At 45.9% G+C, this 72,089-nt stretch overlaps 1 protein-coding gene across 4 annotated transcripts; it reads right to left on the bottom strand.

The window, feature by feature from the left end:
* Nucleotides 1-295: 295 nt before the first annotated feature.
* On the bottom strand, nt 296-53,302 carry DGAT2 (diacylglycerol O-acyltransferase 2). Of its 4 annotated transcripts, none has more exons than XM_075919537.1 (11): nt 53,064-53,302; nt 47,997-48,047; nt 37,610-37,729; nt 34,858-34,965; nt 33,176-33,246; nt 17,965-18,169; nt 16,036-16,210; nt 14,390-14,592; nt 12,880-13,016; nt 1,947-1,986; nt 296-444 (listed from the first exon to the last, which is right to left on the bottom strand). In XM_075919537.1, the coding sequence occupies exons 1-11, from the start codon at nt 53,101-53,103 to the stop codon at nt 311-313; spliced, it is 1,284 nt and encodes a 427-aa protein (XP_075775652.1). In that variant the 5' UTR covers nt 53,104-53,302; the 3' UTR covers nt 296-310. The 4 variants fall into 4 exon arrangements, with proteins under 4 accessions (XP_075775652.1, XP_075775653.1, XP_075775654.1 ...); XM_075919539.1 differs by lacking the exon at nt 296-444 and adding an exon at nt 572-781 and having other exon boundaries at nt 53,064-53,300; XM_075919540.1 differs by lacking the exon at nt 296-444 and adding an exon at nt 572-781 and having other exon boundaries at nt 12,947-13,016; nt 53,064-53,299.
* Nucleotides 53,303-72,089: the final 18,787 nt, after the last annotated feature.

Consider the following 72,089-nt stretch of genomic DNA (forward strand, 5'->3'; position numbering starts at 1 on the left):
GTTTTACTAAAAAAGAAGACAATCATGGGAGTAGACCCTGTTTCATTTGTTTTGGTATAAATAACTGGGAAGGATATTTTCCACCTGTTTTCTTAACATTTGTGGTTCAATTTCAATTTGTTTTAAGGTATTTGTTATGGCAAGAATCAGCAGGTGACATTTCTGCACATAGGAGATCTTTTTCTTAGCATACATGTGATACTCGGTCCATACTGATAGTTTAATGAAGGCTATTTTTGGGAGAGAAGCTGAGGCATTCGAGCTTAATCTCTTTAACGAGAATCAGTTTGTGGGGCAAAGTGGATTTTGGTTAAGAGTTCCGAGAAAGGAGACTGCCTGCCTGCCTGCCTGCTGTTTGTGACCACCTCTGTTCAGAGACAGGTAAACAGAGTGTAAAAACAAGAGATGCTAAAAAGATATTCAGTCTTGCATTGATGATTTCTCCTGTAGCAAGAAAGTGACTTGAATTACTCTGACCTCTGCCCACTTGGCAGGTAACAGTATTTTCAACTGTAATCTACAGTGTGAATTAAATTGTGTTTTACAAGACCAGAGAGATTTGTTTTTTTAATGGCTTTTGTATGATGATCTGTAAGTAAGATCTCTCCATTTTGTGCCGTGAATCAGTAGTTGAGTAAGAATTTAGGGTTACTGTTGACATTTCCCCTTCTGCTCAGCTCACGCACCTTCAGCTGGACAAAGTGATCTCAGATGCTCCTTGTATTCCTGACTCAAAATCCAAACTAAACTTAATTCATGAAATAGACTCCAGACTGAGATCCTGCCAAATAAAAGCAGATTACCGGATTTTCCTAAGCGCTGAGCACCCACAAATCCTATTGGGCTCAATGAGAAGTGGGTTGCTCAATCCACTTAACAGTCAAAACATGAATCCAACCTTCATATGAACTTCTTGCTACACATCAGTAACACCTATTTGTTTGGAAGAGTGTTCTAAAATGTCTGGAAAGAATCTCATTAACATTATATTATTGGCTTATTGTCTGTCAGTGACTCCAGATCAGTTTTTCTCAGCCTACAAGTAAATAACTGTCTGTAGCCAGCCCTCTAAATTTACCCTCTCAAACTCTAATTGGAATTTAATAAACAATTCTGATAACCTGGCATGAGTCAGGGCAGGTCTGCGCTGCAGCTGTGACTGGGGCTTCTACGTGCTACAGCAATACATGTAATAAACAAAAACATCTTCCCAATATTTCCCACGATCAGCAGTTTTCCAAAACAGACACAAACCTCTGCCATGTATATTGGCCATACTGGAGAGTCTCTGCGCCAAAGGATAAACAGACCCAAATCAGACATCAAGAAAGGTAACACGCATAAACCAGTAGGGGAGCTCCCTGGACATTCAGCAATGGTTTTTAAAAGTAGCCAGCTTTCTATAAAAAAAACTTCAGAACTCAACTACAAAGGGATACAGCTGAACTATAATTCATTTTCAAATTCAGTACAGTCCAATTAGGCCTGAATAAAGATTTAATGTGGATAACTCACTACAAAGGCAACTTCCCCTCTCTTGATATTCACATCTCCCTATCAGCTGCAATGAATGAGCCACATCCACTCTGACTTGATTACCTTCATTAACATTTGATAGGTAACTTCTTTCTACTGCTGTACTTTGATATATATACTCCTATCTCTGTAATTTCCACTACAATTCATTTGATGAAGTGGGTCTTACCCACCAAAGTTTATGACTTAATAAATCTGTTCATCTCACAGGATTCCTTGTTTTTACAAAACCCAAAGGAAAAACTATGTAGCATTTTAAAGACTAACTAAAGTCTTCAAAGTGCTACATAGTTTTTCCTTTTGTTTGAGCAAGATCAGACTAACACAGCTACCTCTCTATTACTTTACAAAACCAGGTAGGCTGTTGTGGCACTACAGTGGTTGAGCACTAGAGGGCAGCACATACTTACTGTTTGGTCTTCTTTCTGTTAGAACTGATGACAATTCTTTCTGCAAAGACAAAAAAAATCACTCGCTATTCTTATATTTGCATATGATAGTCTCTCTATTTTTGTTAAAATAATAATATCCTCTCTCACTGTGGCTCACAAAGCACTTCACAAATATCAGTGAATTCATTCTCAAAACACTCTAGATATAATTATATCTCCCATCTTACAAATGAGGAGACCTAAGCATGGATGGGCTAAAAGACAGGGAAGACATAAGAACAGAATCCAGGAGTCCAGCATCCCACTTCTGTGCTTTACCTACAAGACCATTCTGCCTACTTTTTCAACCACTGATAGGCTGGATAGTTCAGATTTTACAAAGCTACGCAAAAACAAGAGGGCTCCACCCATAACGAAAGAAATTTCAGAATGTGACTATAGGAGCCAGGCACCAGCTGCAGGAGATGGCAAAATGAGATGAACAAATTTTGCATTAGTACATGAGAAGCAAGAGGTGATAATGGAAAATTTCTGCTTGCTCCTCAGGAAGGAGGGGATCCAGTGTTTCAAGTGCTCTGAAAGCTAGAGAGTTGAGATCTAACATAACTCCCTATCCCCATCCTGCATGAAGTACATATTCATGCATTTGATATAGACACTTCACAACGTCTTTAGATCACTACTAGATTTACCCAGTGTTACTCAAGTCCTTACCTCAAATAATCTGTTTTTTGGAAAATAAAATGAAAATGTACATGCTTAATTTAAAGCCCTCTCTCACTGCAGCAGCTTGGGGCCAGGTGAGAAGTACCTCTCCTGGAATGGGGTGAATGTTACCCAGCTGGGGCAAGTCCAATTTAGGCTGAGTGAGGGCCACGGAAGGACCATCTGTCCCCTGGCAGCAGTAGCTCTGGGCAGCTCTGGTTTGGAGCTGTAATGCACATTGGAAAAGTAATGCACATTGGAAAAAATAATCCCAACTATACATACAATATGATGGGAACCAATTTAGCTACACTACCGGAGAGAGAGATCTTGGAGTCATTGTGAATTGTTCTCTGTAAATATCCAATCAATGTGCAGAGGCAGTCAAAAAAGCAAACAGAATGTTAGGAATCATTTAAAAAGGGATAGAGAATAAGACCGAGAGTATCTTATTGCCTCTATATAAAACCATGGTATGCCCACATCTTGAATATTGCATACAGATGTGGTCACCTCGTCTCAAAAAAGTTATATTGGCATTGGAAAAGTTGTTCAGAAAGGGGCAACAAAAATTATTAGGAGTTTGGAACAGGTCCCATATGAAGAGAGAATAAAAAGACTTGGACATTTTGTCTTAGAAAAGAGGAGACTAAGAGGGGATATGATAGCAGTCTATAAAATCATGAATGGTGTGGAAAAAGTGAATAAGGAAAAGTGATTTACTTGTTCCCATAATATAAGAACTAGGGGTCACCAAATGAAAGTAATAAGCAGCAGGTTTAAAACAAACAAAAGGAAATTTTTCTTCACGGAGCACACAGTCAACCTGTGGAACTCCTTGCCAGAGGATGTTGTGAAGCCTAGGACTTTAACTAGGTTAAAAAAAGAGCTAGATTCATGGAGGTTAGGTCCATCAATGGCTATTAGCCAGGATGGGTAGGAATGGTGTCCCTAGCCTCTGTTTGTCTGGAAACAGATGACAGGAGAGGGATTACGTGATGATTACCTGTTGTGTTTTCCTCCCTCTAGGGCATCTGGCATTGGCTACTGTTGGCAGACAGGATACTGGGATAGATGGACCTTTGGTATGACCTAGAATGGCAGTTCTTATGTTCTTTATGGTTTTCTGAGCAGCAATCCCATTCCAGGCACACCCTGTTTTCCTAGCACAGGTGAACCCTTATGTTGCCTTAAATTATAAGAGGAAGTTGTACACTGAATTTGGTGGTCCTAGTTCTTACGATTTAGGAGGAGTACTTGAACAGACAAACTCTCTCAAATATATAGTAGATGAGGAGAGTCCATGCAGGTTTTGGCTCATGAAGCTATTGATACTGTTTTTAAATGAGGTAACTAGCCTCTTACAAATTATTCAAAGACAGTGAGTGTCAGAGATGGAGAAGTATGCATGAGCGTGTGTGTGGGGGGGAGGGGAGGGTTGAGTGTTTATTATTTTATAGAAATAATCTTAGCAATTATTTCTGGGATGACCTGGAGGGGAGATACGGCTCCAGAGAACGAGAGAAGGGCAAACACATTGTAAAATAGCGGGGGAACCCAAGAAGTTTCCCTGCTTTCATACCAAAAAACTGCTGTAACAATTGATAAAGCAGCAGAGGAAAATGAAGTGATAAGGCAATGGAGGTTAATCAGAAACCACACATATCAATATAGCAATACAGGTTGAACCTCTGTAATCCATCACTCTCTGGTCCTACAACATCTGTGGTCCGGCAGGGTGAACCCGTGGGGTCTGCACAGAGTGTGGGACAGCCTCTAATCCAGAGGAAGGAAACGGCACCATCCAGGACTATCACAGGGCCTCTCCTCGAGGTCACTCGAAACCAGCGGTTCTTACACTTTTTGCTGGTGACCCTTTTCACACAGCAGGCCTCTGATTGTGACCCCTTTCTTATAAAGTAAAAAATGCTTTTTTATATATTTAACACTATTATAAATGCTGGAGATGAAGTGGGGTTTGGGGTAGAGGCTGACAGCTCACGACAGTCCATATAGTAACCTAGTGATCCCCTGAGGGACCATGACCCTGGTCTAAACCCCCTTTCCAAGAGAGCAGCCATGTTAAGGGAAGGGAGCGTATCATCTCTCATGGGCCCTGTGGCAAAGCAAACACTGGAACTTAGAGTCTTTGTTATCAGTAAGTCAGGAGGAAGTGATCAGTTTGGTCCTTAGTTACTATCCTCAACTCATGAGGCCTTTGACTCCCTACATCTATGTTGGTGAAGCCACCAGACTGTCAGCCCTGCCCATTTCTGTTTCCTGGCTCCAAGGAGCAGAGGTGGACATGAGAGGGAGAGCCTAGAGCCAGGCCCAAAACCAAGCTATGGGAAAGTATGGGCCATCCCTGCCTGAGTTATAACAGAGAACACCTGCAATAGAGCAGATGTTACCATCAACCCCAGTAGTCGGTCCTGTCACGGGCATTGTCAACTCACAGGGGCAGGGCCCAACAGAGTTGTGAATTCACTTCAAGACAGACTCGATTAGGGATAGTTATTTTTATTAATCTCACTACGTCAGTATTATTGCAGGCTTAATGCTGCCAGATGGTTACACAGCTACTGTGAAGTCATACGCCAGTAAGCATAGGCAGAGCAATGCATAAAAGAGTAACAGGCACTTGAAAATGCTTACGCCCCCTTTAGTCTGCAGGGAGTCCCGTTCCGGTCACCTCTCAACCGGCCACAGTGGATGTGGCTCCAGCTAGGGGGATCCGGGGCACTCTTCGAGGTCTAGGTCCCTGGTGAAACTCCCAGATGGGCGGGACTCAGCTCCCAGTGATCTTATACTTTAGGGCTGCGCCTAGACTGCCAAGTTTTTCTGCAAAAGCAGCCACTTTTGTGGAAAAACTTGCCAGCTGTCTACACTGGCCGTTTGAATTTGCGCAAGAACACTGACGATCTAATGTAAGATTGTCAGTGTTCTTGCGCAAATACTATGCTGCTCCCGCTTGGGAAAAAGCCCTCTTGTGCAAATGCTTTTGCGCAAGAGGGCCAGTGTAGACAGCTAAAAACTGTTTTGCGCAAAAAAGCCCTGATGGTGAAAATGGCAATCGGGGATTTCATGTGCAAAACCGCGTCTAGATTGGCATGGACGCTTTTCCACAAAAAGTGCTTTTGCGCAAAAGCGTCCATGCCAATCTAGACGCTCTTTTCCACAAATGCTTTTAACAGAAAAACTTTTCCGTTAAAAGCATTTGCGGAAAATCATGCCAGTCTAGACGTAGCCTAGCTGTTTACCGAGCGTGAGCGAGTTGACCCAATGCCATTCTCAACATTCCCATGGGGCTGAGAACCAAGGTAATGTTATGTATCCCATACGGGGTTCTCAACTAGGGACTTGCGGCTAACGAAGGTCGTCTGATAAAGAACACCTGGTATCTTTACAAGCAGGGCTCATGGCTGGCCTAGAGGAATACAAATTTAACCCCTGCAGGCCTACATATGGCTTTTTGTGTGACAGGCTCCATAAAAAGCATTCATTTTCCTCAGGTTTCCAGAGCTTTTCTGGAAACCTGAGGAAAAGGAATGCAATTTCAAACATTCAGGGATCCTAACTGCGAATTAGGCTTGAGGGATCAGCTGCTTTGCAGACAGCATGTTTGCTTCTTAGAGCACAGTGACATGGATGTTGTCTGGTCTCTTGGTCCAAGATCATCTAGGGTGAAAAAAAATCCTTTTTATCACTCCTTAGGCCCAACAGCCAACCTGCCTGCTGAGGCCCTGTCTATACTTACCAGGAGACTGGTGCTGTGGAGATTGATCTCCCAGAGCCCAATTTAGCTAAATCAGCTGCTGATCATGCTCCCATGGACTCCAGCAAGAGTAGGGGGAGTTGACGTGAGATTTTCTCCCATCAACTCCCTGCAGTGGAGATGCCTCGGTAACTTGAACCTAGGTACGTGGACTTCAGCTATGCTATCCATGTAGCTGGAGATGTGACCCTATTTCAACATCACGTCCTAATGTATACCTGGTCTGAGTTCCCACTAGACTCCCTGCCAGCTGGTTAAGCACTTTCCTCCAGCTATTCTACTATTCCTAAGCAGTTCTCATACCTGGGAATCATTTTGTTTGCTCCCCTTCTCTGCTTTGAATCTCAGTGTAATTAATCAGAAGTTCGACTCCTCTATGTTTGGAGCCTGGGTAATGAAATCTCTCTTGAACCAAGTACACAGTGACAGAGAACCAGCTGGACCTCAGGGTTGGGGTTTGAAGCCAAGAGCTCCATAGTCCTAATCCCCAAATGGTGAGGCCATTCGCACACAGACTGTGTGAGAGTTGGTGATGTTGCTAGAGAATGCCAGATAAAAGAGTTCTGAAGTGTGACAGGCCTGTCTTCTTTGGAAGCAAAGGAGCAGTGGTTTAAGTCCTAGCTCCGCAGTCTTTTGGTTTTAATGTATATTAATTGAGCCTGCCTGCAGACAGCTGGAAAGCTTAAGCTGTGAGAAATGTATTTGGTCAGCTTCTCAGAATCAGGTGAGGATGCTGCGATGGGGCATGTTTCCTTTGCCCTCACTGGCATAGAATGGTAATTTAGAAATGAATACTAACAGCCCAGTTCCAGGTCTGTAGCTTACATAGGTAGCAGGAATTCTGACAGGCCTCAAAGTCCACAGTGAGAAGGAAGAGGGGCTTCCCAGGAAGAACAGGTGATCCTATTGCCAGTGCTACTGGATGGTGCACTAGGTGTGTACATGGTAGACAAGAATAGCAAGGGTCTTCTAGGAAACAGAATTCAGATTTAAAATGAAGGAAGCCAGTGGCTGAGCCATCGTAAGGTATGTCTACGCTGCACAGTTATTTCAGACTAAGCTATTCCAGAATAGTCATTCCAAAATAGCTTATTTCGAAATAGCACGTCTACACTGCAAGGAAGCCTCAAAATTAGTCTGAGCCAGGCTTCCCTAATGCAGACATGCTATCTTGATTTAGAGCCCAAGGAGGAATAATTTAGAATGGCTCTGGTGAGAAGCTATTTCGAAATAGCAGCAGTGAAGCGTCTTCACATGCCTTATTTCAAAATAGCTATTTCAGAATAAGCGTTATTCTTCGTAGAATGAAGTTTACAGAAGTCAGAATAAGCCATCTGTTATTCAAAATTATTTTGAAAATAATTTCAAAAATTATTTGAAATAACGGAATTGCTGTGTAGACACTCAGGCTGTGTCTAGACTGGCAAGTTTTTCCGCAAAATCATCTGCTTTTACAGAAAAACTTGCCAGCTGTCTACACTGGCTGCTTGAATTTCCGCAAAAGCACTGATGATCTCATGTAAGATTGTCAGTGCTTTTGCAGAAATACTATGCTGCTCCCGTTTGGGCAAAAGTCTTTTTCCGAAAAACTTTTGCGCAAAAGGGCCAGTGTAGACAGCAGAGATTTGTTTCCCACAAAAAAGCCCCGATCGCGAAAATAGCGATTGGGACTTTTTTGCGGAAAAGCGTGTCTAGATTGGCCACGGACGCTTTTCCGCAAAAAGTGCTTTTGCGGAAAAGCGTCCTGCCAACCTAGACGTGCTTTTCCGAAAATGCTTTTAACGGAAAACTTTTCCGTTAAAAGCATTTCCGGAAAATCATGCCAGTGTATACGTAGCCTCACATTGTTATTTCAGAATAATAGCCATTATTCCAAAATAATTTTGCTGTGTAGACACTATGGCTATGTCTACACTGGCAGCTTTTTGTGGAAGAACGAATGTTCTGCCACAAAAACTTGCCGGCAGTCTACACTGCACAAGCATTCTTCCAGAAGTAAATTTATAGTATAGTGTTGTAAAACAGGGCTTCTTCTGGAAGAGTTATTCCTCTCCCCACAAGAAATAAGCCCTCTTGCACAAGAGCTCTTCCAGAAGAGGGCAGTGTAGACAGGCAATATGAATTTCTTGCGCAATAAGCTCCTATGGTTAAAATGGCCATCAGAGCTTTCTTGTGGAAGAGAGTGTCTACACTGTCATGGACGTTCTTGCGCAAAAGCACATGGCAGTGCAGACGCTCTCTTTTGGAAGAATTTTTGCACAAGAAGCTGCCAGTGTAGACGTAGCCATTGTGTCTAACCTCACAAGGATTCCCAAACTGTGATATGTGTTCTGCTGGGGATATGCAAGACATCTCTGTGGGAGAAATAATGCAGTGGTGGATTTTATTTTTCACATCTTCACAATAGGCTACTCAGACAGAATTTCAAACTCTGTGAGAATTTGTTGTATAAAATATGGTGGTTAATTTACTTTAAGATGTACCAATGAGAGATGCACATGTACAGAGCCCTGGCCTCTGATCACCATACCATGTGGATTCAGTTACCTACCAACTGTCTAGTCCAACTGAGGTCAAAACTGAGGGGGGTTTTTTTGGTTGTATACATTGCACTATAATCATATCTGTCTGTAACAGTGAAATATGGACAAATGACTAAAGAGAAGTAGTGTTAAGAAGAACACACAAGGGATCAGTGATAAGAAGCGAAGAGATGAAATTTGTCTTGCAAAGGGCACTTGCTGAAACCATTTGTGAGACAACTACTAATGCAAGATGGGGATCTCGCCTGTGAAATGTAAGGTTTACACCTGTGACAAAGTAGGATCTATATCAAAGAGCTGTAAATATGTTGAAAAGTACATCCATATGGGATGCACTTGGACTGGACAGAGCAAATACCTTCAGGTGCAGGGTATGAGATGTGGCAAACTTGAAAAAGAGCCTGAAACCATCTCTTCTATGCAGGCACTCAGAAACAAGACATGAACAGCTCACAGACAAACCACCAGAATTTTCCAAGTGGATGTGGGCACAGTTAATGGCAAACCAGAAAGCTTTGTTCTCTGCTGTTGACAACATTAAGGCTCTTGAAGCATTATACTTGGTGAATTACAAGGTTGTGAAGAAAGAAGAATCTCAATGGAACTAACGCTGCTTTTTGCTGTAGACACGGTAAGCATTATGCTCAAAAATTAAGTTCCTTAGTGCTATTATCAAATAACATGATATCACACTGAATTAAATGACCTGGCCAATGATGTTCTAACCCAAATCAGAGAATTGCGTCACTGCTTTGCTCGGCAGCAGTACAAATCCATGGATGTGGCAGGCTTAGCTCACCTTCTGGCATGCTTTGCTATATTTACAAGAATGCAATGCAGAAATACATTTGTTTTGCCAGTTGTTTCCTACCAGAACAGCAGCTAAGGTGGTTTTCTGGTTACTTGACAGCTTCATAAAATCAGCCTATCATCTGGTCATGATGTATTGGCATTTGCACGAATGGAGCAAAACCAATGACTGGCAAACAGTGGAACAGTGACACACGTCAGAGCAGTCACTCCCAATGCCACGTGGGTGCACTGCAGTACACATAGGGAAGCAGGCTCACCTCCTGCAAGGAGGTGCTAGATAATGCTGTGAAGTTTGTCAACTTATAAAAACTCGACCCTTGGGTTCCAGAATCTTTTCTTCTCTATGTAACGAGATGAAAAGCAAATATATCAATATATTGCTCCATATGCAGCTCACAAGGCAAGGTACAGAGAAGCAGGAAGGAGGCCTGGTGGCTGTGGAGCCCCTGGTGGGGGCCAGGAGCAGGATCAGGGTAAAGAGCTAGTAAGGTGGCAAAATTTGCAGATGATACATAATCATTCAGGATAGTGAAGTCCAAAGCAGACTGCAAAGATCTACAAAGGGATCTCACAAAACTGGGTGAGCCTGGGCAACAAAAATGGCACATGAAACTTGACGTGGATAAATGCAAATTAATGTACACTGGAAAACATAATCCCAACTATACATATAAAATGATGGGTTCTGAATTAGATGTTACCAACTTGAGAAAGTTGAAGTTATTGTGGAGAATTCTCTGAAAACAACAACTCAAATGTTCAGCAGCCATGAAAAAAAGCTAACACCATGTTATAGTAATCATTAAGAAAGGAACAGGTAAGATAGAAAATAACATATTGTCTTTATATAAATCCATAGTATACTTGAATACTGTGTGCAGATGTGGTTCCCCCCCATCTCAAAAAAGATATATTGGAATTGGAAAAGAGCAACAAAAATGATTAGAGCTATGGAACAGCTTCCATATGAGGGGAGATTAATAACACTGGGACTTTTCAGATTGGAAAAGAGATGACTAAAGGGAGATATGATAGAGGTCTATAAAATCATGACTGGCGTGGAGAAAGTAAATAAGCGTGTATTATTTACCATACTCTGTCTCATAACACAAGAACAAGGGGGGTCACCCAATGAAATTAATAGGAAGCATGTTTAAAAACATACCAAAAGTATTTCTTCCCATAACATATAGTAAACCCATGGAACTCTTTGCCAGAGGAAGTTGTGAAGGCCAACACTAGAACAGAGTTCACAAAAGAAGTAGATATATTCATGGAGAACAACTCCAACTGCTATTAGCCAGGATGGCTAGCCTGTTTGCCAGAAGCTGAAGTGGTCAATGGGATAGATCACTTGATGATTTCCTGTTCTTTTTCTTCCATCTGGGACCCCTGGCATTGGCCACTGTTGGAATACTGGGCTAGAAGGACCTTTGATCTGACCCCTTATGGCTGTTTTTATGAAGTGTTTCAGCATTTTGCAGGGCTGTACTTCAAACCTGGTATTTGTGAAGGATCTCGGGGAAGTAACAGTTTAATTTTGGAGAAGTAGAGAGGGGAAGAATTTGCAATTTACTATTGGTTAATTTGTAGGTTGGTATTGCCTTAATGCATATACACCCAGAGTGTGGGAGGAGCACTTGTAACACAGACTAAATAAAATAAACCAGAATAGTGACAGATGTAAGGAAACCAGTGACACTTTTGCATGACGCATAAGAGAGCAATGGCACAGGAGAAAAGGTATGAACTATTTTTGCTCAAATTTATTTCTATAAATTTGTACAAAAAGTTTGGATGTAGAATAATATTATATCAGATATGAAAGAATGAACATTTAATTTTGATGCAAGATTCCAGGACTGTCTTCTTGCACAATACAAAGGCACGTTTCAGAGCTTTAACACACTCAACAATTAAACTGTTGAAGAAGGCAGGTTACACATGCAGTAGTGCAATGTTTTAAATTATATGCACACATACACACACTGTACTCTGAATAATAAATCTCACTACAAGCATGTGTCAACATCCATGTAAACATCTTACAAACATTTAAAAACAGTCACTAACTGCATATCCTGTGCATAACATCTACTCCCTTACATTCACAGCATGGAATATATTATAATTTTTTTATAAAGTCATCTTTAAACAGCAGAAATCATTCCCAATGTTACATTTGGACCCTGATCATGTAAACACATGAATCACTTTCCACCCATGAACAGCCCCATCAGATTTATCCTGCTACACATCCCAAGGTGTTTGCAGGAACAGGGCCACTGTTACAGTCACATAAAATTGCACCTCCCAATACTTCTAGTTTGTTTAAAGTATTGCTGGCTAATACTGAGCTCATCAATATTTTCTCATACAGCACACATTCAAGTACCATCTAATGTCAGACGTACTTGTAAAGACATTCAAAATAAAAAGAAAAAAAATCAGGGAGCTAAATATACAATATACTGTATGGAAATAACATGGTCCATTAGAGTTACAAGTTCTTTTGGTTTCCAACCCCATGCATAGCAGAAGCTATAAAATGAGGCCCAACCACCAAATTGCATTGTTTGTGCTTTCAGACGGGGCTTTTCCGAACCCTTGTGCTATGTAACTACATCTAAAAAGCAATTCCTGTGCAACACACCTACAATACTATCAAATCATATAAGTGCTTTCTTTGGGTTGCCAAATGAATGGACCTTACTCTGCCAGCAGAATCTGTGCCACTGCTGGTAAAATATGGTAGCAGCGGGAATATCTGAAGTCCATCATCAGCAATCAGAAATATTATATAGATTACAGTGGGAATCACATTTTCCCTGTCCCCATTCCCAGAGCTATCTAGGAATTGTAGTGTTCCTCTTGATAGCAAGAGCAATTTCTAATGTTTGTATCCGGAGCAAGATTGATTTATTTTTTTAAAAAAGATCTAACTTTTGACTAGTTTAACAACATTTTTTCCTTTTAAAGACAGACACCCATCCACACATGCTTTCAGATTTATAGAATAAAAACCATGTGGACTTCCAGAGATACCATCTCCAACTCAGATTACGAGCAGGTTGCCTTCAAGCCAAATGTAGCTCTTTCAGTTGACGTCCAATACCTCAGTCTCTGGCAGGCCAAACTTAGTCTTGTACTTGTCAAAGAGTTTAATCAGAGAGCTCACATACATGTTGTGATAAAGGTCTATCTCCCTCTGGCTCGGATGGTCAATTTTAGGAACTGTGATGGGCTCCCCAACTGAAATGGAAACAAAAGCAATCCAGAGTGTTAGACGATTTTTCTCCCTATAGAGGGCTGGTGATTTCTGCACTGTCTGGAGTCCTGTCTATGCTGGGGTTTTGCACTGTGTAGCTGGACCTATGCTGCAGTGTCTCTTCATTAGATTACAGCGGTTGTAGCAGAATCAGTGCAAATTTCAAATTGGTGGTGCAGTAATTTCTGCTGCTATAGATCAGCCGAAGCTTACTACCCCCCAAGAGCAAGGAGAAGGAATTGCACCTCTACATCTCACTATGGGTGTGTCTAGACTACAGAGTTTTGTCGACAAAAGTGGACTTTTGTCGACAAAACTATACCTGCGCCTACACTACCGCTGAGTTCTGTCGACATAACGTCGACAGAACTCAGCAGTTTTGTCCACGCTGGTAAACCTCATTTTACGAGGCATAACGCCTTCTGTCGACAGAGTTCTGTCGACAGAAGCTGTTATTGCATCTAGGGTTGTGTCTAGACTACAGGGTTCTGTCGACAAAGCAGCTTGCTTTGTCGACAGAACTGAATGTAGTCTAGACGCACTTTGTCGACAGAAGCTTTGTCGACAGTATCTGTCGACACAACTTCTGTCGACAAAAGCCTGTAGTCTAGACGTACCCTATGTCACAATGCCTCCTGATGCAGTGACACTTGTGCATTACTCAAGTACTGAAAGGTAGAATCTAGCCCACTGAGCTGTCTCAGGGTGGTCCTTGCCAGGTACATTAAGCTGCACTCTGCTGAGCTGGTTATTGGTTCATGTGTTGTTCTTAACCGGGTCACAAGAAGAGATGCTACTGAACCATACTGTAAACAGGATATTCACACAGGCTCCACACGGAGAGAAGGGAGATGGAGTATGGAAACAATGATAACTTTGGACTATCTACAGAGCTTAGACAATGGCTGGTTCATTCACTGTGGATCCATTAGCTGACTTCAAGACTCTTAATTTTTATAGGTCCAAGTAATGGCTGTAGTTTTTAGAACTGAGTTTTTAGAGACCTGGCCTGCATGCTGAAGTAGAAGAAACACAGGAAAGAACTGGGCTGTTTTTCCCCTCTTACAAAGCTCAGTGTTTTGGGAGGTGTCAGAACAATAAGTTTGGAGCAGGATCCAGACACAGATCTGGATTCCAGAGAGTTAACCAGTGTCCCAACTTCTGCTAGGCCAACAGGGGAACTACGTGAAACTTAGAAGGATAAAGGGCTAAGCTGACCCAACTTGAATCTGAACCTTTGGCTCCAGGGAGTCTAGTTATCCAAACCTCAGCACGGGCTACTAAACCAGCCTCTTCTCCAGTCCAACAGAACAGCGCAGTACTGTACGTCATGTAGATATTCAAAGCCAATGCTTACCAACAGTAGTGATGGGCTTGGAATAAGGTAGCAATCCCCAGGTGTTGGAGGAGAAAAGGCCACGGCCATGGAATATGCACGGAGCAAAACCAATGTGTTTCTGAAACGTCTTTTGAACCCATCTCCCCCACGAGCCTTCCTCGAAGATCACCTGCTTGAAAACCTCGTTCTCACCAAACGAATACACCGGGACCAAATCTGCTCTGCAAAGAGAGAAACCAGACGTGGGTCAAAACCTTCCATAGGCTGGCAAGCAGCTTCTAGGCTCAGCACCAACAGACCTGTGCCTGAACAAACAAGAGCAGCAGAAGAGGCTCCCCTGGATTTTCTGCATGATGTATTCACTGCAGCTTTGCCTGCATTATACCTAACAGCCTTCACTATTGCTCGGTGTTATTGTGGTTTGCAAGATGCAATATGCTCCACTAGGGTGCCTCTGTCTAAATCAGAAGACAAAGTCTAAATAAGGGAGGAAAGACGGTGTTGTGAGAAAGACATTAGACACACTGAGGAGATCTGGGTTCGATTCCTGGCTCTATGAGGGTATGTCTACACAACAACATTATTTTGAAATAACTAGCATTATTCTGAAATAACTTAGTCCACATCTACACAGCAGGCAGTTATTTTGAAATACTGTCAAGATGGAGGACTTCTTACTCCGACGCCTGTAGCCCTCATTGTATAAGGAATAAGGGAAGTCAGAGGAAGAGTGCTCTATTTTGAAATAAGTGCTGTGTATCCACTCCCAATTTCGAAATAAGCTATTTCAAAATAAGCTACTTAATTGACGAAGCTCAAGTTGCGCAGCTTATTTCGAGTTAAGCTCTGCTGTGTAGACGCACCCTGACAGAATAAATAATTGGCCCATGGAATCTTTTTGTTTCTCATCTATAGGGAAGGATTTCCATCATTTTTCTCCCACTCTGTCTTGTCTCTTCAAATTGCAAGATCCTCAGGGTTGGGCCTGCCTAAATATATGTACAGTGTCTAGTGCAATGATCTCTGCTAAGGCCACTAGATGTTACCATAATAGAACAAACAAACAGCTAAACTGATTTGTCAACAGCTCACCTTTTTTCTAATTTGGGTTTGCTTTCTTACATGCTAAATATTTTACTTACACAAAACAGAATGGCATGGGAAGGGATGAAGCAAGCCCCTGAAATGCCGGTTTCATATCGATGCACACACACAAAAAGTTAATCTGGTTCATATTTCAAGGTTGGGCAGAGCAATGGTGTGGAACTGAAACCAAGTAGAAGGACAATATAGGCTTTGAAATAGCAACAAAGCCTTACTGCATTTGTGCAGATGGCACAGTGGCAACTGGGGATACTGCAAAAGCAGTTTGATATCAATGCAAGAACAAAGGAAGATGACACTGCATGTGAAATATCTCCACTATTTTAGGCTAATTCCTTCCATTGCAAACTGCTCCATGTACACACAGTCCCAAAGGGAAAGGCAACAATAAGTTCTTATGCATGAAATCCTGGAATCACACATACTTAATATGGGAAGAGTGCAAATATAAAAGCAGGGCAGAGGGAATCCAAGGAGTCATCACTTCAGCCGTTATATATCTACTCCTATAGATGTGCTGGAAATTAAAGCGTTATGCATTTAGCAGATTTCTCTTTTACCCGTGTCGTAGAGCCAGCTTCACAAATCCCTTTCTATTCTTCAGAGTCACTGAGTTCTTCCCTGGTGTGCAGTTCAAGGATTCTGCAGCTCCTCCCACAACAATGACAATTGCATTTCCTCTGCCATTCTTTGACAAGATGTAATCAATGCTGTCACGGTTCACAGGACAGATACCTGAGTATTCCAGGAGAGAAAAAAAATCTGGCTAGGAATTACAGAGGATTGCCATTTGTAGTATACAAGGTGAGTGGGTAAAGAGAACCACATCTGGTTTTGAAAACATGAAGCTTCACATAATCCCCAACTTGTAGAGTGTATCTCCTCAGAACCTCCAGGGCAAGTTACTGCACATATTCAATTCCAGCTGTTACAGACCATCTGAGTGATCCTAAATAGGCTGACCATCCTCCTATTACTGCAATATAACAAGATCAGTTTCGTAGGTTTATTCCTCCTGCCCCATCAACAGAGAGACAGCTCCCTTTTGAAGGGGAATAAAAACTTTATGAACAGCTGCAAATTGAAACAATACCATTACTTTGTCTTTATCTGTGATAGGTAGCCAATTAGTGCTTCTGACATGCAGGTTAGCAAGAGACTATCCCTCCTTGGTAGAAAGCTGTGGAGTGACTCTTCCCCACTGTGCCTGCCATAGATTGTTTGTGTGCACTGTGCCAATGCATGTTGACAATCCGGTAAAATGCTTGGTGCTAGTCCCCTTTGAAAAAGGACTAGATAAATGCATGTGAGTAGACTATTCACGCACATCACCACATTGCTTCAAACTAAATGTGCATATAGTCAATCCCTAAGGCCAGCTCTACACTAAAGGGGAAAGTCGAATTAAAACACGCAACTCCAGCTGTGTTAATTACATAGCTAGAGTTGATGTACCTTAATTCAAGTTTCTGCACAGTCTCCATAGCAGGAGGCTCCCGTTGGCTTCCCTTGCTCCTTGTGAGGAGCAGGAGTACTGGTGCCAATGCGGGCACCCTCTGAGTTCAATTTAGCAGGTCTTTACTAGACCTGCTAAATTGAATTCCAGAAGATCCATTGCTGCAGTGCTGAGCTTCCTTTTAATGAAGACATCTCCAAGCCTACTGCCACACAGATCACATCTGAGACATTCCAGAGCCAACAAGTTTCCTTCCTAAGACCAGGTCCGCATCACACACTTATTACAGCATAACAACCCTCCCTAGCTTCAGGGCACCCCTTATCCTGCTTTCCAGGTGTGGACGGATACTCATAGCAATATGGTAATACTGATCTTAGTCCTCTCCCTTCCCCTGCCCCAACTCAGTTTTCTGTCAGCAGGAGAGGTTTATTTGTGGTATAGATCTACCCTAAGATTCTTTTCCTGTCAGATTTGATGTCTTAAGGGGGAAGGCTTGGGACTACTAACGATCTTCTATAAACTTTTTGGTTCATTGCTGTAAGTATAACAGGATTGAGAAGCAAAGTTAACCACAGCATTAAAATATCAAGCTCTAAAGAGAAGATGTTTGCTAGACCAATCTGACTTGTTCTTTCCCACCACCTCCAACTGCTCAATAGATTTTAGAAGATGGAAAAAACTTCTTGTATCCTTTAGCCCACATCTACCAGCGCTACTGCTGGATTGCTTAGAACTATGGCAAGATATGGGCTTCAGTGCACCTTTGTCTTTGTACTAAATAACCCTCCGTCTCAGCCACCCAGCAAGCTAGAAAAGAACAAGCTAAAGAACAGGAGATTCTGGAAATAAACTGATTTGAACTTCAGGCTTTGGACAAGACTAGCTGCAGCCCTGGAGGGGCTGGGAGGATTTCTAAGAGCTGTTCAAACGGTTTTTTTAGGCACTGAGTTGGAGACCAGAAGAAAGAATGGGGAGGCACGTGAGGTGGGGAGAGGGAGAGAGGAAGATGAGTAAGATCTTTTGCTCTTACCGCCGGACATTAAGTAGTCCCTCAAAATAGGCATTCTGAAGTTCCCAGCTAGCGTGGCAAGGTACGGTCTGATACCAGGAAACTTCTGACCAACACCGGTGGCTTCCGTGCTGAAGTTGCAGAACGCACCCAAGCCCATGATTCCATGCGGGTGGTAGCCAAAAATGTAATTCCTGCTGGTTAGCAGATTGTGGGTTTTAACCAGCTGAGAAAGAGAAAAGGAAAGGGAAACAACAACAATTGTTTGTTTAAAAGTGCCAGTGAAACTGGATGCAGAAATTCTTTTGCACAAGACAACTTGGGGCAAAGAGAAAAGGAGACTTTGAAATGCAAGTCTGACACGAAATTCTGAAATCCACAATGTGTCTAGTTCAACTATGTAGAGCTTATTTTTCCAGACCTGAAATTTACCTCCTATCCCCAACCACCAAAGCAATAGAGAGCACTCAATCTCTAATTCAGCTGGGAGGATGGAAATGAATGAGAAATTCAACAGGAAAATCATTTGGCTCCCCACATTGTCACATTTAAGGGAGCAACTGGGTTTCAATAAAAAAACATTTCTCTACAATGCCCCTCCTGCCATCTCTGCATCCAGGGTGTTCTGAAACCATATTCTTTGGAAACAGAGGCTGTACTTCATGCCGCAAAGCGCTTTAGACTGAACGATTGCACAGGGCCAGCTACAGGGCCAGGGAAACTGTTTCTTGTATTCACACTACTTGTATCTGCTAGCAAAATTAAATTTGCGGAGTGACCAACAGCATGCTCAGTGACTAGAGATGTTAAAAGTTTGGTTAAAAATGTAACCACAAGCTTTACACTGCAGAGCCCGCTGCAAAGCCTCTCTGGCAAGGGCTGCAGGCTCTTGCTTCTGAGAGCCAGCGTGTAACGTGCACTGGGAGGAGCTGGAGGGAGCAGGGTGGGCTGGGCCCACCACGGACAGGGGCTGCTCTGGTGGGTCTTGTAGGGCTGGAGCAGCCTCCTGCCTGGAGCAGACAGAGAGCTGCTCCAGCCTCTATTAAGGATGTTAAGTATCGGGTAATTGACTAATCGAACAGTCAATGCAACGAAGGCCCGAGGGCTGTTGCTACACTTCAAAGGCGAAAGCACTGAGGCTCGGGGTCAGCTCGGGACTCCCCCACTGACCCCAGGTTCCGGGCGGTGCTGCCGCTTTGAAACACCATGGAGGAATTTCAAAACAGCAGTGCTGCACAGAGCCCAGGGTCAGCTGTGGAGTCATCAGCTGATCCCAGGCTCCACGCAGCGCTGCCGCTTTGAAATGCTGCAAGGAGTCTGACGCCAGGCTCCCCATGGCATTCCAAGCAGCAGTGCCGCATGGAGCAGCTGACTCCGGGCTCCGTGCGATGCTGCCACTTTGAAGTACTCTCTTCTTCTCCCCCCCCCTTGCTGCCCCTATCTGATAAAAGCAGCAAGTGGAGGAAGGAGGGGGAAATGACTAGCAAATGCTTATCAGATAGTTAACTAGACCTTCACATCCCTAGCCTCTATCGGTTAACCGGAACCAGTAAGCCTCACCCGTCAAGAGTGAGGATTACCAGTTAACCGGTTAAGCTTTTACAACCCTATTTCTAACACCCACCATATCTGCTAGTTTGTGCTTGTGCTTTATCTTCAGTCACCTCCCCAAATAATCAGTTTTCGCTCTTGTTTGGCAACAGAGAGGTCTGAACATTTTTCTTCCCATGTTAGTGAGATCTTTACATTCCTAAGTGAGATCATCCTCCTCCAAATCTCCTAAAAAGCCAAGAGTGAGTGCATAAGGGCTTCATAACCAGTAGCTCGTCCTGTCCGGCTTCTGGGGGAAATGTATGGGATCCAAGAAACAAGCCTTCTTGACTCAAGGTTGTACGAGTCTGCTAAACCGGGTTGGCCTTACCATGAGGAGAACTGAGGCGGCCGCCTCAGGTGCCAGACCATGGAAGGGCACCACTAGGAGCCAGAGTGTAGAAAATTGTGTCTGCTGCTGGTGCATATGTATTCTCTCTGCAGTACCATCAGAGGAGTAGAACAAGAAGAAGGCAGAATTGAGACCTTTCAAAGTTTTGGCCCAAGCAAGGAGCTATGGGGGCATCATTTGAGCTCCCCGCCTCAGGTGCCAAAATGTTGTGGGCCGGCCCTGATGCTAAACCATTTGAAAATAGGGAGAAGAAAGACGGGCATAAAATCAACTCCTCCCGGATCAACTCAAATTTCACCAGCCCATCTCAGATCTCAGCCGCACACAACAAACAAAGGGCAGAGAAAAATTCAAGTCCTGCCTGAAGCCATTCCAGTTGCGAACTGGTTTCACATACACAGTGAAAGACCTGCCTGTCATTTAGAGCATGCACACACACAAGCCAGGAAAAGCCATCTGTGGGAAAGGCAATCCAGTAACTGTCATGCGGTTTAGTGTTCCTGCGCTCACAGCTCACAGTACAGGAGGAGTACTATGTGGTTTGCATCCGTGGGTGATCTTCTCTGCCATTAAAGCCTGGGTACTTATCCAGGTTGTCAACTGGTCTTTCAGAAAACAGAACAGGGATCACTGAATGGAAAATCATTGGGGGGGGGGGGCCGGGATGCAGGAACAGAGAGACTAGCTTTCTTTCCCATGGCGTATTCAGAATCAGACTGTACAGCCTCTGCCAGATTCCAGAAAAACAGAAACTTTTGCTGCTCTGTCATAGTACGGTACAACACACACAGTCTAAATTTTGGCCTCCGATATCTACCTGCATCTTGCATTAACATCAGTTTAATGGGTGGACTTCAGTGGGAGCTGCATTCATTTACTGGTGATGTGGTAGCACCCAGAAGCCCCAGTCATGAGCCAGAAGCCTATTGTGTAAGGTACTGCACAAAAATAACAAAAAGTGCTTACAAATCTCTCACATCTAACTGCAGAAGATAGCCCTGTGTATGCACATGTAATAGGCAGTATTTGGAAAGAGCAGAGAAACTTTCCCCCCAAAATTATGCCACTAATGTTGCACCATCATAGCTGATTTATGCCAAGAAGTTTCTTGGCAGTACAACAACATGGCTCAACAAAACTACAAAGCACCGAAACTCATCTCTGTGGGCCTAATGTACAGCAATTAACCAAGTGCCCATGTGCTTGTATGCACATGCAAGAAGTTGTATTGGAAAGAACACAGAAGCTTTTCCAAATATCTGGTGAAGTAGGTTTGCCATAGCACAATGCATTTAAGCCAAGAGGTTTCCAGGCAGCAGGAGGCAACTAAGGACAAGATTTCTCAAGATAACAGATCACCAAAAAACACCTAATTAATCCAGTGCCCAGGAGTTTGACTCAAACAGTGGATGGTGCTCATTTGCCACACAGGTACCGTATTTGTTCTAAAAAAGCACATGAATGATACTTAATGCAGGGATTATCATCTTCTGTGGGGACTTTCTCTTTGTAACAGTCTCACAGAATTTACAGCCATATTACCAATATCCAAAGAGTGTTATAAACATGTTCAGAGATTTATTCTATCATGATAGCAGCCAGAGCTCCTGACCAAGAGGGACCCCGTTTTGATAAGTGCAACCCCCATGCCCTCAGAATGTTGTTTTACAAATGAGGGCAAATGTGTGTCAGGGTTTTCCTCTCCTTTTTAATCTAAGCAAAAAGGAGAGCCCATCTCTACCGAAGGTCTGACTTTGAGCATACAGAATCTCCAATCACAGACCAGGCCCCAGTGTGCCAGGTGCTGTACAAACAAAAACCCTAGATCCTATCCTATTATTAGTTCATGGTGCTGACAGCGTTCGAGAATCAGGCACCACGTGCTTTTAGAATTAAAATGTGCCATGTCAGATCAGCAGACGAAGAAATGGAGACATTCTGTTTGCGTCGAACTTAGGAACTGCACAAACTGCTGTGCATTGCTAAGTGGCCCTGGAGAGCACGTTCTGCCATCTTGCTTTATTCCAGCACCTGGGCAGGGCAGAAAGAACATTCCACAACTGTATGGGCTTTGAGAGGCAAGCAAATGTCACATGCCCACGCCATGGAATGGAAACTGCTTTTCAGGAGCATCTGGGATGACTAAATGGAGGGGAATGGGTGGAGACACACTGAAAACTTGTTTATGGGGAAAATAGCATTTCCTGACTTCTCCTGCCCAAGCACAGGGAGGCAGGTAGCAAGAAGTCAGCAGGAGGGAGGCCAGGGTAAGGAGGCTGGTCACAGTGCACCTACACGGAGCTGTTTATTCATAGCCTAGCACTTCAGGCTCTCGCAGTTAAAAGGGTGGAGGAGCGGATTACCCCTTTGCTGTAAGGCTAGCAGTACAAACTAAGCTACAGGCAGCTCTCCCACAGCCAGGGAAGTCTACATAGCAAAGGAGAACACAGAGTCAGGACTCACAGGTTCATTGCTAGCTCTGCCACTGACTCTCTATGAAGTGGGCAACTTATTTAATCTCAGCGGCTTGGTTTCCTCAGCTGTCAAGAGAGGGGGCCATACCTCTCTCAGGAGTAACGCAGCTTTGGGGCACAGCTCAGAAACCCTCTAATTAAAGATGCAGCAAGGGCTAGGCTACAATTCAGCATTCTCATAATGCCTACACAGAGCCTGCCCCTTCTATATGCCTCAGGGCACGTCTACACAGCAGGCAAAAGTCGAATTAAGATACATAACTTCTGCTACATCAATTACGTAGCTGAAATCAAAATAGCTTAATTTGGCTTTTGGCACTGTCTACGCAGCAGGAAGTCGAAGACTTCCCTTACTCCTTGTGAAATGAGGGTTGCAGTAGTCAGAGTAAGAAGTCTTCCATCTCGCCCTCATTTCAAAACAATGGCTTGCTGTGTAGACATGCACTATGTTATTTCAAAATAATGCCACTTGTTCTGAAATAATGCTGGGCTGTGTCTACATTGGCACCCCTTTCCGGAAAAGGGATGCTAATGAGACACTTCGGAATTGAAAATTCCGCGGGGGATTTAAATATCCCCCGTGGCAGTTGCATGAACATGGCTGCCGCTTTTTTCCGGCTCGGGTTATGCCGGAGAAAGGCGCCAGTCTAGACGTGAACTTGCGGAAAATAAGCCCTTTTCCGGAAGATCCCTTATTCCTACTTGCATAACCCCGAGCTGGAAAAAAGCGGCAGCCATGTTCATGCAACTGCCGCGGGGGATATTTAAATCCCCCGTGGAATTTGCAATTCTGAAGTGTCTCATTAGCATCCCTTTTCCGGAAAGGGGTGCCAATGTAGACACAGCCCTGCTGAGTAGACATAGCCTCAGTGAGCACTCAGGGAGAGTGGGATGAGACAGCCAGGTCATCCCTGCAGCTGTACTTGGGCACCCAGAATACCAGATACTTGTATTTAATCCAGAAAGGTCACATTAGTCGGGAGTTCACACTAAAGCTGTGCTACAGCAGTATGGGTTTGCCACTGGACCTAAGCTGTCATGGCTTCCACCAGGCAGGGGGCCCTGATGCAATGAGGAGTGCTCTGTTATCTCCGCTACATCCTTCTCAGAGTATTGCAAATGGGCTACAGAAACTGCCCAGTTATGTCTACACTGCCATGGGGAGGTGGGATTGCACCATCTGTAGGCGGACCTGAGCTAGCCTGGAAAGAGCTAGCTCACTAAAAATAGACAGGGTAGCCACCCAAGGACAGACCAGCTTAGGATTCTGAGTAACCACATCAGAAAACTAACCTTCCCCTTCCCCCCTCCTTAATTTAACATGGCCAGTTGCCATTCCTTAGTGCAGAAACATGGAAGGATGGGGCAAGGCCCACCCACCATTATTTCTGTAGTGCTTGCGAAGGGGGCAAAGGTGCCGATTCAGTCAGTTGTGTCCTGAACAGCCCATGACCTGGAGGCTATGAAAAGCTGTTCCCCAGCGTGAAGCGGCATTTCAAGCAAAGCAAGGGGGCTTCTTGAAAAGAAACATTCAGGCATGGGTGGGGAGTAGAGGGGAGAGGAGAAACTCCAGAACTACAATAATTAAAAACATGAGTTCTGAAGGGCAGTAAATGATCCCACATCAGGACTTCAGCCAAACCCATACCCAGCACAGGCCAGAAGGAAATTTTCATGGTGTCAAGTTACCCAGGGCGAATTCTGAAACGTTTCCTGTACCCTCCCTTAAAGCCACTGTTAGTGGCAGGACTGTGGACTAGAGGGACCACTAGTCTCTGTGTGGTAGTTTCCACACAAGCCTACAGGCCATGCCTGCTGATTAATAGCTGCCTATAGTCCCCCCCCCCCCCCCCCCCCGTTCCCTGCTTTAGTACAGAGATCCTGAAGATTCCCACTGCCTCCCTTTCAACACCTCATTCACTGCTCTCTGCAAAATCCTTATTTTAAAGCCCTCACACAGCCCAGGGCCCTGAAGCTGGACTTTCCTCCTCAGAGCTAATAAAACTGTTGCAAACATGACTCCCGGGTGCCCAGGGAGGGCAGGCAGCCGTGAAGTCTAACGCTGTGATGGAGCATGCGCAAACAGAAGTGGACGTATCCATAGCAACAGGACACAGTGCAAGGAGAGAGCCGGAACACCGTCCAGACTGCGGAAAGAAACAGGACTTGCTCCAAAGTGTTTACTACCCACATGTATTTGTAGACCCAGGCTCCGTCTACCCTTTGAGCAGGAGGTGCAATTTCCAGCTCCTGATGACGTGCCCATGCTAGCAGGAGAGTGTTGCAGCAGTGACATGGTCAGCTTGCTGCCCTCTGTGATGTGCCTAGCATGTCAGCCAGTGGCAGGCTTAGGCCAGCTGACCCCTTCCACCACTCATGCTGCCCCTACACTAGTGTTAAGCCCAGTAGATCAGGCAGACAGTGGGTCTTACCCCAGCACGGGGTACATCTGGTCAAGCTGGGATTTATCCCTTTTGGTCCACAGGGAGAAATACCCCATGAGCGAAGGAAAGGAAAACAGCAACAAGCAAGGGGGGGGGGGGGGGGGGGGAGAGAAGGACTGCATGCCCAGGGCTAGTTCCTGTTTGTATTTATTTCTCTTTACACTAGGCAAGTGGAAGGGGTTGGGTAAGTGAGATGTGGCATTAGAACAATGCTTCACCGGTGCCAGGAATGCCCTGATAACCCCAGACACTGGCTTGAGATTGTCCTACCTTGCTTGCGCTGCAACCCAATCCCTTCAGGTGGGGAGGGAATGCTAAGACCCAAGGCCTGGCTACCATTTTAGCAGAAACATCCATCTACTCTGTCTGCAGCTGGTTGTGATTGAAATTAGGGATTAAAGAATAGCTGCTACACCTAGTGCAGGACACACAATCCCCTGCTTCAATTCTGCTGCAGATCAATTTAGCAGGAAGGAAAATGCTCTTCTGTATGCCAACTAGGCCAGCCAGATCAAAGGGATTTGGGAACAAGCTGGAAAAGCTCTGACAAGCCTCATTTGGCAGGACTGGTGCTAAGCCACCTTTGACTCTGCTAGTGAGGTAACTGTCTGGGGCTTATTTGATAAAGTAGTATAAGCGGAGGCGGTCTGCAACCACTATCTTTAATCTTGAACAGCTTCAGAAGAGTTCTGTGTGTAGTTTAATGCTGGCTACATAGAGTTTTGATGGTGCATTTCATCTGGTCAAACAGGCACTTTATAAATCTAAGCACTCAAGGGTTCACATGCATAACCATCAGTTTAGTGCAGTGGTTCTCAACCAGCAATATACATCAGTCTTCCTAGGGATACATCAACTCATCTAGGGCTACAACTGCACTGCCCCTTTATTGTGCTGCAACTTTCTGGCTCAGGGGTGTGAAAACACACACAGCAAGTTACAATGCTGTCAAGTGCCTGTTTAAACCAGGCTACAGTTTGGGAGCTGTGCTCCCAGCACTGTTAGTTATTCCCCTCATGCAGGTGGAGTAGAGCACTGAAAGAGCTCTCTCCCCGTGCTCCTGCTATGCCCATTCTTAAAAGTACGGTCACCATTGTGCTTTCATTTAGAAGCATAGGCAAAGCCTTAGGCTATGCCTACACTGGCAGCTTCTTGCACAAGAACAGCTGTTCTTGCGCACAAACTTGCCTGCTGTCTACACTGCACGCGTGTTCTTGTGCAAGTAAATTTACAGTGTAGTGTTGTAAAACAGGACTTCTTCTGGAAGAGTTATTCCTATCTCCACGAGGAATAAGCCCTCTTGTGCAAGAGCTCTTCCACAAGAGAGCAGTGTAGACAGTCAACATGAATTTCTTGCACAAGAAGCCCTTATGGTTAAAATGGCCATCACAGCTTTCTTGTGCAAGAGAGTGTCCACACTGCCATGGATGCTCTTGCGCAAAAGCACATGCCAGTGCAGACGCGCTCTCGTGGAAGACTTTTTGTGCAAGAACTCTTCCGCAAAACAGTTCTTGCGCAAGAAGCTGCCAGTGTAGACATAGCCTTAGTGTTTGCTTAGGTTTACAACAGGTTACCTAAAAACAAACTCCATACAACCTAAAATTTCATGCCTACAATGGCTTGTTTATATTGTTTGTTACTAAACCTGGGGCAATAACCACAATCAAACTATATTTTAGAGATTTGTGCATCTGGGAATCTGTTTGTTCAAGAACTGTAACAGCTAGAACCACCAAGTTCGCTATGAAGCTTCTTTTTATCCTAACTAAAAGCATGATCAGGAGTCAGTTGTGCCAGGAAAAACAAAATGTGCCTGCAATTCAAGTGTTTTCCATTACCTGGAGAGGGCAGAGAGGAGGGATGTTGTAGTGCAGACTGACTACTGGGGACACCCCCACAGCCAACAGCCCAGCTGGCCATTTATACCCCAAACCCCTCTTCCTTGGCCCCAGTGCAGACAAGAAGGGGGAGGCAGTGGCCCCACAGCCGTGTACTCCCCAGACCACCAATGGGCTAGGCAGTGCAGCCCCAACCCACTGGCTACCCCTGCAGTACTACTGGCCTGCCTAGCATAACTGTTACTAGCGTGCATGGCCCCCTCACCCCAGGTTAGGGACAGTAGGCCTGCGCGGCCCCCTCCCTCAAGGCCCCAATCCCTCCACACAGTGCTGGCACCCCAGACCAGACCCGGACAGTGCCAGGTAAGTCATCCAGTTTATTTTATTATTACATGTTCAGCCATTTCAATAACAGTGTAGCTGTGAAAATTTTGTATTTGTGTCTGATTTTGTAAGCTGGTAGTGTTTAGGTGAGGTAAAACTAAGTGCTCAGTGGTTTGAGCATTGGCTTGCTAAACCCAGGGTTGTGAGTTCAATCCTTGAAGAGGCCATTGGGGGCAAAAATCTGTCAGGGATGGTATTTGGTCCTGCTGTAAAGGCAGGGGACTGGACTCAATGACCTCAAGGTCCCTTCCAGTTCTAGGAAATAGATAGGCAACTTGAAGGAGGCAATACAATCCAGACTCCTGCAGGGGGCACAGTAGTCTACAAAGGTTGTGAGTCACACATTCAGAGAGATAAGCCTCTGTAGAGGAGTGATGGACACTGATGGAGGGTGTTCCTGAATGAAATGAAGGCCTTTAGTTTTCGGCACAAACCCAAGTTATACAATTACCAGTCGACTATAATGATCATAACTAGATACAAAAGCAAGGACTAGCAGAGCATGCTTGGTAAGCAGACTCTAGCACACAACAAAGTATAGGCTGTTATTGTCTTGAACCAGTAAATATCAGGAGCTTCAGGGGGTAGCCGAGTTAGTCTGACAGGAGAAAAAAAAATGTGGTAGTGCTTTACAGACCAGTAGTTCCCAAGCTTTTCAGCATCACACCCCCTTTTTTGATTTTTGAGAAACCCTCACCACCCTCTGCCCCGCTTATTTAAAAAAAATAAAGCAGCAAAACTTGAGGGGGAGGGAGCACTGGGTCACCTCACACCCTCTCCCCCCGCAGAATTTCTTCACACCCCCTAGTTTGGAACCCATGTTATAGACTAACAAAACATGTAGATGGTATCATGAGCTTTCATGGGCACAGTCCACTTCTTCAGATGAGCGGAGTTATGAGTTTGGGATATGAAAACTTGAAATAAATGGGGGGGGGGGAGGGGAGAAAAAAAAAAGGAGGAGGGGGTGGGAGACAGAGCATCATTAAGTATCTGGAGAATGGGTACTTAAACCTAAGCAGATAAAATTCAAAGTCAATAGATTCCCAAGCCAGGAAGGATACCACTCAGAGCTGTTAGCACCTTCAGTGGTTATTAAGTAGGTAGTGTCCCCATGTCACAATTGAGTATCAGTTACAGCATCTGGTCCAGACTGACCATATCAAAGGTTAGGACTTGTATAGACCTTATCTTGACTGTGACCCCAATCCAGAAATTGCTCCAGGACAGTAGTTTACCTACACTGCTAAGCTCAAAGAACTGCTACTTCCAAGGCCCATCCTTAAGTAGCAACAGACATAAGCTGTACTAAGCCAACAGCTTCCTAAGCTTATTTCTGCCCCACTAACTAAAGTTATTTTGCTCCCTTACATGCCAACCTCACTAAATATATTCCCTATGCTTTTGGTAGTAGGTCAGTTTTGCATCCGGCCTGGTCTTTAACTGAAAGAGGACACGGGATTAGTGCCTAGCTTCCTCTGCTTCCCAACCCTTAGCATTTTCTAAATACAGTACAACCATCTGGCAGTGCAGAGTAGTGACCAAGCCTCACCTTCTCCAAGGCTACGGGAGTGTCACAGCCCACATTACAATGTAAAGGGTTAACCAGTTACCCTCACCCTTAACAGGTAAGGCTTACTGGTTATGGTTAACCAGTGGGAGCTGCAACAGCTCCCCCCCCCCCCCCCCCATGGGCAAGGGGTGCTCAACCACAGTGAAATACACACAATTCTACTGTTGCTCAAAGTCCTATTCTCTGTGATGCAGAATTTTGCCCTGTACAAGTCTCCTTCATTGTCATGGCAGCCATGGGACCTAGACAAAATGCTTAGCACATCTGCATTTGGTTCCAGGGAATGTGATTAGACGGCTTGCAGGAGCCAGCTCTGCCTTTTTAGAAGACGACAATAGCTGGTTTAGTATCAGACATATGCAGACCAGAGCAAGTTGTCGGTAATAGGAGCCATGTAGGACAAAATGAACACCAAAACAGATTTCAGGGACTAGCCCTCAGAGGGGCAGCTGTGTTAAGGTGCCACAGGACCTCTTGGTGTTTTTAAAGTTACAAACAAATGTCAGACATTAGTGGGTAAAACCCACTTCAGACGAGGAGGAGTGGAAGTTACAGAATCCACCATGTGTTTATAGAATTTCTACTCCTACTCTGAAGTGGGTTTTACCTACTTAAGCTTAGACCAATAAATTTATTAGGACACAAGGTGCCACCAGACTGCTAGTTATATTTCAGCCCTGCTATTGATGGCATGTTTAGTGGCTCAGTACTTGGAGGGACTGAAACCTCTCATTTTATGTTTATATAAAGCCATATGGCCAGAGTTTGCTCAATGCCCACACAGCTGACGGCTATTTAGATTAACCCAGGCACTAATTTGAATCATCATCAATACTGAACTCTACAAATCATTGGTCTCAGCTCACACCCAAAGGCACATCTGAACTGACCAATCCCTGCCAGTCCTAAGCAGTTTGTAATGAGTTATTATCACCTTAACTCTGCCCATGCTTCACTGTTGCTACTACCAGCTGATGGGAAAGTGACAGTTTCTACTGAAGCAGACTTAGGAGAGAACAGGGAGTAGTTCTGCAGCACCTTAGAGACTAATAAAATAATGTAGCTAGTACCATGAGCTTTTCTGGGCACAATCCACTTCTTCAGATGAATAGAACAAAGCATCCAGAGTTGCAAATAGCAGAAATAGAGGATGGAGAGGGAAAGGGAAGGGGGGAAAAAAAGTGTCAATTAGACTGTCCATGCTAAATGAGGCTAATAGAGTGAGCTATAAATGCCCAATACTTAATGTGTATGTCATTAGGGTGTTAAATGTAGTGGCCCATCCAAGTAAAGTCTTTGTTCAGACCTTGGTTTAAGATGTCAAACCTGTAGAACTTGGTTTCATTTACAGCTTCTCTCAAACTGGTTTCTAAAATTGCCATGTAATTATATAGTCTTTTAGATCCATTAAGGAGTGCCCTGGCAAGTTAAAGTGTTCCATTACCATTTTATGTATTACCATTTAGATGAGCTGATTTGTGTCCATTAAACCTATGTCAGAGACTGTCCACTCTGGCCAATACACATGGCAGAGGGGCACTGTGGCATAGATTACATTGGTGGCTTATGTGGTTAGGTCCTGTGATGTTGCTGCTCTTATAGATGTGTGGACAGAGTTGGTGTTCTTACCCACTCACACTAATCAGGCTGCACTTTTAAGCTCTGTTGTTTTAAGACCTGGGGTTGTGCACAGAACCCAGTTTTTCCTGGAAGTGAGAACCCCCAGCCTGGGCAGCATGGAGAGTAGGTCTCTTGCTATCAGCTGTGGAGGAACGCCACTGGCAGCAGGAGCAGGGAAATTGTGGCCAGGTTCCTAACATAGACAAGGCCACTGAGTACCACAGGGGGAGTACTGGAATAGGGCTTCCAACCTCAGGAGAGAAAGGGCTAGGTGTGGTGTTGGCTGTTCAATAGCTTTGCCCTGCTTGCAGCTCTTCCTCTCCACCCCCGGGCGGGGGGGAACAAAACCCCCCACTAACACACATGTAGGAAAAGGGTGCTTTTCAGACATGTTTCAATGTACCAGGTCCATCTGGCAGCTAAAGCACCTGGGCTTGTTTCCTTACATGGGACAGGCCTGGTCACTAGCTAATAGTAGCCAAGCAGGACTTTGCCCCAGCTCTCTATATGGGTGGTAGCATTCCTGCAGGCTTCAGAGAGGATATATAGCTGCAGATTTGACACTGAGAAAGGGCCTTGCCCATTTGCCTCTGACATGTGCAGAGAGCCGATCTGGAAGATGTCTGGTGTTGAGGTTTCAGGGAGAGAGGACAACAGTTAGGACGAATCTCCAGCTGCTGGAGGACAGCTGGAAGTATCCAGATAATTGCTTTTCTCTGATTAATATTCTCCTCCCTTATGCCTGCGTGCTGCATGACATTACTTGGCACAGATGTCCTAGGTCTGTGCCGAATCAGTTGCTGACTTCACATTCCACTGTTTATGGGGCTGATAATCAATGCTTATCTAGATTCACCATCTCCATGCAGGGCCCAAGGGTCAGTGAGGTAGCAGCACTCCCTCCCTTACTAGGGAGAGCACGATGACAAGTTGGCATGAGTCCCCTTGGTTTAAGAAATCCCTTGGGAGGTATCGGATAAGCTTTTAATAGACAAGCCAAGGAGTTAGTTTTGATAAGTTCTAGTTCTTTGATGTGCTTAGTTTTGTTGCTTTGCATCTGATTGCTAAGGACAGCAAGAGTCACTATTAAAAAGCTAACAATTCATTTAGTCCAAGTATAGGGAAAGCGACGTTAGATATGGATGTATATTATCTGTTAGCAAATACTCACTTTTTAACAACTGCCATGGTATTTGTAAAATAAAGTACCTTGAACTACCTACCATTTTTCCAACAGGCAGTCTCAGAACAGACCTCTTCCCAGCCCCAAGCCCTCTAACAAGCTCAAAAGAGTTCCCCACTCCATAGAAAAGTTACTTCAGTGTATTTTCCACACCCTCACCCCTCCCTCTCATCTCACACACTTGTCATTTCCATCAATCTCCTCCAGGGACCAGTCTAATTGACTCAATTATTAGCTGGGAGACTGGTTGCATGGGGTGGGAGGTGCACAGAGTAGAGCATTAGAGAGGATTTGCAAGATCAAGAACAGAGTAATTTGAGGTCCAGGTCACACCCACTCCCCCCCCCCCCCCCCACTGTTAGAGTCCCTTTCAAAGTAGGTAAACTTAGCAGCCTGCTCCTCCTCAGAAGTGGCCATTTGCAGGGGGTTCAACTCCATCTGGTTAGAGATAGACCTTTAACTCCAGGCCCTTTCCTCACTACTTACACATCTTTCTGCAGTGCTGTGAAACAGAATCCTGCTAATTCCAAAGCCTTGTGCAGCAAACTGGCATGCAGGAATTCAAATTCTTTCACTCATGCTATGTCTGTACTACAAAGTTTTTGCGCAAAAACGGCTGGTTTGTGCAAAACCCAGTGGAGCGTCCACACCTCAAGCGCATTTTTGTGCAAGTAAATCGGCAGAACAGAGGGCTTTTGCCAGTAGAGTTATTCTACTTCCCATGAGGAACAACACCTTTTTACGCTACAGCTCTTGTGCAAACAGGCAGGTATGGACACTTGAGGGGTTTTGCGCAAGAAACCCGTATCTGTAAAAGCATAGGTGCTCTGATGCTTTCTTGCACAGGAGCGTCCATGCAGCATGGACACTCTTCCACAGAAGCACATTGCTTTTGCAATACTCTGAGGTATGGACAAACTTTTGCGGAAGAAGTTTCTGCGGAAGATCTCTTCTGCAAAAGGCTTCTTCTGCCAAAACCCTGCAGTGTAGATAAAGCCTAATGAGCTATGATGTAGCTTAAATGAAAGCTATAAGTTTCAACCCTGGTTACCAGCAACTTGAACAGCATCTCAGGAGCCCAGAGACAGAGCAGCTGTTTACTAAGGCTATTATGCCCACCATTAGCAAGCAGGTATGATAAACATAACTGTCACTTCCCAGGACATTTTGCATATTAATAATAAAAGTAGAGTTTAGAGTGATCACTCACTATTCAACCCAAAAACCTTAAAGGCAATGGACTACATCTTGGACCTAGGTCAAATTCTATGAAAGAAGGAGTACAAAATGTGTGGCATGAATGCAATGTCCTCTGCACGTTGTAGTATGAGTGGGAGGGAAATGAACAAACAGCCAAATCCATTGTTTATAGGCTGATCTTGTATCACTAGATTTCTCCAAGGCAAACTGCTGCCTTGAGTTAATGGGAAGTCATCGTGGAAGCAAATGACATTCCTATCAGAATCGATTAGGGATGCACCAAGTCTATGATGCAAGAGATGACTGTTTCAGGGAAATACACATCATGTGGTGGGATCCTAAATAAAGTGCATTTTATTAGCTTGATATTTCAGTTTCAACTAAGGATAAAGCAAGGCCTGTGTACCAAGCAAGAGCTGGTATCCTCATGTCAAAGGAACACCACCCAAGAGGTTACTGCAATACATATCTTTAAGAGGAAGAGAAGAGCTTTCAGTACAGTCAGGAGTGGAACGCAGGGGGAACGGGGGAGAAGAAGAGAGAAAAGAAGGGGGGAAAAAAAAGGGTTATTTACCCGTATTGGAAAATAGTCTCTGAAGTATCTCCATATGGCCCAGTTTCTGACCCACTGGGATCTTCTTCCACCTTGAAAAGAGGGAAGAAGGTGCATTTTGAGAATAATCAGTTGTAATGTGGAAGAGTATCACCAAAGATGTTTATCAGAGGCTCTCAAGGCTAGGCTGTAGGGTGCCTGCACTGTGCACTGCAAGGTAGCTATTACTTCACTTTAAAGACTTGCACAAAGCCTGCTACAGGCTTGTTTTCAAAGGTCTGGAGCACCTGCACCTTTCCTTGGCTTCTAAAGAGAGCTAGGCTTCAAGCAACAGCTGCACAGCAAAGTTGACATGACCTCAGGAACCTCAAGTCCCAGTGCTATGCAAACAGTAGAACTGAACAGAGGGGTTTGCAGGGTCAGGACATCCATGTTTACCATCTTTTGGCTCAGTCAAGTCCATTAGCTCAACCAGGATCTTTTTTAATTGAAAGCTATGCAAAGTATCAGTCTGGCTGAGACCTTAAGTCTAACGTCTGGTGGCCCCAACTGCCCTCTCTCCTTACCCTACTAAAAAAACCTCAAGCAAGAGGCAACTGTATTCAAGTGTCAACTGAAGTGAGACCCAACCAGTCTCAGAATCTTCTGGTAGGTCAATATAGAGCTCTCCCCAGACAGTAACTCAAAATAGACCCCCTGAAGACATGTATATCACTAATCCAAGCAGCCAATTGATCTGAACTATAAACATTTTAACTTTGCCCCCTGGCTTTTGCCAACTCAGGTTTTAATTTGGCTTGCAAGGTTCAAGCATAGACTTCTGGATCTTGTAAAAAAGTGTAGACACAAGTAATTAGCCTGCGGAACTCACTACTACACAACATCATTAATGGCTAGAATGTAACCTCTCTCTCAATCCTGCTACATTTAAAAGGATAGGAAAATATGCAGTCATTTCCTAGGACAACATATAGGCAGGTGTAAGGACTAGTCTACAGGAGGAAGTCAGTGTGCAATGAAGTAGAGAGAGCTTAAAGCACATCATCTACTCTGCACTAATTCTCTAGTTATGTCTAGACAGCGTGGCTTTTTCTGGATACCTTCCAGTATCCCAAAATAGCTGCACCGTGTCTTTTAAACGTGCCCATCATTTCGAAATATTTTTTGAAATAACAGGTGCGCTATTTCAGCATCCCTGTAACCCTCATGGAACAAGGGTTAAGGGATGCGTCGAAACAGCACGTTATTTTGAAATCTGGTGCCATGTAGATGTGCCACATTTCAAAATAGGCTACTGAAATACAATCAAAAGAAGATATGCAATTTGCATAGTGTAAATTGCATATCTTATTTCAAGTTTAAGGTGCTGTGTAGAGAGATGCACCCTTACAGTGCCATCATATGGCTTGCTCTGTACACTTCCATTGTGCGTGTTAGCCTGATGGGCAACGGCTCTCCATGCATAGGAATTGTGCACCAGTTGGGAGCTGCCTGCAGTAACATGTACTGACATGCCTTAGACTTACTTACACAGTGCAAAGCTAGCCAGTAACTGACAAGTTTCCACTGCCCCTTCCTTTCCATCCCAAATGTAAAGACATTTCCATAATTATCTATTATGGAGAATCTTTCACCTTCTTTAGTGTACAGCATTTCCTATATAAAGCCCTCTTCCCTCGCTATGCAACATTCTGACAACCTACCTTTCTTTGGAGTATTCCAGTCAAACACCAGCCATGCCAAATAGACCGCTGCAATCACCCAGCAGTCTGTGCAGAGTATGTACATGAGGGTTACAGTGCAAGCAACACCTACAGTTGCCAAGGGGACAGAGAGGAGAAGTGGCATTAAAAAAAGCCTCATTTTTGCAGAGCAGACATCTCTCACTATTACCACCCTATGCCTTTTGACTGGACCATACTTACAGCTTTTTATACTCAATCTGATTTAGGCATCACAGATTAGTGATATCACACTGAGACTAAGCCTTCGATAGGGCTGAGACCAAGCTATTTCCCTGCCCCATCCTCAGAGTCCACAGATCTCTCATTACTGCAGAAGGGTCTTGAACCTCCTACTGAGAGACTATTGCTGGCTCGATTTTGTTGAGTCACAGGAAAGACTTCCAATGGACTCATTCCCTAACACACACACACAAAAGAGTTCCTCACATACCTCCTTGCACCATGCTGGGCCTTCGCTTATTAAGACAGGTAAGTGCTGATTTTGAAGTAAGATGGAGGTTTTTCCCTGTAAGCGGAGTCAGGGTAAACTATCCTGACATCTGGTGGTGAACTGTGGCAAGTGGTACAAAGACTTCAGGGGTGGAGCCCAATTTGCATAGACACACCCACCCAGTCTAGTATGTGCTCACAGCAGCCCAAATGCTGCTTTTGGGCACTATGGGATCCCCAGTCTCTGTTATTGAGGCAGGGGGGATAAACGTGTTGTTACCCTGATTATGTGAATCAAGGACAATGGAATGGTGGAACTGTTTATGACAGAGGGATTCATCATAAACTAAGTAGCACTCGCTAGACAAGGGGCATGGGTTCCAAACCCAGTCAAATTGAGAGAAGCTGGGAATAGGTCTTTGTACCTGGTGGTAGGGTCCTGTTTGAGGGCCTGAACAACACAGATTGCACCCCGTCCTTTCTCCACTGTGGAATATCAGAGTTAATTTGGATTCCATTAAGAGTCTAGTTGTGAGCTATGGAGTTAACTTCACTGTGGGCCAGTGGAGCACTAGTCCTAAGGCTCCTCTGTTATGAGTTGAAATCACTGTGTGCTGAGGGGAGCCTAGTGCTGTGCTACTAGCAGAACAGCTTGCAAGGGACAACCAGCAAGTGCAGGTGGACAGCAGATGCAGCTGGCAGGGGTGACCTGCAAGTGCAGGCAGACAGCGAGCGGACGACCTGCAGCTGGGAGTGGCAGCAGACAGTCGTCCAGGCACCAGGCGGAGCCACCACCATGTCGGATCCCCACCCCTCCAGGTTGGGATGGTGAAACTCTGCGGAACGGTGAAACTCTGCGGAACTCTGGAGGCTACACTGACCGGGCAGAGACTTTTGGGGTGTGGGACTTTGGGGGGGATTTGTGGCTGGGGGAGGGCCTTTGCTCATGTTTGAGTTGTGGTGTTTCCCCAATTTAATGCAGATGGGGGGTTACCTCATGTTATTAAAGGTTTGCTACTATACTGAGGCTGTGTGCTTGGGAGAGGGGAAGAATTGCCTCTTTTGAGGCACCCAGAGGTGTATGTAAGATTTCCCAGGTCACTGGCTGGGGGCTCGAGCCGGTGTTGTATTGCCTTGTTGGGAGGAGACCCCTAGATATTGAACCTGGCCCTTGCTGCTATTTACTCTGCCTGGCAGAAGGGTTACATCCCCCTCTCAATGTTCCCTCCCCCGCCCCAAACTTGTCTGAGATGAAACAAGAGGGAATTCAGCTGAAAACTCCCAACTGGCAATGTATAGGCCATAAATAGAAAGTATTTATGGCATGCTAATGGTGGCTCAAATCAGAACTGGCAAGATGGTCACATGCAATCAGTGACCAAAGAAGCTAACCAGCTTTGAGTTACTTTAATACTAGAGACAATCAAGGGGAACACCCCCTCCCCCCAACTAAAATGCTTCTTTTCCTTCCACTCAGAGGAGGAAGCAACAATTGAAGCAGGAAGGAAGTCTTTGGACAAAATGTCACCTACAAGGGTGGGCAGCTAGAAGCATTCCCCAACATTGAGCTCCTCTGGAGATTCTTGCCCAGTGAAGGGCCCCATTGCTAGAGAGGTTTAAAACTAGATTGAACAAAGCTCAGAATATACCGTAAGAAGCAGCTCACCACGTTATTTTGTATTCTTAGAGTGGCTGCCAAAAGAAAAGAAGATTTGTTACTTTCCCCCTCCCAACTACATTTGGAACATTCATGGCAAAACATAGGTTTATCTACAGAGCACAGACTGTACAGAAGGATTTTAAAAGAGATCTGCACCCTTGTGTTCCAATACCTACAGATCAGCCCTGCTTACATGCGTGTAGTAATCCTTCCTATGCATTTTGTTTATCTAGCAATAGTAACACCCTGTTCTTAAGCAGAGGGAGACCTAATAGGTTTTACCTTAGCTGCTAATGCCCACAAGTTGAATTCTGCAAGGACAGTTTTAATCAAAATGACAAAAAGTAGTCTGGTAGCACTTTTAAGACTAACAATATATGTAGATGGTATCATGAGCTGTCGTGGGCACAGCCCACTTCTTATGAAGACTGATAAGCTGGTCATCTGAATAAGTGGGCTGTGCCCACGACAGCTCATGATACCATCTACATATATTGTTAGTCTTAAAAGTGCTACCAGACTATTTGTTGTTTTACATTTTTCCTGTTACAGAATAACTCTGCTACCCCCTGAAGCTTTTAATCAAGAACCTTCATTTTCGAATAAAAGTTTATTTCTTACCCATAATGAGGAAAGTAAGGACCCATTGTAGCACAGATATTATCTGAAGTTGTTTCTCTACTTTGGACTTGGACAACCAGGATAAATCCTGCAGAGCAGACAGTATGCTTGACCCAGTACCTAAGAACAGAAAAAAAAAAAAAAAAAAGTTACTTTTCTAAATAAATGTACAAAACTTCAAGTGAAAGATAGAAGCCACAGAACATCGATCCCTATACTATGGTACAAACTTCGTTTCTGGTTTAAGATTACTAAACAGAGTTGATTTAATTTACATGTGTCATGGGCATCTCATTTTAAGAAAAAAAGCGGTTATAAATGCTTGCCATGAGCACTACAAAGCATCAGAAATCTTCAGTGCTCCTGAGTGGAGTAACATGCAACATAACTCAAAACCTATAATAAAAATCAGTGTCTCCCTTATACTTTGAGGTTTGCACGACAAACCAGTGAGGGTCACAGTGCAAGGTGTATTAACACATCTAGTGGCTTGCCCAAGGCATCATCTTTTCTATACCAGGCCTCCAATTAATGTGACACCCAGAGGCCAGCAGGACAACTTGCTCAGTTTCCCCAGTTTACAAATGGGGGGAGGGGGAGAGATTAATTCATATTTGTGATCAAGCTGTTGAGAACTATTCTTAGAGACAATTTCAGTTTCATGGTGGTAAACAGTACAATAAGCTAAACCCATAAAACCCCAAACAAACAAAAACAACTATGATACTACATTAAGCCACCATCATTCACATGCTTTTGCAAGGCTTTGTTTTTGCATGCTAGTTAAAGTTTTGCTTCTTATTTATAAGTTGTTTTTTTTAAGCTCTTAAGCAGGAAGTTACACATTTACAGATCCAAGATAGGAAATTTGAAGGTGAAAAAGGAATTTGACTTGTGGTTAACTATTCACAAACTTTTAAAGTTTACAATATGTGATTTGTTAGCATTTAAAGCTTTTGCTTGCAATAGGTAACAATGTGTATACAAGCCACTGACCAGAAGCATAAATGCTGCAGAAGTCTGTAGCACATTACCAGTGTAATATGAATTTAGGAGAAAATTCTACATTACAGCAACATGCATGCTTTACCCAAAAGCAAAGCCTCCCCCACCAGTGCAGAGAGCCACATGAACAACTAGCTGCTTCAAGTGCTCTGGAGCTGCTGGCAGGAAGAAGGCTGCCTCTGGGCACTGCTGGGCTGCTGACCAGGAGCTATGTAGGAAGTGCCTCCTGTCCAGAGCTTACCGCTGGCACCTCACCCCTGCCCCTACTCCAATTCTCTCCCAGACCCTACACCCTTCCTGCACTTCACCAGCCCAGAATCCTCTCCTACACTCATATCCCCTCCTGGACCCTGCACCAAAACCCCTGCCCCAGGTCATTACCCCCTCCTTCACCCAAACTCCATCTCAGACCCCACACCCTCTCCTGCATCCCAGTCTCCTACCCCAGCTCCTTTCTGCACCTAGCCTCCATACCAGACTCTGCACCCCCTCCATAGAAAATGGTGGCCCTTGAACACTTACCAAAATCCTGGAGTGCCCCCTCCCCATCAAAAATTATCACTCACTCCTGTGCTAGCCTCTAATAACTGACTTCACATGGCATGCTATAAAAACCATCACTGGATGCTCAAGATGTGGCCTTACATTTAGTTGGCTTTAGGCACAAGAGCTGTACACGATTAATTTGCCAGGAGTGTTAGTGCACAAGTATCTTTACATTTTCCTTTGCAATGAGCCAAGCAATTTTATGCAAAGTTGGATTCCAGAAGAGATGGTAAGCGTGTTTGGGGGCACACACTGAACTATTCCATAGGGACAAGAACTAGTAGGAAAGCAGTAACTGGATAGGAAGCTTTCTTTGTCCGCGGCCTGAGCCAAGCTCAAGATGGTCATTAAGGAGACAAGCACCCAGATAGCTTGCAAGAGGAGTGTCTGCAAGAGGAGTGTCAATTTAGTCCCTAAAGGATGTTAACTCAGAGTCTGTACTAATTGGCCCCCTTGCTGATAATCCCAGCAGAGGCATTAAGGGCTAATGAGTATTAAGGCACCTCAGTGGAATAGTGAACCCTCAAGGCTTCTCCTCCCTTTGCAGCAATCTTTAGGGCACGGGATCTCTGCAGGCATCAGGAGCAAGGAGACAGAAAGCCCCTTGTTCAGTTATGGAGCACATGCTCCTCTGTCACTAAGGGGTCAAGGGCACTTTCCAGGGACTGAGGAAGCCCTAATTGAGTTTGTCCTCTATCCCCAACCCAAAGAAACAATGGGGGAGGGGAAGAGCTTCGGATGCCAAGTTGTTACAGCAGCTCCAAGGCTCCCGCCAAGTCACTGCGGGAGGAGGTGATGTACAAAGGGATGCACAGAGAGGTTGTCATAGGTCTTCCAGCAGGTCAGTAACAGTCAGCACTAGATTCCCAATGCAGAGGGCTGTCTGTTGGAGGAGTGCCTTGCCTCTAAATGGTCCAGCATGATGCTGCTGATCCTCCTCCACCCAGGTGACTGTAGAAGGTAACACTGCTGGGGGGGGGGGGGGGGGGGAGAAGGATTCACTCCCTCCAACCTGCTTATTAAGTTCATTAACAGACCAACTGGAAGAAATCTTTGTACTGAATGTTGACTGACTTACAGTGTGAATGTGAAGACCATCTAAACTACAGTAAGCAACGAGAGACAGGTGGTGGAATGGAAGGAAGCTGCCTCCATTTACAACTCACATGCAAATACAACAGTCAGAGGCAGGTCCAAATTGGAGGACAGAAGCAGGAACTAACCAAAGACATTGCAAGTGTACTAGAGAGGAAGTCAATCAGCTCAAGAGAAAGGAAGCATGTTTTGCCTGTTCTGAAATGCACTATTTAGAGGCGTGTCTGTTTTGTAATTAGGTTTAATAGAGACATTAAATGAATTCAAAAAAGTCATTTCCAGTAGAAAAACTGAACCCAAATACAACAGAACATGGCAAGATTTGGAGAACAGTTTAAAAAAAATGCAGCTCTAAGACTCACAGCTTCTCCTTGTTTTGAGTTGACAGGTGCATTTGATGAAGATGATATGTATAAACAAACTGAAAGTACCACAGAGTAATTTCAGCGGTTGCAAGTAAGGCTAGTCAGATATTTAAAGGGGCACTGTGCTTCTTTGAAGATGCCAGGCTCCCAATTAGTACTGGGTGGAGGGGTAGGTTACCAGCAACTCTGCAGTATTCCTTAGAGACTTGATTCCCCCTACTACTTTAGTTTGGAAAGAGAAAAGGGAACACAGTACTAGGAGGTAGATACCAATTACAATTTAAGTTTCCACCAATGAGGGCAGTGTCTTTCAACATGCTATTTAGCCTCCTCACCCCCCAATCTTGCTTACCTTGCATCTGATCCTGCTCCCATGTAAAAAAAAAAAAAAAATCAATAAGAAAACTATTGACTTAAGAGGGAGCTGAACTGGATTTCTGTCTACAGAAAAGGGAAGATACCTGATTTCATAGCATTGCAAGGATCATTAGTATCTAGTAGTAACAGCAGAAAGGCAGGTCTCTTGTATCTCAATTATACAAGGCACTTGTGATGTTGGCAACATCAGACCCTAGAATAGGATCTGAGGATCCTCAGGAGTTGCAAGCATCAACCTCAACCTTAAATCCTGCTTTGCCTCTGGCATTTATAATGGTGTTAGTTAAAAATACTCTTTAGATATTGGGGGGGGGGGGAATCATACAGGCTTGCTATGTGAAAGGTGTCACCAGTACCAAAGTTTGAGAACCATTGCTCTAGAAGTTAAAGGCAAGGAGGAATCTGATTGTTTATCAGCTTGAAGTGAATTCCATTAAACCTGACTAGCAACCTGTCCTCCCAAGGGGAGGGGGAAAACTTTCCTAGCGGGGAATAAGCAGCCAGGTGTTCAAGTGGACACATCCAAAACAAGCAAGGAGGCTTAACACCACAAGATTAGTATGTGGTGAATTGTAACTGAAGTCTGTAAAGGAATCCAATAAATTGCAGGCATTTAGAAGTCAGGTGGCGTGGCTGAGACTATGCAGATTTAGGATTACAGCCCGAGGTGATTATGTACCTAGACTTAGGAGAAAGGATCTTCCTTTGGTAACAGTCACCTAAGCCAGACAGCTTGGCTCTCTGCTTCTTGGAGTCAGAAGTAGTTTGTTTTACCTAGCTGAAGAGTGAGAATTGCAACAGTTGTAGAGACCAAGGCAGCAAAAATATTCTACTCCTTAGTTTAAAAATGGGGTCCAAGTCCAATGTGTTGTAGAACTGCAAACCAACATAGGCAACTTGTGTAGCACCCAGGAGGTGCACTGCCACCCCAGGTCCCTTCCAAAAGATTTTGCTAAATGGGGTACCGCCCTCCCTGCACCTCTCCTCTCCCAGCAGGGGGGGGGGGGAGGGGGAGGGCAGCAATATGGTGAAGAACTTCACCAGCAGCTTTCCCCTGCTGCTTGAATGTGGTGCTGAGTGATGACAGCAAGCATGGAATCATGTGGGCCGGAGTGCAGGGCATCAGGTAAGCCCCCCCATTACCTCACCCCAGCGCTCTCCATGATCTGCAAAATGTCCTTATCCCAGTTTACCCCATTTCACAGGGTTGCCATATTAAGGAGGTTCAAGTGTATAAGCCTAAACTAGCTGTACCTTGCATGTCTTCTGAACAGCTCCTCTGCAATAATCAGAGTGGTACAGGCCAATCTTATCCTGTATCCTGCCTCCAGAAGTCCCCAACACCAGTTACAGGCAGTCCCCGGGTTACGTACAAGATAGGGACTGTAGGTTTGTTCTTAAGTTGAATTTGTATGCAAGTTGGAACTGGTATATATTGTAGGGGAAACTCTAGCCAAACATTTCTCCAGAGCTCAGTTTTATTCTCCCACACCTCACTTCCCTCAGTCCTTTATTCAAGCGGAGGTGTCTGCTAAGAAAAGCCGCTCCGCGTCTCCCTGGTCTGCTGGGGGGGAAGCAGCTAGTGGGGGGTTGCCTCACCCAGTTTGTAAGTCGGGATCCGATGTAAGTCGGATCCATGTAACCCGGGGACTGCCTGTACTAGAGAGAAAGACCTAGCACACAGCCAAGTGTGCAACACCTCACCCTGGAGTACAGTTTCCTCTTGGAGACAGCCAGTAATTTGTTTGTGCCAGATGCATGAAATTGTAATTTTATCCTAGCAGATGCAGGTGCTACTATTCAACCATAACTAGACCCATCTCTGATTAAGTGTCTTGACACTCCTCGGAGTGGGTCCCTATCCTATTTCTTTCTCCTAAATCGGGGGGGGGGGGGGGGGGCGAGCAACCCATTTAACAAAAAGAGCTAAAACAGTGGCAGAAAACATGAGAAGAGTCGTATCAGAATTGTCAAGGGGGGAAGGAAAAAAAAGCTGCTCCTTTAAGGAACAAGCTTAGACTTTTTGGCCATATCAGACTCCCTGTGATGACTGCCATCTTGGGCACCATTTAGAATTGCTGCCCCAGTGAACACAGGGAGACCAGGGGTCATTGGAGGGGGGGGGGGGAGCAGATGTGCAGGAGCGGCTTCACAAGCTGCACTTTTGGGAGAGCTGCAGTTTGGCCACCCCTGTCCTAAACCAAGCATGGGTTTAATACTATTAGACTTGTTCTTCAGCATTTCTTGGATGCTATGCAGATGGGCTATTTACTGACAACCCCTAATACTGATGTAACCCACACACCTGGGGCTATGTCTAGACTGGCCCCTAATTCCGGAGAAGTCATGCAAAGCAGGTAAGTCAGAATAGGGGAAATCCGCGGGGGATTTAGATATTCCCCGTGGGATTTAAACAAACATGTCCACCGCTTTTTTCCAGCTTGGGGGAAAAGCCGGAAAAGAGCGTCTAGACTGGCGCGATCCTCCGGAATAAAGCCCTTTTCCGGAGGATCTCTTATTCCTACTTTCAAGCTGGAAAAAAGCGGCGGACATGTTTGTTTAAATCCCGTGGGGGATATCTAAATCCCCCGCGGATTTCCCTATTCTGAAATACCTGCTTTGCATGACTTTTCCGGAATTAGGGGCCAGTCTAGACGTAGCCCCTGCTGGGTGTGGTGCACTGTCCTATCTTATGCACTGAAACCACTTAGAGAAAAGCTAACCGTCAGCTGGCTTTTGCAATAGAGGCTCATCTGCTAAGCTCCAGAGGTCACTGATTCGATTCTGCCTGCAGATGACCGGGGTCTATTGGTGTTACATTGGGTATTGCCTATTGTTAATGTGCCACCACCAACAACTTGAAACTTCATTATGCATCATTTGTGAAACAGGCTCTGAATGAATGCTTCCTTGATATCTAGATATTGAACCCAGAGTCTCTGGGTACGTTACTGTAAATACAATTGCTCCTGTCTTAGATTTGCTATATATTCAGCTGATAGAATGATGTTTTGCTTATTGTAGTTAAATCAGCTGGTGTTGGGTTACAAGTTATATAATGCAGGAATTGTGCAATAGTCACCAATGCTTGTAAATGTGGGAATCCAAAAGAGACTGCATTTAACCTAGTCTCAAAGGAAGAGGAACCTTGTCAGTTTAAAAAACTTCAGCCAAAGAAGGGCTCAAATATCAGTTATGAGGGTAAGAGGGGAGGGCAGGATTTCCAACCAGTGGCCAACAAGGTGGTAGCAGCAAGGCCTGCTCCCCATGAGCAGCCAGCAGGGCAAATAAAATACCTCTACCTCCCCCCACCCAGGATGGGAGGAGAACTCTGGGGAGGCACTGACCAAAGGCAGCAATTGTGAGTGGGGTGCAGAGATGGGGACTTTTGGGGTCCTGAACTTATGAACCTGAGAGGAAAAGGACACTGCCCCACCTATTGGGGTGGGACTTTTACCATGGGCAGTGGGTAATGTAGGCAAGGGAAGGCATTGCCTTCCCAAAACTGGCTATGCTGCACAGCCACCTAGGAGGGGCTGGGGCCGTGCATCAGCCCTGGAGGCTGGGGCCATGCTAGCCCTCAGCTCAGGTTGCATGGGGCTTGGCTGGGGAGGGAGGGGGGAGAAGCGTGCTGAAGGGGTAGCCTAGTTTAGGGCAGGGGTGAGCAATAATTTTTGCTGGGGGGGGGGGGGGAAGGGACAGCCATCCAAGATTTTGGAAAGTGGTCAAGGGCCGCACTCTTCCACGATATTAATGGAGCAGATGTGGGATCTGGAATGCAGGTTGGGTGCAGAAATGAGCTTGGGGTAAGGGACTGGGGTGCAGGGGGAAGACTGGAGTTTGGATGAAGCAGGCAGTTGTGACCTAGGGCAGGCGACTGGAGTGCAGGAGTTTAGGATGTGACCGGGAGTAGGAAGGGATTGTGATCTGGGGCAGGAGATTGGGGTGCCAGAAGTGGGAGGGGGTATGGGCATAAAAGAAAGAGAGGGTTTGGGTATGTTAAGGGGTAGAAAGATGGGACAGGAAAGGGCAGGGATGCCAGAAGGTGGCTGTGGCCAAGAGACTTACCTGCCAACTGCCAAGCGAGCCTGCCTGTCTGCAGATTTAAAAGGTTTCCCAGCCAGCCAGCCCGGCCCTGTGCTTCCTGAATAACTGAGCCCAAGAGAGGGGGCGTAATTCTTCTTAGCTGCCTGTTATTCTAACAAGCAGCTCCCATTGTCTGGTTCTGCCAGAAACTGGCCAGTGGGAATGTGCTGGGGACAAGGCAGCTCCTAAAACTTCCCGCCTCCCCTCCAGGTTTAACACAGAAACGGAGCCCTGCGGCCACATTTCTGCAGGGTGCGAGAGCCAAGATGGGGAGTCTGCCTGGGGCTCTCCACTGCCTCTGCAGGCTGGATCCAGCCTGTGGGCTGTATTTTGCACAGGCCTGGTCAAAGGGTATGGCTTTGGGCAGAAGGGGCAAGGCTTCAGCTTGCCTTTCACCCACTGCTAATGACTTACTCATGTTTTATATCTGTGAACCCTCTTTGATGTTTTTCAGAAATTAATGCCCAGTTACTTCCATCCCTATGGAGGATTTCTCTACAACAGACTTTGTGCTTGCAAGTGGGGAAGTAGAGTGTCTGAGACTCAGGTATGGTGTGTTAGTTTCCCAGGTAACTGGGAGGGGGGAGGGGCTCAAGCCAGTTGTGTTGGATCAATGAAAACAAACACCTTAGATACCAAACCCAGCCCTGACTGCTTCTATGCCTTGTACCTCACAGTGAAGAGATACATAGTCCAGAGCAAGTGCACAGTAATGAAATCTTGCCAATTAATAGCTCTCAACAGGTTGCCAAGAGTTTTAGAAAGGGACTCAATTAGGGACACATTACTCCAACAAAATAAAAACCTGAGGAAGTATTTACCAGAAGGTTTTCCAAAATGAATTACTTTGAAGCTGAACTGTAATACACATGAGTTTAACTCCATGTGTGCTGAAAGTTTAACCAGCTTTCTGGCATGGAAAGTTTTAGATTTGGTCAGAATTCTAAACAAGTACTCTCCAGTACATTCGTGTGGGACAGAATGAGGTCTTCTGGGATATCAGATACTGCAGTAGATAGTAAGATTCTTGGTAGTAGAGAGAGTTGGAGATCCCAGAGAGATTTGTTAGAGATCATTTGTGAAGTTGGCTACTCTGCACATCTTAATCTCTGAAGTCTTCAGCTCACGAGGAATCACTAAACAAGTGGAAGGAGTAAGTTAACCAAGAAGTCCCCTCTCCCACTTTAAGTACTAGGTGTTGTAAGTTACATGGAGTAATACAGATGACAAGTGTACAGTTGATAAGCGTAAGTGTCATATTCCAAGCTACTAGTGTATAGTTTGAATGTCCTTTCCTAAAAACTTAAGAAAGATGCCCTACTCATCCAGCATCCCCTTTCCTTTTCTGTAAGGGAATGAGACTGGTTCTCTTTAGTTATCCACAGATGGCTCATTTATCAGGAGATATCAGGAAGCTATGGACTGACCTGGTCTCTGATCATCATTTATATTAATCACATCTCTGGGTCCAAAGTTTAATCCTACAAAAATAGGAGTGTCCATCTTCTACTGAAGCAGTAATAAGACAGTTAGTAACTGCTCTTTGGTCCCATTAGCTAGCTGCTCCATGTTGGAATGTTGTGGCCAGTCATTCCAGAATGCCATTCCAGAATGGGCCTACATACAGCACAGTCACCCACCAAATAACGTTGAGCATGGCCTGAGCAATCATGCCTAGAAGGTAAAGCTCTTCAAGATGACAGGGTCCGGACACTGAATGTTACCACTTCCTGTGCCCAGATGCATGAACAACTGAAGCCCTTCTTTACATTATCCAAATCTTAAATTAGGTGTATCTGCCTTTGTCAGTGTCCATATAGAGCAGTGATTCCCAAACTTCCCCCCGCCCATGGAGGAAGCCCTTAAAATAATTTTTCATATCCCGAGGAAGTTTTCATATCCCTATGAAAACATTTGCTTGGCCAGAGAAAGTTGAAAGCAGAGGCAGCGCAATCCAATTACTGCTAAATTGTCAAGAAAATTTTTAAAGAGCTGTTTATATGTCAGCTTACATTATAAGAATTTTTTTTATTTATTCTACAATTTCTTGAGGAACCCCTGACGATGGTCTGTGGAACTCCAGGGTTCTGCTGAACCCTGGTTGGGAAAACAGATACAGAGCATCAGGCATCTGTTAGCAGTAAGAAACAACACTGCCTTCAAAATCTCCCTTCAGTACTTGTCAACTTGAAGTTAGAGGACCAAATTCACTTTAGGCTTCAACATGAATGCAGTAGTAGATTTTTGTTAAGGTCACATGAGGCTCAAAGACCTTCCTTGAGAAGTAAAACAGAAGGTCTGGTAAGAATACCACCAGCTCAGTGATTTGTAACTACTTCACTCAATTTCACACTGCACTTTTCCACCTCGTCCCCCCCAAACCACCACCCCCACCCAGTGAGTTCCACTTGGATATTCTAATTCAGTCTTATCAGTTTTTCAAGCTATACAGCCACTGGCAGGCTGCCCATTTCTTAGCATCTTAAAGACAGCCTTCCAGCATGAGTATCTGTTTGTGGTAGCCAATAATCCAGCACAATCTCCTTCGTATGGAATTCCCTTGGAAAGATGTATCCAAGTTACAGCTCTGGAGCCCAGACCTTAAAGGGTTTGAGAGTAGATATGTTGCAATATTTCCTCAAGTCCTGCATGCTGCTCAGACCTGGAAACAGACTGGTACACCTTAATTTCCTAAATTGAAGCACCCTACAAGGAAGCAGATATTGAAGTACATTTTCTAGATAACTGCTGCAGGGAAATCATGCCTTTAAGTGGAAGTAAGCAATAGTAAGGACACATTTCCGTGGCATTGCTGGTTATTTGAGAGAGACCAGAAAAAAGTGATCTAGGATACTGAGTTGGTTGTGCCTTTTTGCCAGACTTCCTCACTCCTCTTCAGAGACATCACTCACCTATTCTGGTTCCTAATACAGCCTCTTCCCATTCATGCTTGGTACCTGAAACTACAAGCAGAACAGCTGTTGATCCTTAAGCCTGGACTTACAGTGGATTTTAAGCTTCCACTGTAAATTCTAATAAAGACTATTTACATCAGTGCATTTTCATTTGTACTAGTGCACCTTATCCTGGTGCTGGACTGGTGTAAATCACACTGGTGCAAATTAATGCCCATAAGTCATTTATTTCAGCGCCCTTGCAGAACACACTGTCCCAAGAATTTATTGCTTTTTGAATTAACAAAACAAAACTTGCTATGAGGATTTACACACAAGTGCTAAGGCAATTAAAATATCTGGCAGGGTTATTAATAAAGTGTCAGCTATTGTCTCTATGAGCAATTAGCATTCAGTTTGATTGGGAATGATTTTAATTGTAGGCCTTATTCAAAGGAGATCGAAGAAGAAATGACTCTTTTAGGTTTGCTCAGTAGAGCCATAAAGAAGGAACACTGGGCTAAATCCTCACCCCATATAAATGGACTAGCGCTAGTGGAGCCAATGCCTTATAAATGGACTAGCGCTAGTCGAGCCAATGCCTTACATCTGTGCTGGTTTACAGTAGCTCTAGGTCTCTGGCCCCGTTTTACAGCAGTTATTTACCAACTAGAGGAAAGGGATGGTTTCAGAAAGGTGTTTTGCCAGGAGGTGTGTCTGCCCTGGCCAATCACTGAACAAGACCTGGACAGGCACTGCAAGAACATGCCACAGGAACAATCCTATGCGATCTACCCAACACAGAAAAACTGAACAGTTCTGATCTGATGGTTAGCAGCAAACTGGTGAGTTCGCAAGCTGCTTCTAGTCCCACTGATTGTTTCGTAGCATGCTGCTCTCCAGGAGATGTTGCACAGACAAGTTTTGATTGAGACCGCCTGCCCTAAACTCCAGTGGATTCAGAACAGTCAGGTCTGTGCAGAACCAGAGTTGTTTTGGAGGGTGGTTTGCCAGTGGCACAGCCTGGCTACATTATGCTGATTGCAGCTATTGTAGAGAATTCTGTTTTGGTTTGGGACACGTTTCAGCCCAGCAGCGGCCAGTGGCAATGCTTAAAGCCAGAGAATGACAATAGTAGGAAGTGGCACACACAGCAGCAAATGGGGCCAGATTAGCCTGTAGCACTTGGGGGCACATGTCCAGAGCCCGAAGGACAACTAAGCTTCAAGTCCAACTACAGCATTGCTTCCAGCTCTACAGCATGCTGCATGCCAGAGCCTCTTTGCTCATGCTGTGCACGATGGGATAGCACAGTACAAACACACAGGAAGTCCTTGATTCACACACCCCAACAGCAATGCTCATTAATCCTGTTTGACCTGCACCCCCCAAAGGCATCTTTGCCAGAGTGGTGAAAGTAGAGGCATCTAGCTTCCTCCTGAATATAACCGCACCCAGTGCAGGCCAAGGGAGCCGGTGTGAGGCAGGTGACAAGTGCAGCAATTCCCCCCCTCCCCGAGGGAGCAACCCCTAGGATGCAGGCCAGAGGGTGGTTGTCGGGCTGCGCTCTCCTACCTCTTTCAGGCAGTAACCCAAAATGCACACAATGTGCATGTGACCCTGCAGCATTCAGAGGCCCCTGGATCCTGAGCACACAGCTTATCAGGATTGTCCTTGGTATCTCTGGACTCTACACCACTTGAACACTCTAGAGCAATGGGGCTGCACATTTCACTGCAGAGGTAAGCCTGGACCTTGCTGTGCACAGCAGCAGCACAGATTCTCCCCTTCTCCCCCACAAGCTGAGGAAGAACAGGCTGCAGCATCTGTAGTGCTAAAAGCAACCTGGTACCATCCCTCAACCTGAAGTCTGTGTCACAAGAAGTTATCTATACTTTGAATAGCTTGCCCTCAGTTTCCTCACTTAAGAGTCCAGTGTAGACAAATCTATGCAGTGAACTCAAACTAGGGCTTCCACCCATTGCTAGTATTTGACGTACATCCCCACACAGAAGATGCTTGAGGAAACATTTTAAATCCACTCACTCCCCCCTTTCTGGAGCATAAGGCAGGGAGGAACTCAGCCCTGGGCATCACTTCTGACCCATCATTTGAGTGTCGTAACTCATCTCTTCAGAGAACAAACCTGGAGACTCCAAGTGCCTATCTCCTGGAAGCAATGACAGATTAGCGCCCCCTCCCCTTGTGTAAGCATTATACAAACATCTAGGCTGTGTCTACACTGGCATGAATTTCCGGAACTGCTTAAAACAGAATACTATTCCGTTTTCAGTTTTCCCAGAAAAGGAGCATCTACATTGGCAGGCTGCTTTTCCAGAAAAGCGCTTTTTCTGGAAAAGCATCTGTGGCCAATGTAGACGCGCTTTTCCGGAAAAGAGCCCCGATCGCCATTTTCGCGATCGGGGCTTTTTTCCGGAAAAGACTACTGGGCTGTCTACACTGGCCCTTTTCCAGAACAGTGTTCCAGAATAAGAACTTATGCCCAAGCGGGAGCAGAATAGTTTTTCCAGAATAGCGGCTGATTTTGTACAGTAGAGTGTCGTTGCTTTTCCAGAAATTCAAGGGCCAGTGTAGACAGCTCACAGCTTATTCCGGAAAAGCGGCTGATTTTCCGGAATAAGTGGCCCAGCGTAGACACAGCCCTAGTGAGACCATTCCTGCCCTAACAAGCCCACAATGTAGATTGACAAAGACAGGCGATGGGAAGGAACCCAAGGCAGATGGGTGAAGAGATTTGCACAGTGTCACACAGCAAATCAGTGGCAAAACTGAGAATATAATCCAGGACTGCTGACTTCCAGCTCAGTGCACTTATCCACGACATCACAGTAACTCTAAATCCCTGTGCCCTGCAAGATTAATCCTACTGAACCCAGTTTCTGTAAGAAAACTCATTCCTGGGGTTTGGGAGAAATCACAAGTCTTCAGAACATCTGTGGAGGGGCCCTTCTTGTTTTTACAGACAGGCTTTTAAAGTTTGTGCCCTCCTCCCCCCACAAATTAGAGCTGTGAATAGCTTGCGAGCCTAGGAAGTGGTGACATTTAATTAACTTGCACCATGGAAGGAAGCTGCTGTTACCAAGGCAATACCATCCACCCTGGTCTTATGGCTTCCAAGGTGAACAGTCTCAGACTTGTGGGAGAGAATTTACAAGTGCATCCATGCAGATCTGAAGGGGAAAACTGAATGATCTGCATGGAGAATTAAGGCAGCTTTCCTTCTCCACATCAGATTATTTTGAGTTAAGGCCAACTACACTATCCCTAAACTACAGGTTATTTTAAAAAAATGCACATGCCCTAAATACATGAACATATTGGCTCAGAACCAGCCTTATGAAGGAGGAACCACTGAAGCCTATCAGGTGAGTATTACATATTTGATGCCTTTCATGAATGATTTACTCTATTAAAAAAAAGACTGTGGAATACAGAGACATTATTGCTGTTTGCATTGCATTGTCAGCCCATGTCATAAGCTCTCTCCTCAGAGAGCGGCACCTGAGAATACCTCTGCTTTTATCCATTTACCACAACTTTATGCTTTTTAGTTATTAAATGCCAAGTGTTCTTAGTGCTGAACAAGACAGCAGAATACCATCTTTCCAAGATTCTACAATCTGTTCTGCCTATTAGTAAGCTAATCCTGGACAAGTTACTTTACCTCTGGTCCCATGTCTATGCAGCTAGCCAGAGCAGAAGTGGTCTCAACAGGTAACAGCACAATGGAGTCTCCAGGCCTCACTGTGGTACAGTCCATCACAGCACTTGTGATTTTTAAAAAGATGTCAATTTATCAAAGTTCAGTAAAACTAACTGTGGTAGCCTCTGCCACTGCAAAGGGGACTAAACATGGTTTTCTAAAGGGTAAAGAACAGGCTGAGGATTAGTAAACATTTGTGCTTGCTAAGTTTATTGCTGCTGTAACTTCAGAGTCCTTGTTTCCTGACACTCAAGGCAGCTGTAACACAAGCTTCCCCTCACTGCTGTTTCCAATTACCTCAACCCTGAGGTCAAGGTTTGATCTTACCTAAATGGGGTATTCAGGGTCTGTAGCAGAAAGATCAGAAGCAGAATCCCAGGTTGGTGAGGAGAAATTAAAGTCAAGAGCTGACACCACAGCTAAGAACCACCAATCCCATTTCACTACAGAAGTGAGCAGGGAATTTCACATTGGTGGATAGAGGTGAAAGGAAGTCCTAGCCACCAACCTATGCTACCCTGGATAAAAACCTATTTTCAGACTTAATCGTTACAATGCTTTAGGGAGATGGCTATCAGACACTTCTCTCTAGCTTCTTCCTATTGCTACAGAAACAGGAAAGATAGCATCTAAGACACTTAATAAAGCATGAACAGTGGCTTTCTAGCAACAGTCATTTGCAAAAGTAATGCCAATAAAGCTACTGTACTCTTCCTCCTGCACACAGATACCTGCTTGATGGTAAGAAAATGAGCACCCCAGAGGCACTGTGTCAGGAACACATCAAACCAGAACAGAGACACTTGTGACAGGCTTTGAGGCAACAGCCTGACAACACCAGCAATTATTTCAGGACTCTCTGAAGAGTAGGGCCCAAACCTGCCACTGCAGAAGCCTGTCAAAACTACAAACAGCACTATTCGAGGCACTTTCCTCGCCACACTGCTACAGATGTAGCCTCACAACATCTAGCTCTAAGGCTCTGACCCCAACATCCCTCCCAACATGCAAAGCCAGGGCACTAGGCACCTGCCACAGACACCCCTCCAGCACACCTTACTCAACCCTAGGCAGGAAAGCCACACAGGGGCCAGGCGTGGGCACAGAATGCCAATGCACCCGCCAGCCCACAGCAACCCCCTGCAGCCACATCGCAGCTCCCTGCCTGCAGAAGGAGCATCATGCTGGTCCCTCGGCTTCCCCATTCAAAGCCCGAGAGCTAAGACTGGCCCAACTCATTGCGCTGTGAGCAAAGAGGCTGGGTCGGCTGCGCGGAGGCTCGCCCGCGGCTGGTCCATACAGCGCCGTATAGCCCCGCCGGGCTCCAGCACCGGCCGCCCACGCTCGGAAGGCTGCGTTACCTCGCAAGACGCCCGAGTAGGCGGCGATGATGGTCTTCATGATTCAGCGACGGCGCGCCCCGGCCAGGTCCATAACGCGGCCCCGCTGGGGCCCGGGCGTCCGCAGGAGGCACAGACCGGAGCGCAGCCCCGACTCCCTACACCGCCCCAGCCAGCCAGCACCCGATCTGCACGACCTGGCCGGCCGCGGCGACCGCTTTATAGCGGCGGGCAGGGAGGGAGGGGCGCGCAGGCGCCCTGCCTGTCTCTCTCTGGGGGATTGTGATGCAGCTGCCGAGGCCGGAGGCCGCTAGCCAGCGGTGTGCAGGGGAGTGTGGCGTACAGCGTGAGCGTGTTGCATAGGGAGTTTGCTCCCGAGGGAGCTTTAGACACATCGATATTTTAATAAACCGTGTTGCACAAAATCCCGGGTGTTGCAAGGGGGTAGCGGGGGAGGAGCGATTTCAGGGTCAATGTCTTGCAAGCCAGAGGAAATTCTCTCCCCTTTCTACGTCCCGCGTGGGAGGTGCGTGGATCCCCCCCCCCTTTCCTATCTGCAGGTAAGTGGCAGTGAATTCCCCCTGCTGCAAGCGCCGCAGGGACAGGGCAGCAGAACGGGAGGGGGGGTTGCTCCCTAGCTGCCCCTGCGGCTGCCGCCTCGCTCGTGGGGGCACTTGTATCGCTCAAACTCTTGCTATGGAGATGGAACCACACTGTGGGACTTTGCACTAGCTGCAGATGTGCCAGGTGCTGCAGGGTGTGTTATGTAAAGGATTCCTTTACATAACACACCCTGCAGCACCTGGCACATCTGCAGCTAGTGCAAATTCCCACAGTGTGGTTCCATCTCCATAGCAAGAGTTTGAGCGATACAAGTGCCCCCACGAGCGAGGCGACCACATCTGTACCTTTCAGATTCCTGACTGCTTGCTTTCCCCATCACCCAGGTGTGAGGTGAAAAACCACAGTCCAGAGAGTAAATGTTTCCTTCCTGTTGGGCAAACTTTTTTTTCTCCTCAGAGCTACACAAAGTGTGTAAGAAAATAATATTAATCAAAAATCCTGTGTGGGTGCTATATACTTTTAATATGAGTATCATCTGTTAGTGAATAGAAAAAGGATAATACTGGGTCAGACCAAAGATCCATCTAGCCCAGTATCCTGTCAGCAGACAGCGGCCAATACCAGATGCCCCAGAGGAAGGGAACACAACAGGTAATTCTCACGTGATCTGTCTCCTGTCACCCATTTCCAGACAAACAGAGGCTAGGGACACCATTCCTACCCCTCCTGGCTAATAGCCATTGATGGACCTAACCTCCGTGAATCTATCTAGCTCTTTTTTGAACCCAGTTAAAGTCTGAGGGTAGGTCTAGACTGTGTTGCTATTTCGGGAAACTGGAAGTATCCCGAAATAGCAACGCCATGTCTTTAAAAGCACTTGCTAGTTCCCGAGATAGCAGACACGCTATTCTGGCATCCCTGTAACCGGTTAAGGGATTTGTTGGAAGAGTGCCTTATTTTGAAATTTGGTGCTGTGTAGACAGTGCTAAATTTCAAAATAAGCTCTTTTGACTTAGACTCCTAATAAGCTATGCAATTTGCGTAGCATAGTGCAAATTGTGTAACTTATGCCAATAAAGTTGCTGTCTAGATTCACCTGTAGTCTTCACAAAATCCTCTGGCAAGGAATTCCACAGGTTGACTGTGTGCTGCTGCCTATTAATTAAATTTGGTGGCCCCTAGTTCTTATATTGTGGGAATAAGTAAATAACTTTTCCTTATTCACTTTTTCCACACTAGTCATGATTTTATAGACCTGTATCATATATTCCCCCTTAGTCTCCTCTTTTCTAAGCTGAAAATTCCCAGTCTTTTTAATCTTTCTTCATATGGGACCCATTCCAAACCCCATATCATTTTTGTTGCCCTTCTCTGAACCTTTTCCAATGCCAATATATCTTTTTAGATGAGGCGACCACATCTGTACATAGTATTCAAGATGTGCGCTTTTCAGCTTTGTGTGTGTGTGTGTGTGTGTGTGGTGCATACATGCTAATTTACTGTTACTGATCAAACTGTTCTCTAGTGGTACATCTACACTGCACGGCTACGTCTACACTGGCCCCTTTTCCGGAAGGGGCATGTTAATTTCAGCGATCGCAATAGGGAAATCCGCGGGGGATTTAAATATCCCCCGCGGCATTTAAATAAAAATGTCCGCCGCTTTTTTCCGGCTTTTAGAAAAGCCGGAAAAGAGCGTCTACACTGGCCCCGATCCTCCGGAAAAAGCGCCCTTTTCCGGAGAATCTTACTGGTTAACCAGTTAAACATTCACATCCCTAGTTCTCACACTTCCAACATGGGCTACAGCAGTGCTAGCTTCCTCCAGCCGCTTCAACCCTCAACTAGCAGCAACTACATTTAGGGGTGAGCTTGGGTTATGTTCTTGTCCATGCAGTCACAGCATCCCTGCCAGCAGTAAGGCAAGCTGGGCAATCACTTTTTGGCATGGGGACACCCTTCTATTAGGATCTGGACTGAGATCAACAACTCATTTCACAATAAGGCGACCAGACAGTCAACAGATGGTTCCAAGTTTTGGTCACTACCATCCTGTGCTGGACTCAAATCAGTGACCTAGAGGTAAAAGGCTTTGGGTTTTCCCCATAAGCAGTCCCCCAAGCCATTACTATATTCACCATTTGGTGCCAAAAGGGCATTTAGAAGAGTCCTGTTGGCAGTCTCACTCTTCTGTTGTAATATGTACCAAAAGGGAATATTACAACAGTCTGTCTGGAAGTTTTGTCTTGCCCTGCCACTCCTGGATATAAACTATAGAGATGCCTCATGCATGGAAAAACCGATTGTTACAGAGTACTTGAATCATCCTATATGAAAAAGGATGGGCAAGGAGTATGGATTTCATCAGCAAGCCGAGCTACCGTAATTTCTGTGGCTTGTGTTATACAAACTAAAGGATCACAAGGGTCCCTTCTGGCCTTGGACTCTATGATCATCTATCTCTGAACATCTATTGCCATATGTTTGACAGTGACTAGGTTAACTGCTCCATCAATGAGCTCTCCAGCCAGCATCTATGTGCTTTCACCCATGCTGCCCCACAGTCGGAAGATCTTTATACACGTCTGCAAAACTAACTCCTTCAAGTCTTTCCTCCAAACTCTTCCTTGTCCTGGTGCCTAAAAAAACTTGACAGCAGTGAGGGCACTGGCATTCTCATTGCCTATCATGCTCACTGTGCTGTTTCCTTGTATTCCATCATCAGTCTGTGTGTATCCAGCTTTTAGTTAGATTGTAAGCTCTCTTTAAAGTAGGAGCTGTCTTTTTGTGCTGTGTTTGTACAGTACCTAGCACAATGGGTGCTGGTCCATAACTAGGACTGCTAGGCAGTACAGAGATATAAATAGGTGCGATGGATAGAGATGTGGATTGCCAAGGCTAACTTTTTGCTGTTTTTAATCAGGTTTCTCTCACTGCACCCAATAACCACAAATTAAAGTTGATTACAGTGAGCAAAATATCACTCCATTTACTGAATATCTAACAAATCTAAGGCAAGCAGGAGCAAACTGTATTTAAATAGACATCCCCAGGGCCTCTTCCCCCTTTCAACTAGTTTTAAGAGAAGCATTGCTTCAGATCCTGCTTACAGTTACATTGAGTTTCCACTTATGCTTGCAGATGTTTATCACACCATGATCAAATGATAACTCAGCCACCTTTAACAATGTCTGCAATGTGATTTGTCCTTTTCATATTTGTTCATTTTTTTTAATTGTATCCTTTGGTATATATGTGTAGCCCTTCTGCCGGATAGGCCTGGCAGGAACCAGGGCTGGGTTCAATATCTTGGGGTCAATCTCACAAAGAACCGGCTCGAGCCCCCACCCAGTGATCTGGGAAATTCACGCACCCCTGGGCGCCTCTGAGAGGCAATGCTTCCCCACTCGCAAGCACTGAGTCTGAGTGTAGGAAAAGAACATTTAATGAAACAGAGGAAGAATTGATACGGCATTAGCTTGGGGGAAAACACCACAAACAGAGTTCATAACCCAAACATGAGCCCCCACCCCGGCCAAGATTCGCTCGAAGTCCACCGACTCCCCAAAAGTCTCTGTCCCCACAAGTCTCTGTGCCACCCAGAGTCCCAAAGTTCACCCACAGGGTTTCACCTCCCAACCTGGGTAGAAATGGGGGTGGGGAGATAGGTAGGGGGCACCTTATACGAAACTCCGCTACGCTTCACCAGCTGTCTCGTCCCACACCTCTGGACGCTCCGCTGGGCACCTGTCGCCGCTTCTCGCCTGCTGCCGTTCCACGCCACGCCACTGGTCGCCGCTCCTCGCCTGCCACCGCTCCACGCCACGCTGCTAATGGCCGCTCCTCGCCTGCCGCCGCTCCACGCCACGCCGCTGATGGCCGCTCCTCACCTGCCGCCGCTCCACACCATGCCGCTAGTCGCCGCTCCTTGCCTGCTGCCACTCTACTGGCTGCAGTAGGTCTGGCTGTCAGCCAAACCAGTGATTTCAGCTTAGTGATTTCAACTCTCAGCCAAACCAGTGATTTCAGCTCTCAAATGAATCCAGCTTTCACTGGACTAGCAAACAAAAAGACTCCTCAGGGAGTCTGCTTTAGGTCTGTCCTTAAAACAAAGGGGGAAAGGTGCAGGCTGGGCCAGTCTTATAGCTCACACCTGGTAGGTGTGAAGCAGGCTGACTCAAGTCCTTTAACCCTTTCCCCCAGCTCTGTCCACTCAACTCTGGAAGGGGGGGGAGGCTTGTTCTTCCGAGACCTCTTACCATGATGGTGGTGTCTCTCCTGCAAGCACTGGTGGCATGTTTGACAGTTCCCACATTTAGGGGTAGCATGATTAGTGACCCCCACAACAGTCCCAAATTATATACAATTCTCCACATTCCATTCCAACACTGACCCTCCATCAGCCCTGGCTGAATGGGATTTACATAGCCACACCTTGGATTCTCTCCTGAGCAGTATTTACATGTCAACAGTTAACAGTTAACAACCTTGTAGAGCTAAACAACTGTAGTGGGCACACCCACCCCTCCTTTCAGCTGGCTGACAGCAAGCAGCAGTTCAGCCCCTGCTTACATCCTCCCCCCAGTCAAAAATTTTGCCGTCCCGGCAAAATATGTTCCTGATTATACCAGCAACGTGAGTTCTCTTCAAAGGGTCTAAGGAACCCCACTATGGCCTCTACCAGCCTGTGTGCCAGGTGTATCACATCCTCACTAACCACTCCTGGTGCATTGTAAGTTAGCCTGTTCACTGGTTTTATAACCCTGTCACGCCTATCGAGCACAGGCACAGCAGGAACTGTGGGGACTTCTTCTGGGGGTAGGGCTGACAAGGAGTTATGTGTAGGTACCCTCTCTTCAGATACATGCCGTTGCACCTCTTGTTGAGATGCTGGGATGTCCAGGGCACTGGGGACACCTTCCCCTGGAACATACTCTCTGTCCACTGACACAGGTGTGTCATCACAAGCCTGTTCCTCTCCCAGAAGTTCTGAAGATGTAGATGGGACAAACTCATCCTCCGAGGTTTGTCTAGGTGAGTACACCGAACCTCCTTCCACAGGCCTAAATGCCTCAGCCATAGGATTCAGAGCCAAAGAAGTGGAGCTCTCTCCATGTCTCATTGATGGAGTCCGGAATCTGGTCTGCATCCCAGTATACTCAATGGGATCATCTTCCTCTTCAGATTCACTCTCAAAGGTGCTGGGTAGAGACAGATTAGCTTCACAGGACTCACCACACATGATGGGTGGTTGACTTGGCCGGACACTTCTTTTTCGCTGAGGCCCCATGTCATGGTCCATTTCGTAAGGAGCGCCTACCAATTCTCCCACAGGCAGCAGAAGGTTCCGATGTACTGTTTTTACTTGCCCTGGCCCAGTTTCTGGTTTAATCTTGTAGACCGGTAGATCTCTAAGTTTTTCCACCACCCGGTAAGGCATTGCCTTCCATCTGTCGGCAATCTTGTGTTTGCCAGCAATACCCATATTTCGTAGCAGAACTCTGTCGCCAGGTTGGAGCTCTTGCGGGCGCACTCGCGCATCATATCGGTGTTTATTACGGTCTGCATTTTTCCGGGCAGCTGCAGTAGCCAAGCGATAGGCATTCTGCAGTTTTTCTCGTAATCGGGAGACATATTGCAAGTGTGTCTCATAACTCTCGCCATCTCCTGATACTCCAAAGCATATGTCTATAGGCAGCATCGGCTCTCGTCCAAACATCATGAAGAATGGGGTGACCCCTATAGCATCATTTCTTGTAGCATTGTAGGCATGCACCAAAAATGCGACATGCTGGCTCCAGGATGCTTTCTGGTCTGGGCGTAAAGTCCCCAGCATATTTAGTAGAGTCCGATTGAACCGCTCAGGCTGAGGGTCACCTTGGGGGTGGTAAGGTGTTGTTCTGGACTTCTTAACTCCGGACAATCGTAGCACCTCCTTCAAGAGGTGACTCTCAAAGTCCCTCCCCTGGTCAGAATGTATCCGAGTTGGGAGACCATACACTGAAAAATATCTTTCCCACAAAACTCGTGCCACAGTAGTGGCTCGCTGGTCACGTGTGGGATATGCCTGTGCATATCGGGTATAATGGTCAGTCACTACTAAAATGTTCCCCATATTTTTCCTGTCCACTTCTAAAGACAAGAAATCGATACACACCAGCTCCAAAGGCCTGCTGGTGGTGATATTCTCCAGATAAGCAGCTCTGGTAGGCAGAGTTTTCCTATGAACACATCGGGCGCAGGTCTCACATTTTTTCCGTACATCTTCAGCCATTCGGGGCCAGTAAAACCTACTACGGATAAGTTCCAGGGTTTTCTCCATTCCCAAATGCCCAAAATCATCATGCAGGGCTCTCATGGCCAAGGCTCTGTACTCTTTTGGTAGCACTAGTTGCGTTCGTCGATTTTGCAAAGGATCTACGGTGATCCGGTGCAGCACCCCCTGTATTAGTTCCAGTTTGCACCACTCCCGCAACAGTAGCTTACCCTCAGGGGTGGATGTGGCAACTGCACTAGGGCTTTTCCCTTCTCTTTTTGCAAGTAGTGTGTTACGGATGTCGACATCTTGCAGCTGTGCTCTCTGCCAGTCAGAAGCATTGAGCCTGGGCAAGGGGGACTGGTCCAACATAATGTAGTTCACGGAGACAGAGGGTACACTCTCAGGGGGTAGGCCCAGTGTTTCTGCAACACACCCATGAGGACTCTCATGTGCCTTGGATTTCTGATAACTACCGTTGCAGATAGCTCTCACTCCGTCTACAGGAATCTCACCAATTTCTGTTGGCTGTGGACGCCGAGACAACGCATCTGCATCTACATTGTTTCTCCCTGATCGGTACTGTATGCTGAACTCATAGCTGGCCAGGGCGGCCACCCATCGTTGTCCAGTAGCATCCAGCTTAGCACTTGTCAGTACATAAGTCAGTGGGTTGTTGTCTGTCCATACCTGGAAATTAGCACCGTACAAATAGTCCCGAAATTTCTCAGTGATGGCCCACTTCAAGGCCAGGAACTCCAACTTGTGGATGGGGTAACGACTTTCACTGTCAGACAGCCCTCGGCTGGCAAAGGCCACAGGTTTACGGTTGCCGTTCACATCTTGGTACAAGACTGCTCCCAAACCATCCAAACTGGCATCTGTATGTAGGAGGAATGGCTTGTTTGGGTCAGCAAAAACTAAGACTGGAGCATGAGTTAGACAGCTAATGATCTCTCGGAAAGCCCTTTCACATCCCTCCTCCCATCGTGGTCCAAAAGGCTCTAGGGGGCCATATTTCCTTGGATCGGGAGGTCGTGGGGATCTCCCCTTATTCTTGGTCTTAGCTTTCCTCTTGATGGCCGGGTATCCCCTGGTAAGATCATTCAGAGGCTTTACAATGGTGGCATAATTCTTCACAAACCTCCGATAGTAGCCACTAAATCCAAGGAAAGTCTTAAGCTCTCTGTAGTTTCTGGGGCGCGGCCAGGTAGTGAGTGCTTCTACTTTATCCGGATCGGTACTCACACCTTCTTGGGACACAATATGACCAACATACTTCACTGATGTTCGGCAGAATTGACACTTATCAATGGAAAGTTTCAGCCCATGGGCCTCCAACCTGTCAAGTACTTTAAGAAGTCTCTCTTCATGCTCTTCCAAGGTCCTTCCAAATACAATCAGATCATCCAAATAGACCAAGACTTGCAGTAAGTTCATATCCCCTACAACTTTCTCCATGAGGCGCTGGAATGTGGCGGGGGCCCCAGAGATCCCTTGAGGCATGCGTTCAAACTGATAAAACCCCAATGGGCAGATGAAGGCGGTCTTCTCCTTGTCCTCTGCTCCCAAGGGGATCTGGTAGTATCCACTTCGAAGATCCAATACTGAGAACCACTGGCTTCCCAATAAACAATCTAATGCATCTTCTACTCGGGGCATTGTGTACTGGTCAACCACAGTACGGCGGTTCAGGGTGCGGTAGTCAATACACATCCGAATTTTCCCATTCTTTTTTCGGACTACCACAATGGGTGAAGCATAGGGGCTGTGGGACTCGGAAATGATGCCAGTTGCAGCCAGTTCCTGAAGGTGATGTCGCACATCATCCATCTCTGAAAGTGCAATTTTTCTAGATCTCTCCCTGAAAGGTCGGGGATCATGTAGTCTGATGTTATGCTCAACCCCTTTGGCACACCCCACATCCCACTCATGCAGTGAGAATACCTTGGGTCTTTCAGAGAGCTTCTTCCTCAGGCGATCCTTCCACTCTTCGTCCAAGGGTGAATCTCCAAAGTCAAACCTTGATGGATCTATAGTCTGAACGTGCGGTTCACACTGGGGACTCACAATCGATTCAGTCTCGAAAAGATCTGCTATCTTTTGCCCTTGATTCACAATAATATCACGACTTGTTTCATTCGCAATCAGTACTGTGACTGTGTCCTGGGATGCTGCTGGTAAAGTTATAACTCCACAGGGGACCAGGACCCCATCAGGAAGCTCTCCCTCAGTTGGTTGTTCTACCATGGCGAACACTCGTTTATTGCCTTTCAGCCAGGTGCTCATGACGAGCACTTCCTGCTCTGTCCTTGCAGGCACTACTAAAGGGTTTGCGCCTGCATACCTTAGAGTACCCATTGGTAGCTCAGACATCTCCTGTTTAGCATCTTCAATCTTCCTATAGGCTTCAGCACAAAGGGTATGGATCATCAGGGTATCCAGATATTGGTCCCCAGCCCGTCGTCTGCAGTATTCTGCGAGCACCTTGAAGAGACTGGAGTTGGTCCCTATCAGTACTGACACATCAGGGACCCCTTTAGGGTCAGGGCATATCAAGGCTACTGTGTCCACCTCTTCTCTTACCCCTGCCACCTCCTCAGGGAATTCCAAATGCACTATGACATACCCTTTGTAGGGATATTCGTTCATGCTGAGACCACACAGGCCAAGGCCAGTCAATGGCTGGATAGGCAGGTGCCTGAGCACCTGTTGGTAGAATGACTGGAATATAATTGTCACCTGAGATCCAGTATCAAGCACTGCTTTGCACTCCACCCCTTCAATCCTTACAGTGACCTCTGCTCGAGGCCCTATCAGTCCTGAAGGGATCCTAGCTGGGTGGTCTTTTCTGGGGAATCCGTCAAATCCTGGGGGCCTGGGTGGTCCCTGTCCCCCGACCGTCTCATGACTGATTCTCAGCTTTCCATAAACTAAACTGGGGTTTTCCTCATTTGGGCAATGTGCAGCCCTGTGCCCATCTTGACCACACCGGTAGCAGAAGAATGAACCTCTCCTCTTTTGGCTGGGTGGGATGGCAGCTGACTTATCCATCAACACAGCCTGAGGTTCCTCATCCCTGCAAATCCGCGCTTGGTCAATGGCTCTCTGCAACTCAGCAATCCGTTCTGTCAGGACCTGAACTTGCTGGGCAATGTCTCCTCTGGTGTTCACCATGAGCACACCGGCTGTTTGTCGGGGTGCAGCGCTGGTTGGCTTAGGCCTCTGGGCCTCCCAAAGCCCACTGGTAGCCTGCCTTTCTTCCTCCTCTCTGACCTCCTTTATCAGTTGGGAGTACGCAGGGGGGTGTTCCAGTCGTTCTCTTAGCCGGAGGTGTAGTAGAATCGGGCTGTAATATGGAGTTCCTCTTACAATTTGAGCCAATCTGGTCTGGTCCATCTGCTCAGCAGTCACGGCTCCCCTAATGACAGCTCTCTGCAGCAACTTCTCCAACCTCTGTACATAGGCTGAGAGCTTCTCTCCTCGGTGCTGCTTAGCATTGAGAAAGTTACAAAAACTGTCTTCAGGACCCTCCATGCTCCCAAAGGTGTGTGTGAGGGCCTCTAGGCAGTCCTTTACACTGACCTCAGGGTTAGTGAGCTTCAAGGTGCGAATCACATCTAAAGCTGGGCCCCGGAGACTGTCTACTAAACATCTTCGTTTTTCTCTGTCTGGCACAGCCCAATGCTCTAGCATTTCAGTGGTGTGTTCCAGCCAGGGTTCAAACTCCTCTTCCCCAGGGAATAATCTTAACTTACAATAGGAACTTGCCATAGCATGGGATAGCACACATTTCTCCAAGATTTGCCCCAGGGCTTTTGCCCAATCATCTGCTGAGGTTGCTGCCTCTGAGCTAGAGGCTTCTGGGCCAGGGCCCAACAAACCTGACAGACAAGCCATGATACAAACAGTAATGCCCTCAAATACAAATCACAATTATTTCCCACAACAGCAACTCACTCAACATGTGCTTGCGAGGGGTACTGACCCAGTAAATCCCGGACGAGCCCCCAAAATGTAGCCCTTCTGCCGGATAGGCCTGGCAGGAACCAGGGCTGGGTTCAATATCTTGGGGTCAATCTCACAAAGAACCGGCTCGAGCCCCCACCCAGTGATCTGGGAAATTCACGCACCCCTGGGCGCCTCTGAGAGGCAATGCTTCCCCACTCGCAAGCACTGAGTCTGAGTGTAGGAAAAGAACATTTAATGAAACAGAGGAAGAATTGATACGGCATTAGCTTGGGGGAAAACACCACAAACAGAGTTCATAACCCAAACATGAGCCCCCACCCCGGCCAAGATTCGCTCGAAGTCCACCGACTCCCCAAAAGTCTCTGTCCCCACAAGTCTCTGTGCCACCCAGAGTCCCAAAGTTCACCCACAGGGTTTCACCTCCCAACCTGGGTAGAAATGGGGGTGGGGAGATAGGTAGGGGGCACCTTATACGAAACTCCGCTACGCTTCACCAGCTGTCTCGTCCCACACCTCTGGACGCTCCGCTGGGCACCTGTCGCCGCTTCTCGCCTGCTGCCGTTCCACGCCACGCCACTGGTCGCCGCTCCTCGCCTGCCACCGCTCCACGCCACGCTGCTAATGGCCGCTCCTCGCCTGCCGCCGCTCCACGCCACGCCGCTGATGGCCGCTCCTCACCTGCCGCCGCTCCACACCATGCCGCTAGTCGCCGCTCCTTGCCTGCTGCCACTCTACTGGCTGCAGTAGGTCTGGCTGTCAGCCAAACCAGTGATTTCAGCTTAGTGATTTCAACTCTCAGCCAAACCAGTGATTTCAGCTCTCAAATGAATCCAGCTTTCACTGGACTAGCAAACAAAAAGACTCCTCAGGGAGTCTGCTTTAGGTCTGTCCTTAAAACAAAGGGGGAAAGGTGCAGGCTGGGCCAGTCTTATAGCTCACACCTGGTAGGTGTGAAGCAGGCTGACTCAAGTCCTTTAACCCTTTCCCCCAGCTCTGTCCACTCAACTCTGGAAGGGGGGGAGGCTTGTTCTTCCGAGACCTCTTACCATGATGGTGGTGTCTCTCCTGCAAGCACTGGTGGCATGTTTGACAGTTCCCACATTTAGGGGTAGCATGATTAGTGACCCCCACAACAGTCCCAAATTATATACAATTCTCCACATTCCATTCCAACACTGACCCTCCATCAGCCCTGGCTGAATGGGATTTACATAGCCACACCTTGGATTCTCTCCTGAGCAGTATTTACATGTCAACAGTTAACAGTTAACAACCTTGTAGAGCTAAACAACTGTAGTGGGCACACCCACCCCTCCTTTCAGCTGGCTGACAGCAAGCAGCAGTTCAGCCCCTGCTTACATCTGGTTGTGACCACTTTCTTCCACTATTTGATCTGAGGAAGTAGGTCTGGCCCACGAAAGCTCATCATCTAATAAACCATCTTGTTAGTCTTTAAAGTGCTACATTGTCCTGCATTTTGCTTCAACTACCCCAGACTAACACGGCTACATTTCTATCACCTTTAACAAAGACATGCCACTTTCCCCCGTCAATTGAGTCTGGCACAGAGTATTCACTCATACTTGAGTGTAACATGATCTACAAGATGCCATCTGTGGAAAAAGCCTTTTCTGATATCAGACTTGCAAGCACAGAATCTAGAAATGAAAACACCTAGTAGGTCATCAAGTCCATCTCCTGACTCTGCACGACCCTAGGCTACAATACTGCTCAAAGGTTACTTGCAGAGATAAATGAAACTCCATGTGACTTTCTGCTCTTTGACAAGATTCCTCCCCTTCCTTTTCTCCCCTGTAATTTTAGTGCTCACAGAGGGGCTAGATTAACAGATTTGATGGCTGAAGTCCTGCTTCCAAAGAGATTCTGTGGGTACAACAGTGACAGGTTTCCCACACTACCCTGTCAGTAGACCTGAACATAAAGTGGAAGGAACACCTGTGTGATGGAGAAAGGGTAGCTTTTTAGCCAGTTCACTTAATAGGTAGCAAGTTTAAAACAAACAAAAGGAAGTTTTTCTTCGCGCAGAGCACGGTCAACCTGTGGAACTCCTTGCCAGAGGATTTTGTAAAGACCAGGACTTTAACAGAGTTCAAAAAAGAGCTAAATACACTCATGGAGGATAGGTCCATCAACGGCTATTAGCCAGGATGGACAGGAATGAGGTCCCTAGCCTCTGTTTGTCAGAAGCTGGGAATGGATGACGGGGAGGGATCACTTGATTACTTGTTCTGTTCATTACCTACGGGACACGTGCCATTAGCCACTGTTGGAAGACAAGGTACTGGCCTAGATACATTTTTGGTCTGACCCAGTATGGTCATTCTTATGTTCACTTATGTTTGGTACATACTGCCAATTCCAAGCACTATATAGAGATAGGTAAGTGCTGCTATTTGTATTTTACAGAAGTGAAAACTGAGATACTGAGCAGTGAAATGACTTGTCCAAGATCACATCACAAGTGAACTGACTATAAAGTCCAAGTGTCCCAACCAATGTTCCCTCTATTTTTCATCCATGTACAGAATAAATTTTGTTATGTGTACCAAGATGTGCAGATATGCACCATCAGTAGAAACACATGCTACCAGCTGTGTGCACTTTGCTGATCAGCTGGGCAATATTTGAATCTCTCCTGGGTGACCACCCAAGGGCTCAGTTTATAGAGAACACTGGTCCTAAACTCCAATCCTGTTCCTAATACAGAGAGAAATGCTGCCTCCCTTAGAAAGGTATTGTAATGGTCTGTTCAATACAATACGTCACTTCCCCTTGGTTTACACCACTGATTTCAAAGCAGCTATTTCTGAATCACATCAGTGTAAGGGTATGTCTACACTGCAACACTATTTTGAAATAACTAGCACTATTCCACAATAACTTAGTCCGTGTCTATACAGCAGGCAATTATTTCAAAATAGTATCAAAAACTGTCAAGCTGAAGGATTTCTTTCTCCATCTCCTTTAACCCTCATTGTATGAGGAGTAAGGGAAGTCGGAGGAAGAGTGCTCTATTTCGAAATAAGTGCTGTGTAGAAGAGTGCTCTATTTCGAAATAAGATACGCAATTGACATTAGCTCAATTAGCGTAGCTTATTTCAAGTTAAGCCCTGCAGTGTAGATGCACCCTTAGGGTGGGGTGGAAAGAGAAAATTGGGCTCCCAAGGTTTTGTATGTTTATTTAAATAATGCAGAACTCGAGTATTACAAACTGAGCTGGAATCCAGCAACAAAGCAGGTTTTTCCCTTCTGTTGGAGCACATCTTCTATTATTGTTGGGTTGTGTCTGAAATGTCCTTTGTCAGCATCTTTCATCAAAGTGTTCTGAGAACGTAACTGCTCCGGAGCAGTTGAGCAGCCCGTGACAGACCATTATATTACATATCATTCGATAAGAGAGGGGTTTTCTGCTGCATCTTTACAGCAGGACAGCAAAGACTCGTTTGTCATAAATAAGGGAGGCTTTGATCTAGTATTAGGAATGGCCAGTTCCTTCCCAAGATTACTTGATTGTACAGTGTAACTCCCAGCCTCTGTCCAAATTAGAGCAACATTTGATTTCATGTTTCAATCCAGGCATCACACAGAACGTGTCAGCAGCAGTATAATGTGGTTGGGCCAACACAGCATCTACCATGCCCTCAGCAACAGCTCACACACTGCCCTGGGCATTAATGTTTATACTTGAAACTTCCAGGTATTAATTCGAGGATAGCAAGAGACTGTACAAACATCTTTTCTCTTCCATGGCCTCTTTGTGAAATAGATAGATAGACAAGTATTATTCCCAGTTTTCAAATGAGGGGAAAGTGAGTATTTGGGCTCTGTGCATGTGAACTCCAGTCCCCAACTACCAGCCCCGATGATTGCTAGGCCACTAATAGCTCCAATGCAGAATACGTCTAGTGGATAGCAGTGTGGGCTAGTGGGCTGAGCACTGGACTGGGAGGCAACAGTTTTAGTCTGGTTTGGTCACTTGTCTTGAGCGGGTCACTTCCCTGCTCTGTGCCTCAGTTTCCCCAAGTTAGGTGGTGGAACACCTGTTTTCCCACAGTTTGTGGACCAACTAGGGGCTTAAATGGAAGACAGGTTTTTTGGCACCTGAGGTATGGGGGGTGGGGTAAGCAGAGTGCATGCCCCAAGGCGGAAATGTAGGTACCAAGGGGACATTTACCATGAAAACCTAGGCACTGAGTGAGTTTTGTTGTGTACAGGGTTGAATCCAAAACTGGGACTAAGGTGCCAGCGCAGATATAGGGCTCATCTACACAACACCACATACTGGACTTTGGGTATGAACTGTCAAACACTCTTCTGTGCTCTGTCTGCCCTATGTAGGCCCTGCTGACGAAATAAAAGATACTTGGTTCATTTCAGTGTAGTCCTGGCTGAAACTGGACTACATGGGTATGTCTACACTACCACCCTAGTTTGAACTAGGGTGGTTAATGTAGGCAACCGAAGTTGCAAATGAAGCCCGGGATTTAAATATCCCGGGCTTCATTTGCAACTTGCTGGGCGCCACCATTTTTAAAGCCCCGGTAGTTCGGACTCCGTGCCCGCAGCTACACGTGGCATGGAGTAGGTAGTTTGAATTAGGCTTTCTAATTCAAACTACTGTTACTCCTCGTGGAACGAGGTGCCGCGTGGAACGAGGTGTAACGGTAGTTCGAATTAGAAAGCCTAATTCGAACTACCTACTCCGTGCCACATGTAGCCGCGGGCACGGAGTCCGAACTACTGGGGCTTTAAAAATGGCAGCGCCCAGCAAGATGCAAATGAAGCCTGGGATATTTAAATCCCGGGCTTCATTTGCAACTTCGGTTGCCTACATTAACCACCCTAGTTCGAACTAGGGTGGTAGTGTAGACATACCCCATCAGTGTAAACTAGGTACCATCTGGTTCATAGCAGCAGCGGCTGCACAGAGCACTTAGAGCACCACATGTTAGAGCACTCAGCAATTCATCCCCCTATAGCCCGCACTGCAGTGCTGTGTAAACAAGCCCTTACGCACCTAACTCTGGGGTTTAGGCACTTAAATACCTTTGTGGGTCAGGACCTTTCTTTGAGATACATGGATGAAAAGTAAGACTAGGCATTCTTTTATCTCAACCCTTCCCTCCCCCCACCCACACCTTCATAACATCATTTGGATTTTAGCAAGGACTGTGTTTCTGTTTTAAATGCCACTCTTATAATCTCTTGATACTTAGTGATTATATCTAAGTTTGCATGTTTGTCCTTCAGAGAACTTGCTAAGAAAAGAAAGATTAGCAGGGCACCAGTGTTATCCCTCAATCTTTTGGAAAATTTTACTTTTTGATGGACTATTATGAGCACATCACCCTATTATACAAAATGGGAAATGACAGCTTAGGATGGAGCACGGCAGAAAGCGATCTTCTTGAATCAGTTCAATACTGTTGCAAAAGAAGCAGCAGCAGCAAAGATCACTCTGAAATGTATTAGCAAGAGTGTTGTAAGCAAGACACGAGAAGTAATTCTTCCACCCTGATTAGGCCTGGAGTAGTGTGTCCAGTTTTGGGTGCCACATTTCACGAAAGATGCAGACAAATGGGAGAAAGTCCAGAGAAGAGCAACAAAAATGATTTAAAGTTCTAGAACACATGACTTATGAGGGAAGATTGAAAAATAATGTGTGTGGTTAGTCTGGAGAAGAGAAAGCTGAGAAGGGACATAACGGTTATCAAGTATGTAAAAGGAAGAGGGAGAAAAATGGTTCTTAATCTGTGAGGATAGGACAAGAAACAATGGGCTTAAATTGTGGCAAGGGCAGGTTGGGTTGGTCGTTAGGAAAAAACTTCCTGTCAGGGTGATTAAACACTGGAATAAAGTGCCTAAGGAGGTTGTGGAATCTCCATCACTGGAAATTTTTAAGAGCAGGTTAGATAAACAGGTGTCAGGAATAGTCTAGATAATACTTAGTCCTGCCATGAGTGCCAAGGACTGGACTAGATAGTTCTGTGCTTCTATAGGAGCACATAACTGAAGGCTAACTGCAGCATTTAGTTCTATAGGACTTCTAATTTCTATTAGAATAGCCACAATAGACTTCAGTTTAACTTTTCCTTTGGACAAGCTTTCTAAAAGCCTAGGTCTTCTCTAGTATTGCACTGCAATAGGTGCCACCCTGGGGAAGTACTGTCTGTAAACCCTGGTCATTGGACATCATCCCATGATTTTCTGCTCAGGACTGTGAAGTATTACTCTGAGAGAATGCTGCAGCATGGTCAGCTGAGACTGGAACAGAGCATGCCCTTGCCATGGTGTAAAAAGTTGTTGGGCCCATTTCTCAGCCGACGTAAATCAGCCTCAAACATTTAGGCACCTAACTTCCATTAAGTCCAGTGGAATTTAGGAGCCTAAATAAGCTTGAGACTCTCGTCCTAAGTATTTCAGATCAAACTCTCAGTGTATGTTGCACAAGACTAACAACCAGCAAGCAGATTTTCACTTGCTACCAGTTATAGAGGCTGGTGTCAACCCACTGTCATAGGAGAGAAAGTCCCTGAAACATATGAGTCATTTGATTTTAATGAGTCATTTGGTCCTTGCACTGAATATGGTCAGTGCATCACCAGCATCCATTGATAGTACACTATATATTTCTCTCAAGTTGTTCTACACAGCCTATCACTTAACGGCTAACCACTTTCTGGGCATGTCTACACTGCAAAGTTTATTCAGAATAACAGCAGTTATTTCAAATTAACTTTAATAGCGTCTACACAGGCAAACCGCTATTTCGAAATAAATTTGAAATAGTGGAGCCCTTATTTCGAATTTGGTAAACCTCATTCTATGAGAAGTAACTCCAAATTCGAAATAGCTATTTCAAATTAAGTGCTGTGTAGACACTTAATTCGAAATAGGGGGCCTCCAGCCCTTCCCAGGGAGCCCTGGTGGCCATTCTGGGCACAACCAGGAAAACTTACTCTCCACTCTCCCAGCTCTGGAGCCATTAAAGGGGTAGACCCTGGCCACAGTGCCTGTGCCAGCTTCAAGCCTGCCAGCCCAGAGCCAGCAGTGGCCACTGGGGCCCCTGACCCAGTGGCCCCAAAACATGAGCCAGCAAGCCACTGGCAGCCAGCCCTCCACCGCTCCCCAGGAGCAGTCTGCCAGCTCACAGGAGCCTGACAGGGGCTGGAGAAGGTGGGCGCCTTCCTGGTCCAGGGTGGAGATCATGGACCTTATTCAGGTTTGGGGGGATGCCCCCAACTTCCATGATCTCAGCCCTAGATGGAGGAACATAGCCATCTATGGCAGGATAGCTGCCAGCCTGGCCACCAAAGGCCACATGCGAACCCAGGAGCAGGTTAGCATGAAAGTCAAGTTGATCTGGCGAGACCCCCAACCCTGAGCCCTGAGCTTCTCCTCCCCCTGCTTCCCCCTTCCATCTCCCTCCTCCCAGGTTTCCCCCTCCCCTCTTCCACTCTCTCTCTTCCCTTCTCCCACCTCCTTTTCCCAGTCTCCCCAGAAGTTTATCCCCCCACCCAGTTTCTATTTTTGAACATACGTGCCTTTTATTTGACATCAGGAAGGGGGGCTAGGGATGGATAAGTGGAAGGACGTGAGGGAGGAATGGGGCACAAGCCCCTGGTGGGGAGGACCGGGGAGGCTCTGAGGACTTCTCTGGGTTGATGCTCTCCCTCAGGGCCTCCTGGATCCTGACAGCCCCCCGATGGATCCCCCCGGATGGCAGACTGCAGCAAATGCAGCTGGGCTGATGGCAACAACCCCACAAGACAAACAGGTGTGCTCAGGGGCAGCTTTGGCTCCATGTGGCCGAGTGCTGTGGTGTCCCGAGTTCGGGCACTCAGGGCACTCCAATACAGGACTGTTTTGCTGTCCCTCATCGAGATAGACAAGCAAGCGGGGAACCCTGAGACTATCTGTCCGGGGTGGGGGTATGGTCCCTTTAAGCACAGAGCTCAGTTAGCCTCAGGCAGCAGCCCCCCACACTAAGTCCTAACCTGATGCCCTGCCGGCACTGGTTCCGGCCAGCCTTAACTTCGGTTCAGGGTCCACTCAGTGTGGACGTGCTATTTCGAAATAGCAAAACGCTATTTCGAAATAATTTTTGTGTATAGATGCGTTATTTTGAATTAGCTTAATTCGAATTAACTAATTTGTTAATATTAAGTTAATTCAAAATAGCACTGTAGTGTAGACATACCCTCTGTGAAGCAATACAGTCAATACAAACCTAG

Source organism: Pelodiscus sinensis, chromosome 1 (assembly GCF_049634645.1).
Source record: "Pelodiscus sinensis isolate JC-2024 chromosome 1, ASM4963464v1, whole genome shotgun sequence".
Classification (NCBI taxonomy): domain Eukaryota; kingdom Metazoa; phylum Chordata; order Testudines; family Trionychidae; genus Pelodiscus; species Pelodiscus sinensis.

Bases quoted from the DNA above. Each gene is read 5' to 3' on its own strand.
- DGAT2 (XM_075919537.1), bottom strand. From the start codon at position 53,103: ATGAAGACCATCATCGCCGCCTACTCGGGCGTCTTGCGAG. The intron at 1,987-12,879 runs GTATTGGACGTC...TTGTCTTTGCAG, and splicing joins TTGGCCTGCCAGAGACTGAG to AAAGAATTGTCATCAGTTCT. The intron at 445-1,946 runs GTAAGTATGTGC...TTCTTGCTACAG, and splicing joins AACAGAAAGAAGACCAAACA to GAGAAATCATCAATGCAAGA.